Raw genomic sequence first — 72,089 nt, forward strand, 5'->3', positions numbered from 1 at the left:
TGGCGGGACATGCATTTCACACTTAGGCCTTCAGCGATGGCCTTTAGCTAAGTGTCATTCGTGAATGAACTGGCTCTCTCTTCAAGAGCCCTTTCCCTTTGAAACGCTTTTTTTCTCTAATGATTAGTCAATTTTTTTTTTCTGGGATGACGTCTTGTTGAGTTGAGTTGAGTTGTTTTGTATTTTATTTTTTGTACATCTGTAAATTTTCCTATTTAAGTTTCTTGTGTTTTTCAGGGACAATTGGTTTTACATAACAAATGTAAAGATTATTCTAGTATTTCATTGTTTATTTGCTGTCGCAGCACCAATGTGTAAAATTTGACCACTGCATGGCACTGTATTGTCTGGGCCAGTGATACACAGCAGAACGTGGCAGCAGGATACCAGAAGAACATGGCGCCGATCCGAGAGGGGATTCCTCGACCTTTGATTCTTGCAAAATAATTGACCTTGGTATAAAAGTTCATGTATTTTTGCCTAATATTCAAATCAATGTTGTTGTTTTCTTTACTAGATGAAAGTTTTCTTGTACCACTAGGAGACACTAAATATTTAACATGGTCCCTCCTAAAGTCACTATCATTAAATACAATTTTGTCGTGTGTTTTTCAGATATTCTGAGTTGCTTGACATTAAAGTTGCTTAGTATAAAAAAGTTCAAAGTTTAAATAAGTTAAAATTTTACCATAGAGTGGAATATTTTTTATTTATAATTAAATAGATTTTGATGCAATACCGCCTCTGAGTTGACGTTTCCTGAGTCCTTCCAGAAGGCTCTCGCTTTGCCAACTCAATATCTGATGGGCTAAAGTTAAACCAACAGCATTATTGACACCTATTTTATGCTGCATGAGACCTTCACAAACAATTCTGAAGGCCCTGTTGAAAAAAAGGCTGACAAGTGATGGGTTAAATGCTTAAATATGAAAGCCTCTATCTGGAAGCAGCATAATTAGTGGGGAAAACAATGAGCTGACACACAATTCGGCATTATATTCATGGACAGAATATAATTAACATCACATAATTGAAATATTTTTTCAGGCTAGCAGAGAAGGCCTACCAGGCCTGCCCAGCATTTGGTTATTGTAAATATGAAAAAACACAGAAAAGTACCAGAACACAGATGTGAAAACACAATAAAATGTTTCCTTGAAGTATGTTTGTTAAAGCATTTCCTGTCTTGTATTTAGAGTGCACGTGTTGTGGAAAAGAGCAGCTTGCCGTTTTCCTCAGTGCCACGACGTATTTAAAAAATAGCCAAAACATAGCAGCTTGAAGTCCATAATTTACAGTAGTTTTTCCAATACCAATTAATATTTTACGTCAAGAAAATATTATTGTGAATTAAAAAAATAAAGCCAACCTAATATTCTTGATCTGAGTCATTTCAATAATTGGTTTGTTTCAAAGGCATACTGCATAATATTTGACCACGAGATGTCGCTGTAATAGGGTTAGCAAACTAATGCAGACATAAGCTACTGTGGGAAAAAACAAATATATACGAATATTGAAAAACCCCAAAAAATTGAATAGAAAATGAAAATTGTTAGTGCCCAAAATATTTGTGCTGTTTTTTTGTCATTTTAAACAAATTTAAGAAAGAAAGGTACATTGATTTAATGATAAATACATTTCCGGAAAAAAAAGTGTCTGTATCAATCAATACAAACCCGTATTTACTTGAATAGGATCAACTCCGAAAATCCCGGCATCACCCACCCCTATTTTTAGGGTTTATCGTAATTATGAAAACAAACACGTGAACGATAAAAGAACCAAGGAACAGATGTTCATTGAAGTATCTATATGCTATAACATTTCCTGTTTGGACGCTGGCATTGACCAATCACAAGGACGTCTGCTTCTTAAAAAGACAGACATCGCGTTTCCACGATGATAATGTTCTCCTAACAAAAACAACAATTTCGAGTGTCGCGGGTTGCAAACAAATGAAGAGTAACAGATACACGACATGACACACACGTGGCAACGTTTTACTCACAAATGTCGTTGGGGGCGACGATGCGGCTAATTAGCTGCGGCAAAATGTCGTCGCTGGCCGTCGGCCACGCGGATCCTGTTTGTCGCCGGAGACAAGTTATAAATACTCTTCGATGCTGAGAGTGATAAGGCGCTAATTAGCAACTGTTAGCAGCACGTAAAGAAAAACCTGAATTTTTAGCACGTGTAGCGAGCGCGAGCTCGTGATCATACTTCATAGGTTTTGCATACTACAAAAACGATACATTTTGTAAACTTAAGCTTATATACTACATTGTCTGCTGCGAGGCTGGCTTTACTTGTTCACACCCCAGCCTGACAAATGAAAGCCGGTCGTTAGATGAAGATAAGAAGATAAGAACGCTATCTTCTCGACTTTTATCGGCGTCGTTTCTCTTTCCCGGGCAGATTGTTAGCGTAATTGGAACGTTCTGCGACGGCGCAGAGAGGCGAGGCTACTTTTTAACCCCTGTCACGCGCTTTGGCCTCCCAAGGAAATCCTGACATGTTTTTGCTCATTTCTTCAGGTGGCTGACATGACCTCTGTCTCATTCTTTCAATTAAGCAAAACTAGCACTTTGGTTCGAAAGAGGCCCAAGGAGGTCTGGAGACGTTTTACTGTTAATACGCACCCCTGAAACATCGACTGGCCAATCAGAGCTCACCTTTCTTTTGCATTTTGATGTGATTTTTGTTCTCCAAGGACACGTTGCCAACAGCTGGACCATTGCTTTCCAACAGAGACCAGTAAAGTAAGTCAAGGAAGATGATTCACTGCTTTTACAGTTGAACAAAACAGTTGGAAGCCTAAAAAATTCGAAAGACGCAGTGAGATCAAAGCTTGTGTATTACGGATGCCATCTACAGCAACAGACGTCAATCCACTAAAATTGGCTATGAACGAGTTTAAGAATAAAGCAGGTTAAGTGGTGCTCCGACATACCAGGCATTAAAGGGATCCAAGAATCTTGCAAAGTGGAGTTGAAGTTCATCAACCCAAAACTTTGAATAGCAAACAATACAATAGAGAAATATTTTTTGTACCACAGACCGGTTTATTGTCGACAATAAGTTCGTAGCCGGGCCCGAGGGCGGCTATAAACTTGTTTGTACTTAAAAAAAAAAAAAAAATAATAATAATAATAATAATAACTACAACGACAACATTAATCATAACAACAACATTATGAACGATAAGAATGAGTGTAAATCTACAGTCTAATCATGAAGAACGTTTGCTTCTCCTCGCATTTAAATCACATTCGTTCGTTCAATACACGATAGAATGCACAAAAAACGACACGGAAACGACACGGAATAAACAACAACATACACGAAAAAAAATACATGTCAGACTACACAAAAATTACACGACAAAATACACGACAAAGTACCAAACAAAATCCATGACTAAAAATATGACCGAATAAACAACAAATGCATGTTAAAATACTGTATACGTAAAAATATACAACAAAATACATGACAAATTACATGACACGCCACAAAATGCATGACGTTGTCATGATTACTGATGCGAAGCACCTGTGCCCGCTCCTCTGGCGCCAACCGCCGCGGGTTCTGATTAGCTCCCTGTCAGTATTCGAACCCAGTCCTGTCAGTCCCCTGTAGTCAGTCCGTCTGCAAACCTCAGTGTATACTAGGCAAGCTTTTTTTGACTCTGACTCACGCCTGTCCCGATTTTTGCTCCTGTTTGTCTCCGGCTACGACCTGTTTTTTCATCCCAACCACGTCTGCTCTCCTGTCCCGGATTACGACCCGTTTTGTTCCCGACCACGTCTGCTCTCCCGTCACGGCTTACAACTCGTTTCCAACCCCGACCAAGTCTTGCTCTCCCAGTCACGGCTACAGACCAGTTTTTCGCCCCTGACACCGCCCTCGCTCGCTACGGAAGATCCACTTCCGTGTTCGGATCACAATCCGAGTATGAGAGCGACTAGCTTCCCGCGCCCAGCGAACAGCCCTTTCTCTTTCCTCCATTAAAACTTGTAAGAAACGTAATGCAAGTGGGTCCTGTTTCCGTTCTGGTCCTGACAGACGTAAAACCCGAAAAAAATAAACTAAAAATTCACAACAAAATATTTAACTGAATACAGGACAAAATTAATTAATTCATAAATAAATGAATGAATTGCATTTATGTCATAAATGTAGGTATTATGCGATTTATTTGTGTTTATTTGTTTAAATGGCATATATTTACAAGTATTAATGTATTTATACTTTTATTTCCACATATGGCAGGATCGGGTTTCCTTAGTGTTAATTCCTAAATTAGGTTTAAAGAGTCTACACACAAATCATTTAGGCTTATGTAAAAAGAATTCTATGAATGATGTAAAAATACTACAAAAACAGAAAGAATGATTTTTCCGAACTACAATTTTCTACAGCAGGGGTCTCCAATGAGTGTGCCGTCTAAGGATAACTGAGGTGCCCACCGACCTGTTTTAAGAAATAGCTTATTAGTAGAGTAGAGTCTATTTAACCCTACTTCCAATAAAATATCAACCTGGGTGCCCTTTGTGCTAGCTCTCAGCTTGAAAAATGATGGAGACCGATTAGCCACAGGTTACAAGCTACATGTGATTTTACAGGCTAAATTACTTAGAATACATCCATTTATTATTTGCACCGCTTATCCTCAGTAGGGTCGCGGGGATGCTGGAGCACATCCCAGCTATCTTCGGGCAGTGGGCACCCTAAACTGGTTGCCAGCCGGTCGCAGGGCACACAGAGACAGACACAATTTTATTTTCTAATGTTGTTTTTATGCATTTATTTTTTCTTTATTAATTATTTCTTTTTTTTTGTTTCTAGTTTAAGGAATTGTATGAATTATTTAATTTCATACTTATCCAAATACATTAGCCTTTTTTTATTAATGTCATGTTTTTTCAAAATAATCAATTTGATCAATTAATATTTGTTGTTGAAATTTTTAATTAATTGTAATGCATATATTTTATGACGTTTATTTTTTGTTATTTAATTCAATGACTTATTACTTCTCTTAATCCTTTAATTGTCCACTATCGATTAAACAAATAATGTAATTGAAAAATAAATAAAATGTGAATAATTAAAATATTTTCTTATTTTTTTTCTCTTGATGAAACTCCTTCCTGTTGTTGCTTGGGTTGATGTAAATAAGGATGAAAAAAATTACACCTGTGTTTTTAAATTATTTTCAATTCATCTATTTTCATTTTGTTAGCTATTTTTGCTCTCTAATTTAATGACTATTCATTTTCACTTTTTCTTTTAAATATCCATTATCCTTAATCAAATTTAAATAATGTATTAGATTTATTAAAACATTTTCCTTCTATTTTTCATTTGCTTGAACTGCTTCCTGATGCTGGTGGAATTCATGTAAAAAAATATGAAAATAAATTACATCTGTAAATTTTAACTTCGAGCAGAGGGCAGGGGACACCCTGAACTGTTTCCAAGCCAATAGCAGGGCACACAGGCACAGATCACTCACTCGCTCACTCTCACATAGGGACAATTTGGACCGGCCAATTAACCTGACATGCATGTTTTTGGAATGTGCGAGGAAACCGGAGTGCCGGAAGAAAACCCACGCAAAGACGGGGAGAACATGCAAACTCCACACAGGGAGGTTCGATCCCATGACCTCAGAAATGCGCCGCACGCGCGCTAGCCACTGCCCTGCCGTGCTGCCCCATTTAGAATACATGATAGAAATAAAACAAAATATGCGTCAAAATACAAAACCAAATTCATTACAAATTACATGATGAAATACACGACAAAATACACGACAAAATACACGACGAAATACACGACAACATATGTGACGAAATACAAGATTAAATACAATGACAAACCACACAAGAAAAAAAAACCATGACAAAATACACGAAAAAATACATTACAAACTAAATACCGAAATGAATAAATGACAAAATAAAAGACAAAATGCATCAATAAATGAACACATTGCGTTTATGTCATAAATTTAAACATTAACTGAATTGTTTTGTGTGTTTATTCATCTATATCAACAATCTCTAACTCAATTTATTCTGGGGGGCCGCTGGACCTGGTGTCTGCGTGAGGTTGGGCCACAACCGTTTCCAAAGGCACTCACCAAAAGATACATTTAAAATGCATCCGATTTCCTTTAAGCTTCAGTTCAACAACAATGACTATCTCCTTCCAAACTTCATTTCAATTTGAATGAAATATTTTGCAATCAGTTTGCAAAAAAATGAGTATTTGTTTAAACCTTGAGTCTGTATGTGCACTGCACAAGGCTAACCAGGAAGTAGCTAGCCAATCATATTGCAGGACGGACGTACATCGCTCTCAAACATTAGTGCAGTGTTTTAAAAAATGTATTGTCGTTCTCTGTCTTGGAAAATAATCCAATTTGTGTGTCTGTGCGGTCTAGCGTAAGCTATTTTTAATTTGGAGTTTACTTTCACCGGAGATGCAACGCCACCGAGTGGTAGTGTCCCGCGGGGTTTATTTCAATGAGAGAAATGTGCCTTCGCTCAAAAACTGTTGCATTAGTGATTACATTTTGAGTGCTGCCTAGATAGTTAGCACAGATGAAGCACCCATTTCATACTCGAGCGGGCCGCTTTAACATTAAGCTTTCATGTTATGACGGGGACCCCAAACTGATATTGAGGGGATTCAAATGGTTCATTTTGGAGACCCCTGATTTAAATGGCATACATTTGTAGGTATTTCTATACAGACGCTCCCCTACTTACGACTATTCGATTTACGTATAACGGCGGATAGCAACATTTTTTCGGGATGTCAAAAAATATCCGGACATTACTGTAAGTTAGATTTTGTATTGTGTGCACCTTTTCCGAGTACAGGACTTGCTGTAGTGCTTCTTTCCGCCACTACCGGCGTGTGGTGGAGCTGTGAGAGGTCACCCAGCATCCACCCCGGAGAAAAAATCCAGCTTCTACTTTCTAGTTCGTGTGTAATCATATTACTGTACGTGTACTGTAACTCTAGTGCGCTAAGAACTTTGACGTTTTAATTGTTTAATATCTTGTGCAACCATTCGATATGGTTGGTGCAAAGTGTAGAGAAGAGTCGAGATGTTTCATCTGGAATGAAAGTGGAATAAGAAAGATTGATGTGGTTGAGAAAATGGTCAGAACGCTTTTTTTCGGCCACTTTTTACCACGGAGGAGGAGATCTTGAAGTGCATCTTTCAAAAGTAAGTTAAACTCAACATAATTTATCTTTATAGAGCATATTATTTTATGAAATGTTTATTTTTTTTTATCTTGTTCGTAAGTAGGGCAGCGTCTGTATGTATAAATTCGCTTTTACATATGGCAGGATCAATCTTCCGTAGGCTAATTCCGTGTATAAAAAGTCTACACACCCTTGATTCAAGGTGTCTGTGAAAGGAATGCTATTAATAATATCAGAAAACTACATAAAAAAAGAAATAATGATTTTTCCTGACTACAATGCGTATACAGGTTAAAAGCCACATGTGATGCTACATGCTAAATTATTTTGGGTGGGATCTTGCAATTTCCAAAAGAAGCCCGTCTGAACATGGTGCCCCGGGCTGACGGGCGAGTCTCCGTCCATTCGTCCGTCCTTCCGTCCAGCACAGCTAATTAATTTCATTAGAAAGTGAAGTCTTCTTCATATTTGGAGCGTTGTGGCGTTGCTAATTTATTTCCAGATTTAATTAGCTCGCGACTTCGACGACGACAAGAAGGAGGGAAAAAAAAACACAGCTCGGGCAGGAGGACTTTTTAATTATCAGCTGGGATACATGTGAAAATGTTGACGCCTCGGGGTTGAGTTAATTAAAACCTGCATTATTTTAACTTTAATTAGCTGCCGTCTTTGTTTTCCGCCGCCATATGGCTGTGTCCCATAGTCAAAAGTAGTTAATTAAGCTCATTAAGATAATCATTTTAATTACTCTAGACAAAGTGATTGGATTGAGGATGACGACTTTTAAGACGAGTGCTTGTTTTTTTTTGTTTTACGTGTTCGGCGGCAGCTGGCTAGCAAGTTAGTGCGGTTTAACCGCAAAAGCTTGTTGTCGTTTTTCCTAAAATTTTCTGCGACTAGGTGGATAATAAGTTTATGAATAGTTCAAGTTTACGGATCCCTTAATAACCTAGGGCACCACCTCCTGTGGTGCGTCTTGGGAAGGTACAGCCTGGCAATGCCCATTCCTCTCTAGGCCAGTTTTTGAGTCAGGGTTTGCTCCTCTTTTGAAACAGACAGAACTGGTTTCAATGTTTAACAGCAACAAAAGAATCCCCTTATCTGACCTAGACTCAGCACCATCATCATCTGGTCGCCTGTGTTGTATTAAAACAGCCTACAGCTAGTCAGAACTGTACTTTGATTTTACTGGCTTCAATATATTTAGAAGGAAAAGTGACCAAACATTATTACCTTTGAGGATCACATTAAGCGCATTTCAAATACAGGACAGCAACGTTGATTTTTTTTTTACACCTTTTTTTTTCTATTTTTTTCTTTGCGTCTTTGTTTTGGATTGATTGTAAACAAAATCTTCCAACAGTTAGGTCAGAATTTTACAAAAACCCGTAGTTCTACGAATAAAAAAAAGTTGTAATTCAAAAGTTAGCACTTAAATGATTATTTTCAACTTTATTTTTTTGATTGGGGTCATTACAAACGGTTAATTTGCATCTTGGAGTTTAGTAGACACTCGAAATAAGGAAAAAAACATCCATTAATTTTGAACTTGCAAAGGGAAAAGGAAATAACTTTCGAAAAACCCTCTCATTGCAAATGTACAAATCTGTTCTAAAGGTTTTCACCTGAGCCCTTTCTGTTTATTTAATGTCCTAGGTTACAAAAAGCAAATCTGCTCTAAAGGGCGGGCTAACCAAAGAACAGCAATCTTATTGGCCAACAGTGACTGTGGTATAAACAGTGTGATAGGTTCATAGTTTGGTAGACACTAAAAATAAAGAGAGATGCCATTCATGCATTTTTAACTTCCAAGAAAACAGGAGATGACGTACCCAAAAGATAAGAAATTAAATACTGTTCCAAGTTCTCACATTTTAGCCCTTAAAAAATTCTCCTAGGCTACAGGAGCAGATCCACCCTAAAGGCTGTGTAATTAAAGAACAGCAACATTTATTATAATCAAAACAACAAACAATAATGTATGTTATGTCCCCACGATATCATTTAAACACCCAGCAGTGGAAAATGTGGATTGTTCATGATTTGTATTTTATTTTTGACCCTCCTGTCTTGTCGTAGAAACTTAGGGTGTGTCTTCAGACATCAGAAGATGGTATAAAAGCACATGGCAAACAAACAATCCTACCAGGATTGAAGCTTAATTTTAACACTAAACACATAGAGGATCTGAACCTGTAGGTTGTTGATTTACAGTATATGAAACTGGTATATGACTGCATTATTGCATTGTTTGTGATTTTTGACTGCTCTAGTAGTATTATCCTAGTCAAGTCAAGTCATGTTTATTTGTATACCCCTTAATCACAAGGAGCCTCAAAGGGCTGCACAGACCACCGATTATTGCGAACCACAGCCTATTATGACACCATCCCCAAGGAAAAACTCAAAAACCTGTCATGATGACTGATTAGTATAACCTGTGCCCGCTCGTTTGGCGCCAGCCGTTGCGGGCTACCTGATTGGTTCCCTGTCCTTTTTAAGTCCAGTCCTTTCAATAGCCTGTTGTCAGTCCATCAGCGAACCTCTGTTTCTACAAGGCAAGCATTTTGACTCTGACACCCGTCTGTCGCGCTTTTTTCACCCGTTTTCCACTCGTTGTCCTTGTTTCTGATTTCCCCGCTTGTCTCCGGCTACAACCTGATTTTTGACCCCAACCACGTTTTGATCTCCAGTCCCGGCTATCTACCTGTTTTTCCATCTACGACACTCCGATCTCCCCCTCCGGAAGATCCACTTCCGCATTCCGCTCACGCTCTGATCCCGTGACCGTCTTCCTTCCCTCGTCCAGTGAGCACCGGATCGCTGGCATTTGTTTTTCTCTATATTTTAATAGACTTGTGAGAAATGTTACGCAATTGGGTCTACCATTTGTTCTGGTTCTGACAAAACCACAACATGTGGAAAATAAACTTTGAGAAGAGACCGCACATGGGGTAGTCCCCCTTACAGGATGACCAGGCTGCAATGGATCTTGCAATAACAAAAAATAAACAGATATTGTCCACATAAAATATAGGTTATTCATATGCTATAGAATAGAAGCCTGGATTTGGACAGTTCCACTGAGGTTGTAGATCGAATCTCAGGGAGAAGAGCATATTCTACCAGGATACCTTGTGTATCCTCATTGTTGCAAGTAGATACTGTCTGAATTCATATTGTTTATTCGGGTTTGTTTACAGCTTTACGAAATTATGATTTTATTCTTCACTAAAAAGGCAAAGACCACTCTCAATTTTTTAGACTGTTTTTTCAACAAGAATTATATTAAGTTAGATATCTGCTTAGTTAACCAGAAAGAAGAAAGAGCGAAATAGTCAGGTACAATAGTCAATAACAAACTAGCACCCAATTCAATCTTCTTTGCAGGTTTCAAAAAATGAAAAAGAAATAGCTTATCACAGTACAAAATAGTTAAAATAGTGAACAGCAGTAAGAAACAATAGTCAAAATATCCAACTAGCATCCTATGCAATCCCCATTGCAGGTGTCAAATATTAAAAACTGAAACAGGCAGAACAAACTATATATATCAACCATCAACTTGAAATCAAAATGGCTGCCGTGGGGACTCTGCCGGCATCCGAGTCGGATAATGTCGCCCAGTGGCCCACTTAGGTAATTTGTTCGGGTATTTTAATCTTGTTTCCTGCCATCACATTAAAACAAGCAACTGCTATTTTGTGTGTGTGTGTGTGTGTGTGTGTGTGTGTGTGTGTTTGTGCTTGCTATAAATATCAGGGTTGCTGCGCGAGATTTGATTAGAGGGCGGGCATTTAATGAAGGTGACCTTGAGCGTCAGGTGACCGGGCGCGCATACGGAGCGCTAATATTGCTAATGTCCGGCCCTGATGCGCTGCTGCTGATCCGCAGCACTCGGCAAATTGCTCGGGACAAATGTTGATGCTCGTGCGTGTGCGTGCGTGGAACTTTGAACGCAACATGAGAAGCACTTCGCCACCGTTTCCTGTCAGCCACAACACAGCAGAATAACCGTCAAACTCACAACATATTCTTTGTCAACTTCTTATCCCTTTCTCTTTAGAGTAGGGGTGTCAAACTCATTTTCACCGAAAGTCACATACGGGTATTGGCTGTCCTAAAAGGGCCTAATGTCAGTTAGAAAAGTAACTCAACCTATCGTATTTTCAGGACTATAAGGTTCACCAAAAACTCGTGAAGTGCGCCTTATAACCCGGTGCACCTTATTTACCGTAAAATACAGTGGATACAGCCCCGAAAGTATTCATACATATGCATTACTACATGAGGTTTTTGTCCCGTATTTGTGCAATCATTGATCGATCAAAAATATCACTGACCATAAACGCAAAGCATTGTATGTAATGGCACCTGAACAGTGGTCTCAGCTATAAGAGTGCCTAGACTTAATCACTAGACCACCAGTGATACACATGACATGTGAAAAAGCAATTGATTTTATCTCTTTAGCGCACTATTTTTACTCTGCGCCAAAATTGAATGTTAGACAATGGGGAAAAGATAAATTTTGTCCTAAAAATTTGAAATTACCGCAAAGTCCGATTCTTCATCAGATACAGCCAACAGTTGTTTGCCTTGTCGAGCCTTTTATGCTTTCTCAGACAACTATCTATTTTCTTTAACAGTTGTTTTTGGCACAGTAAGAGTTGTGTGATTATGAGTTCAAATTTAATGCCTTTCTCATTTGTCATCTGCATCATTGGCCATCAAATCTGGTGCACATTTATAGTATGGAAAATAGGGTGATTGAGTGGTACGTAATAAAAATCTAACCACTCCTTTATGTGAAGTTACTCAGAATGTATTACTTATTAAGTCACAAACATTACAGTTGCATTGAAAAAATGGCGCTATAGATATATATAATATGTTATAAACCACCAGAATATTCTTGGATATTTTCAGAAAATGTATTTCTCAATTTATCCCTTTGGCATTATAGACACTGCCCTACTTACAAACAAGATAGGTTTCATAAGTTGTTTTAATGCTAAATTTTGTATGAAATGTATGTTTAAAGTTTATATACGTATTTTTAAGGCTTGTATAAGTGACCTGTATTGTTTTGTACTATAAAATAAACATTTCATAAAATAATATCCTCTATAAAGATAAATAAAGTTAAGTTTCACTTACTTTTGGGAGATGAGCTTCAAGACTTCCTCCTCCATGGTAGAAAGTGGCCGAAAAAAAGTGATCCAACCATTTTCTCACCCGCATCAAGCTTTCTTATTCCACTTTCATTTCAAAAGAAACGGCTCGCCTCTTCTTTATACTTTACACCAACCAGATTGACTTTTCTTAAGTCTAATGTTCGTAAGTAGGGGGGGTGTCTGTAATATGAAAACAATGTCGTGCAGTGATGCTGAGCAGTCACTTGTAGTCGACGGGCATTGTGGGAAATGTAATTTTGGGTCATTGCACTCTTGTAACTATTTATTTTTAGAATATCAGACATTTGAAATTCTTACGAGTCACATAAAATGATGTGGCGGGGCACATTTGGCCATTAGTTTGACACATGTGCTTTAGATTGTCAAGGAGGTTAGGTCAGTGACATGCAATCAATGGGATGAACGTATGTTACAGTTTATATATTCTTTTCTTGCGCTGCCAATTAAATGATTAATAAAATGTAGGCTCATTTATTTGTAAAATTATTCTATTTTTCAAATCTGACTGTGAATTATTAGATTAATGTTGTAAAGTATTCAACATTTGGTTAGAATTCATGTAAAGTGAATACTGTGTTTTAAGTCAATCACATAGTTATGTTATCTGACTGATAGTGCTGGAATGTGAGGTTGGGGCTGGGGGCGTTGGCTGCATTTGCACATCAAAGGTTACCGTCTCAACTCCACCACGTGGGTCCGCCCCTCTCAGGAGACCGGAACCCAGAGCTCGTACATGTCTCACTTGCAAGAGCAGTCTGAATTTGGCCAGCCACAAGGTAGGAGGGCATGTCCTGACAGGAGGAGCTGGACCAGGTCTCAGCTCAACAGGCAGCCGGAAAGACTTGTCAGGTCGGCAGCCAAGCTTGATCAAGCTAGCAGCAAAACCAGCGGGACAAAATCAACAACCTCAGAGAATCCTTAAGCAACCAGCAGTCAACACTTTAACACTCTGCATCCTGTGGTCCTTGTCCTAACCGGCTCTCAAGCCTACCAGGATTCCTCATCGCTCTCCAGCCGAGGACATAGAACCCGGGCCGTCATCTTCATCAACACAGAACTTCGCGGACCATCTCGTTGTTGCTAGGTATCGGTATTGGGGTGACGTTAAAATGGGAACTCTATTAAAATACAATAACATAATTACATAATAAACAAGCCAATGAAGTTGTGTATCCAAATGGTGCCAGTTTAAGTTCTCAACTTCTAGTTGTTTTGTTTTATTTTCTTATTATTGTTTTGTGGTCTATTCAAGTTTTTTCGGTAAATGAATCTAAGAGTGTGTGTATCTTGATTAAAGTATATTGAACTATCAAAACGGTAAAAATAATTCACCTATAGTGTGTGTAGCCACCATTCAGAATAACCAAACAATATTTTTCATCTGTTTTCTTGACATAATGATCTAAAAATGTATGTGGTACTCCAGAAAGGCGTTGAAAATAATAAATTCGGCTCTTTAATTCAATTGGTCGATAAATTGTTTGCAAGAATAATGTATTTACCATCCAAATTCACTTCAATGGTCTTTGTCAACATAGTACTTGTGCCCTGTGATCATTTTGTGTTATTTCAGCTTGTTTCATGCTAAGATTCAGCTGTCGCTAAAACTAGAAAGTCAAATCTTTGCTTGATACTTGTCACTTTACTACTCGTTTGAAATGATCCTGTGATCTCAGACTTTTTAGGCCAAAACCACAATTGTTTTTTAATGAGATGCGGTTTAAGTGTCAGTAGTAGCAGGGGTCAAATGAGACCGGGATCCTTGGTTTCCAAGGCTAGGCTTAACTAGCATTGAAAAAGGTGCGGCTCAGAGTTTTTCACTTACTGTCCTTGTTTTTTACTACTGATCATCCATTTGGTTTAGCTTTAAGAAGTTGGCTTTCAGCTAACATTGCAAAATCAGTTATTTTCCAAACGGTGATGTGACCTGAGACAACAACAGATGAAACACAGCAGACATTTTTCTACCAATTATTTTGTGTGTTTTCAAGCTGTTGTGAGCCATTTAGTCAAGTCAAGTAATTTTTATTTGTATAGCCCTTAATCACAATTAGTCTCTAAGGGCTTCACAAGTTATTACATATAAGAAGTTTAGGTTATTCGTATGCTATAGAGTAGAAGTGAGTTTTAAGCCTAGATTTAAACATTTCCACCAAGGTTGCAGGTTCGGGTCTCAGGGGGAAGAGCATTCCACAACACCGGTGCCCGGATGGAGAACGCTCTCGAACTTCTTGGCTCTTGGAAAACATTAGAATTATTTATATATATATATATATATATATATATATATATATATATATATATATATATATATATATATATATATATATATATATATATATATATATATATATATATAACATTAGTTTTAGAAAACATTTTTTTTTCTAAATAAATGAAAAAAATCACAATGTTACCACAATATTGAGGAACATGTTTTTTTTTGTTATATTTTTCAGCTTTTTATTCCAATACTTCTTTCTTTCAGAACAATAAAAATGCTCAACATGCCACCCACAAATGAGAAAATGTATGTGAGTACCTTTTTGTAAAACGGCCACTATAGGGAAGCCATTATACCTACTGACCACTTTCTATACCCCCCCTGCTATTGGTACTCACCTATACCTATCAATTACCAATACAATGGTACCTGTACTTAAGAATGTCTCTACATACGTAAGTTTCAGGTAGCAAAGTACCTGAACGGTAAAATATTGCCTCTAGTTACGAAGGTGTTTCAGGATACAAAGTCAAGAATACAGTAGAGTACGCACTGCTGTTAGCCGCTCCCGGAGTTTCCAGAACGTAAATAAACGGGCTGCGTGTATCCCAGCACGCTCTTTGTGTCACTGTCACAGTTCAGAGATCAGAGGTCGTAGATGAAGAGTACAAATTAAAGACATTTAATCAAAATTCCATGAATTGTCATAATTTGTAAAAAGGAGTATTGACATCGTTATTCATGATGTCTGCCTCGCACATTTCGAACGGATTGTCAAAAGCCGGCATAAGCAGACGTTATTGGATCAGTTTTTCAAGAAACAGAAAGCAAGAAAGGTAAATGAATATTTTTATCATATCCTTTATTCTGTGTTTTTTTTACATATGAGACTCATTTTATGTTAATTGTGCAGTAATCTTATTATAACATGCATTTGTTTCATGTTAGGATGCTTTTTATGGATTTATTTAAGAAAATATCATATTGAGCTTTTGTGGGCCTTAGAACGGATTAAGATATTTTCATTCAAAATGCGTCTTTTAGGTTACGAAGATACTCCCAGAACAATTTAATTTTGTAAGTAGAGCTACCACTGTAAGAAAAAGCCAAATTCTTTTGACAGCTAAAAAACAGCTAAAAACTTCTAAAAGTCCATAACTACAACTGCCACAATTTTTTGACTCTTATGATGAATTGGTTCTGGTTGTTTCAGGAATACTTCTCAATTTTGTATATCTAATAAATATTTTTAAAAAATAATAATAATAATAATTTTGTATTATTTAGTTCCTCCTAGTGGTAAAAAAAACTTTCATTCATTAAAAAGATACAAAGAACTTTCAATTAAACCTATATTTTGTAAATATTTGAACATCGGATTTTACATAACATGGGGCCTAGCTAGGAGGAGCTGACATTGTCGTCCACCATTTTGCTGTATCGGGATCCCCCAAAAACCAAAAACCTTGTGAAATATTGGGTAAAAAAATGAGAAGAAAATTAGTGCAGTCTAGTCACCTTGAGTCTCTGTGGTTTGTATTCTTCCTTGTGCTTTGAATAACTTGTTTTCGGTTGCACTACAAAAAACTGTGACATCTAGTGGTCAAATTTTTCACAGGGTGCCTTTAAGAAAAAGAAAAGTTGAGAAGGTCATCCTATTAACTTTTGGAATGACAATTAAGGCTGGCAATTTAAATAAACATGACAATCATATCAAGGATACCCACAATCCCCAAAAGCTTTTTGGAACCTTCCCATGTTTTGCTTTAATCATCTAAAGATGTCATTTTTAACCCCCCCATCTGTGCTTCGATGGTAACCGGTCTGGAGATGATCGGCGTTCCTCGGGTCCAGCTGGCAGGCCGAGGAACGAAAGGATCAGCACCCGGCGAGGAGCGGCTTAATAGATTTACATGAAAGGATCCGGTGTAGGTTAGCATCTGCTCCCAAAGGCCGGCTCTCAGACCCTCGTCATCCTCATTTTCATCCCTGTCCTCCCATCTCACTCGTCTACCAAAGAAGTCGCCGGCGTGCCGGCTAATTAGGGCCATGCATTTATTTATGAGGCGGCTCGTTACGGCGAGGAACAAGACAAAGAGGACACGAGGCCTCTCTCCACTAGCCGGTTACTCATAATGACCGCCGCCACCCACATTAGAAATAAACACAAACACCAGAAATCACCGACACACAAATGATGAACACACAAAACAAAGCCGTAGGAACCACGCAGGGAAAACAATCATGGAAATTGTTGTCAAACTCTTTTGAATTGTAAAATCGGTAACGATTGGAAGGAAGCATGGAATCCAAAGAATTCAAATCGATGCACTTTAAGATATATAGCGATACACACAAAACAAGGCCTCAATTTATAAACCAGTTCCATTCCTTTACTCAAGAAATTCCGCAGATTTCTTTAGAAGTCAGATTTCAAAAATTCATAGATTTAATAATGGTGTGAGATCTGGGGATCTGGGTGGCCAGATTAATCTGCCCGGACCGTCCAATGCATCTGTCTGGCAGTGTTGTGTTCAGAAACTGTCTAACCCTGAGGCTCCAGTATTTACCCTATTATTTTGGAAAACAAATTCACCTGACTCTTTCTTATTCAATTTATCCATCCATCCATTATCTGCACCGCTTATCCTCAGTAGGGTTGTGGGGGGGGCTGGAGCCTATCCCAACTGTCTTTGGGTAGTGGGCAGGGGACACTCTGAACTGGTTGCCAGACAGTCGCAGGAGACACAGAGACAGGCAACTCACCCGCTTATTGGCACTTATGGACAAATTGAACCGAACATCCATCCATCCATCCATTATCTGCACCGCTTATCCTCAGTAGGGTCGCGGGGGTGCTGGAGCCCATTCCAGCTGTCTTCGGACAGTGAGCAGGGGACACCCTGAACTTGCCAGCCAGTCGCAGGAGACACGGACACAGACAACTCACTCGCTTATTCACACCTAGGGGCAATTTGAACCGGCCAATTAACCTGAAATGAATGTTTTGGAAAGTCGGAGGAAACCAGAGTGCCGAGAGGAAACCCACGCCAGCACAGGGATAACATGCAAACTGCACAGGAAGGCTGGTAGCTGGATTTGATCAAATGACCACAGCACAGTACCGCGGACGCGCTAACCACCCAGCCGCTGTGTCGCCCCTTCAATCTGTCCATTGATCAATTTTCCAGAATGTCAAGGTACTGTACGTCTGTTGCTCTTTCAAAAAAGAAAGGTCTGTAGACCGGTTTCTTCAACAAATTAATACCCTTAAAAAATAGGTAAAATGGGACAACTTTATCTTACTACCATTCATAGTTAAGGAGATATGGGGACTTCAAATGTTCCCAACTATTTTGGAACACACTTTATACTAGTTTTATTATTATTATTGTCGAAGATATTTTCTTTATCAATGTCCAAATGAACCTATGGCTAAATGCACACAAAAAACAAGCTGCTATAGCAAAGCGCCAAGTTGCAAATGCATTAACGGCGTCTCCATCCCAAGTCAAACAATCTGACGGGATAATTCCTCGTGAAAATCCACTCTGGCAGCCTTGCCCAGCCACCACTTAACGCCAAAACTGCCTTTTATCTATTTCATTTATTCATTATTTCGCATTAGTGACTTGGAGGAAGCCACATTCATCCCCATTTAGCCGAGCCGCCGCATTTTACATGTAAGGTGATTTCCGCAACCCAAACAAAAAAGCAAATCAAGCACATAAGTGCCGACTACACGAGGTTAGGGTGGAAAAATCCTTTGGACAATCATCTAATGTTTATTTTGGATCTGATTTGGGTTTTGGCTTGTAATCCAGAACCTAACAGCCTTATATCGTGTGGCAAAACGCTGGATTTTCCCATTAAGAGATTCGCTGGCGTCCATTAAGCTGTTGCTATGCGCAAACTAACACACACGTATTTTCATATCGCTTTTCTCATAATTCTCAATTACGGTTTTGTGTTGGATTTATATGAATATAGGATCCATATTCAAACTTATCGTGTTCATTCGCGCATAACGATCAACCCTAATTTGTTATGAAAAATCGGTATCAAACTGAGCATTGTAAGTAACAAACCTCGTTGAATACGTGCAGCCATGGCAAAAATAATTTATCAACAACATAAACTATAAACACAATACAAAAGTACAATTTATAATAGGTATTTAATATCTAATTCATCATCAGATACACCAAGGAGTTTTTTACCTTGTTGTGCTTTTTTGGTTTTAGCCATATCATCCAGGGTGACTTTCTGTTTTCTCCATTCCTTAACATTTGGCACAGTGAATTATAGATAGCTTCTCGATTTCTGGGAATTTCAGCATGATTGGCAACATTGAGGTTTAAAGGGGTGTCACGTGCAGAATGTCTCCTTTTGCCATCGGTAATGGATTGAAAGGTTATAACTCTATCCATCCATCTATGCACCGCTTATCCTCATTAGAGTCGCGGGGGTGCTGGAGCCCATCTCAGCTAACAGGGAACAACCTGAACTGGTTGCTAGACAGTCGCAGGGCAAACAGAGACAAGACAACTCACTCGCTCATTTACACCTAGGGCCAATTTGGACCGGCCAATAAACCTGACATGCATGTTTTTGGAATGTGGGAGGAAACCCACACAGGCACGGGGAGAATATGCAAACACCAGTCGCTGGACTTGAACCCTGAACCACTACATCGTAAGGCTGCGTGCTAACCACCCATCCGACGTGCCACCCCGTTGTGGTAATTGTGCAAGATGGCAATCTCTAACTCTCCTTTCAGTGTGCGCAAGGTGAAGAAAGAAATGAAAAGGCACCTCCCCTCTGTGCACAAGACATCGAGAAACACCGTATTTCTTATAAAACGTCCATGTTTTTTTTTTTTATATAGTCACTATAATAGAATGTTGGTGTGTTGTGCGTGGAAAGATGTGTTGCAATCAATGTTTTTCGTACGTTTATCAATATTTTCGATTGATCATTGCGCATATACGGGAATATACTGCCACAAGACACTGCCACAAGACTTCATGTGTGACGTGTACCCAAACTTTGAGTTCTTCTTCAGATAAAAAAATGTGCGTCGTACACAAAAACATTTGAAAATGTGTTTGAACGACAATCAAACGCGATCTTAACTTTTTACCTGGCCTTCACTGTTTTTATTTTTGAAAAAAATAGTAAAGTGGGACTTGTTTATACAAGGATCTCTCAACACTAAAAAGTGCTCAAGACTGCCAGCATCACCTTGTCCAGTTTGCATGTGCAAACTCCCACAGGCAATAAAATTGAAATTGTGCCGTAACAACCTTTTGGATAGACGTTAATTAAAAGTTACAGTAACTTTGATTTTGAGTGTACAGATGCTGCCCTACTTACAAAGGTTCTGGACGATTGTAAGTTCAATTTGTTCATAAGTTGCTTAAGTGCTATATTTTGTATGTTTATGGTTTGTATAAGTATGTATGTAAGGACTGTATAAATATATTTAAGGCTTGTATAAGTAACCTGTATTGTTTTGAAACTGAAAAATAAACGTAAAATAAAATAACATGCTCTATAATGTTACAAAGCAGACTGAATGAGCATAGTGCCGAAAAACAAAGCTGTGAAGCCCTTTGAGGCTCCTTGTGATTAAGGGCTATACAAATAAACATGACTTGACTTGACTATAGAGATAAAAAAAAAAAAGTTAAGTTTAATTTACTTTTAGAGGAGTTAGGCAACTTTCTCCTCCGTGGTAAAAAGTGGATGAAAAAAAATGATTCAACAATGGATTTCTCATATCTATAGGCTTTTTTCCCGGTCCTCATTCCAAGTTCCAAATACATTGGTGTCTTCTCTCCTTGTTTTGAGTGCGTACTAAAGCTCAACCCCAACACACACAGCACATATTTAAACACAGAAAGACAAACTGTGTAGAATACTACAACAATATTATCAATCTACGATGACGTTGTTGTCAGCTACCAGTGACCGAGACAATCTGGATTAGAGCCGAAATTTGGCTCTAAAAATCCTGTATAAATTGCAACCGTTATTGCGTTCATAATTTGAAATGATCCAAAAATATACAAAGTTCGGGGAGCAGATATAAGTTGACAGGTATGGGATCTCCGTGATTTGTCTTTGCAACCCACCAACGCGTGTACATTCGTTATGGCGCTCATAACAAACTCGCATTTTGTTTTGTTAATTTAATTGATTGAATGTGTTTTTAGTGATCAGGAAGATGTGTTTTACAGTTATTTTGGTTTCACTTGGATGCTTCTGGAAAGACGCGGACCAATTAGCTTGTAATAATTTCATATCGGGAAAACTCGCCTGAGCAATTCGAGCTACGAGCACGATACTGAAAGGACTTAAGCTCGAGTTGAACCACTGTGTTGCTAATACCAAGTCCTAAAGACACACCAACTCATAAGAAGGGAAATCAGGTGAGTCATGATTCAAGTATGTAAGTAGAGTCAGTTGGCTAGCGAGTGTCGTCTTCCCACAGACGATCCGTCAGGTCATGTGCTTTGAAGCCGACTGGCGGCGTAAGCCGACACCTGGAAAGACGCCCTTAATGGCCGCCTTAATGCGCTTGATGATTGTCTGGCGGTGGTGGCGTTTTAAAAGAAAAAAGTATTGCTGGTTTGGCCCGGAGGAGGACACGGAAACTGGATCCCATCCATTATGTGTGCGTTTGACTAAAAAGGCCGCTGACAAAAAAACGGAGGCTCGTCTTACAACCTCGAAGGTGGAAACGTGCGTGCACAATGACGAGAAAAAAAAACGAAAACAGCTGCTCGGATACGTTTACAGGTCGTGGTACAGGGTTCCCGCGGATCCTTGAAAAGTCTCTAAAAAAAGCCACTTAATTGGCATTAAAATGTCTCAAATCCAATTTCCTAAAGTCCTAAAGTATGTGAACACATTAACACGATTTGTAATTGTTTGAACCAAAAAGATTCAGCAACATTTATCTATATATATCAAAACGGTGATGTTGTTACAGTCGGAACTTTGAGAGAAGACAAACGCTTTAGTTTTAGCCACAATAACATAGCAACTTCGGACATTGACTACCTAGGACCTTGGGAAAGTGTCAATTTATTGAGAAACTGTTGCCTGACAAACCTTCTTCACCGTAGCTAAAAGCTGTATGAGGTAAGATGTATGGTGTGCGAGAAGTATTTGTTTTCTTTGTTTCAATTGTAGGTTTTTGGTCAACTAGGTCTTTAAGGCATTAAAACGCCTTAAAATGTCCTGGATTCACCATAAACTCTAGGAACCCTGTGGTAGCAAGCTTAAGAGTTGCCACCCTTTCAATACATTGGGTGTTATTCGGTTAATGTTTCGATGATTATGTGAAAACACTTCGATTTTTTCGATATGGTGTCTCTCAATTTGAGTGTCTTCATCTCGCAATATGTATGAGTTGGAAATTCTCCGCGATAATCAAGCACTGGAATTACGATGTTTTTGACATTATGGCGCCCGTGTTGGGATTAATGTGTTACATTAGGAGCGCGATCCTGGAACACCATTACTTTTTTTAGAAATGAGTATTGTAAATCGTTACTCATAAAATTTTGTTACTCAACAGTCTTTACTACATGGGCCGTTACTGCGTTACTCAGTAAAGGCAGATCTGCTGATAAATCTGCGTCATTCATAGTGTAACAAACAACCCTCGATACAGTAGAAGCAATGGGTTGGCATTTTCACTGTATATCTACCTACAGAGTACAACTGAATACAGTTTTTGGGACGCTATCTAAAACACAGAGTACGTGAACGCTGAGTTTCTCCTTATGTAGATATTCTCCTTTTCATATATATATATATATATATATATATATATATATATATATATATATATATATATATATATATATATATATATATATATATATATATATATATATATATATATATATGTGCTGATGTTAGAAGACAGAGGAAAAGAAAGCTGTTATTGCTGTTGTTGCGTGTTTGTGTGCCAGAATCAGGGAAAAAAATGTTAGTGATCGTCAATTGAAGTTTTACAGGATCCCAGCAGACACTCCAAATCAAAGAAAAAGAGGAGTTGTGGTTGTATGCATTAAAGCAAAAACATTGGATCGAGGCATTCATCAAAAATGCTCATTGAGATGTTTCTTTTGGCGTATTAGTAAATACTGTATTCGTAATTGCTATTTAACTATACATTATTTTGAATGGTGACATGAGCCGATATACGTGACGTAAATAATTCGGAGGTCAGCAGAAAATCAGGCCGCCGAAAACCGCAGCATGTCTGTGAGGAAACTACTCCGTTGGGCCAAAGTAACAAACAGCTTTTGACCGTCAGTAACGATAACGGCATCGTAACCGCGGAAAATATAATTCGTTACATTACCCGTCACATCACGGCTTTAGCCATAACAGCATTTTTGTACTTCGTAATACGGTCATCGCTGGTTCTCTCCTTTTCAGATTTTTTACATAAATCGTCTTTTTTTAATGTGGAATTTGCATGTTCTCCCCGTGCTTGGGTAGGTTTCCTCCGGGCATTTCGGTTTCTTACCACATTCCAAAAACATGCATGTAAGGTTAATTGGCCGGTCCTAATTGTCTCTAGGTGTGAATGAGTGAGTGATTGTATGTCTCTGTGTGCCCTGCGACTGGCTGGCAACCAGTTTAGGGTGTCCCTTGCCCACTGCCCGAAGGTAGCTGGGATGGGCTCCAGCACCCCCGCGACCCTACGGAGGATAAGCGGTGCAGATGATGGATGGATTAAATCATCATATTGTTTATTGTGGTCAAAGACAGCAGGGAGTAAGTCCTTTTCGGAGCAGATTGTGTGTGCATGTATTGGGTGGGCGTAAGTGTTTACGTGTGCGACTCTGATAGCCTCGTTTATGCTATCAGTCAAACAGCGAGGGTGACCATGTGCAGCATAAGTCTCCGAATCAAAGCAAAGGATAGCGGCCGCTAGCTTCTGGCGGCTTGTTACACTGATAATGAATTAATCAATTAAATCCGACTCTAAGGAAAGTCAGAGGAGCGTATAGAAACAGCTGATCACCACCAGGTGCTCCATATATTATTATAGGTCTCCAAAAGAAACTCAGACTCCATTGGGAGAGAAACAATAGCGAGGCTGCAGGTACGGCCTAATGCTATGGCTAACAACCCTCACAAGCTACCCTTGTGAAGCCTATCTTTTACAACGCGTATCAATAACTATGAACGAGCTACAACTTGTGGGAAAATACTACATTTGAGATGCCTTTATTTTAACTATTGCTGAGACTCAAATTGAAGCCACCTGATGCTAGCACGTAGCTGGCCAGGCGCTTTCCACATTGCTTTCTTACTATGAAAGAATAAGCCCTCCAATTTCGTTTTACCTTTGTATGATGACAATCAAATCATTCATTGAATTTCAATTATGTGTTATTATTTGTAGATCTATAGTTGTTATTGCTAGTCGTACACACTAACTCGGTAATGACGTGATCTCAGGTAAGTTTAACCCTTTGGGCGTGTTCCAATACCCGTGAAAACCGAGAAATCTCTGCATATGAAAAAAAATTTTTTTTGGGGGGTGCACCTTATTATTCGGTTAAACTTAAAGTGCAGAAAATACGGTAGGTTGAATTCCCGGGAACATTTCCAAACATGGAACAGTGCACAAAGAAAGTAAACTTTGGTTTTGTTCGTGTCTAGCCTGTGTCAAGCGGCGGCCCACTTGGCATGAAAGTCTCGTCCCACGAGATAAGCGGCAGGCCCATTAGCGGGGGTGCTCCTCCTTCAGACCCATTAGGTTCAGCGAAGACTTCAAACGGCAATTTGTTGTGCAAATAGGACGTTCAATTTGCGGCTGGCGAGTGAGAGAACGGACGACAGAGCGAGCGAAGGGGGTTAGAAGTAGATGTCGACTCTTGCTCTAATTGAATTTTCAAAGGGACATTTTCCTCCATTTGTGTCGACCGGCCATGGTGATGAATGGCCAGGAGCACTAAGAGTGTTGATCCGTCTTTGCCGTGGTCAGCGGGACGAAACCCAGCTGTAGAAACGGCCGAGGGCAGAGGAGTGAATTATTGGAAGCAAACTCTGTTGCCTTTAGGGCCTGAGTTGTTGCATGAGCTCTGGAAATTTGGACCAAATCTAAGCTAATTTTGGGGGTTCTGATTCAGACTTGATTCAGTCGGAGAGACAATTACTATGTTTCATGCCAAAGTGACAAAACGAAAATGAAAATGTCATAGAGAAATCGATATGTGAATGTGAGGAGAATTTACAGGGTTTGTACACTTTTTTCATGGACAAATTCAAGCACTTTTTAATGACCTTCTAAACCAGTACCATTAAAAATGCTGTTTGAATCATGTATTTTGCATAGCCACAAATATATCGGACTTACATATGCGCGTTCATTTATCAAGACATGATTTTTATATTTTAAGTTAAAACGTTGAGATATTTGTTTTTGAAATCTTTCTCGTGTGTCGAGTAAAAATGACAGTTGGAGGAAGTTATTTCCATTATAATCTACCAGAGGGAAACACCACTATCATTTTTATCATAGCCCGCAGTAAATGTTCATAATTCATACGAAATCGTTGCACAACAGACACTGCCCGACCTACAAACGAGCTCCGGACAATCGTTCATAAGAGGAATTTGTTTGTAAGTTGCTTCAGTGCTATATTTTGTATGTTTAAGGTCTATATAAGTATGTTTAAGGCTTGTATAATAAACCTGTATTGTTTTGTATAAACAAAATAAACATTTCATAAAATAATATGCTCTATAAAGATAAATAAAGTGAGGTTTAACTTACTTTTGGACATGCGCTTTAAGAGGTCCTCTGTGATAAAAAGTGGCAGAAATAAAGCGTTGCGACCATTTTCTCAACCGCATCAAGCTTTCTTATTCAACTTTCGCTTCAAAAGAAAAGGCTCGCCTCTTTCTTACACTTTACACCAACTATATCGGGTTGATGCACAAGATATCAAACAATAAAAATGTCAAAGTTCTTAGCGCGCTAGCGATACAGTATGCGTTGTTATGATTACACATGAACCAGGAAGTAGAAGCCGAATTTGCTCTTCGGGGTGGATCCTGGGTGACCTCTTAAAGCATCACGCTGCGGAAAGAAGCAGTGCGGTATTGTCCTCTACTCGGAAAAAGGTGCAGACAATACAAAATCGAACTTACACTAATGTTCGGATATTTTTCGACATACTGTGTTCGGATCTACTGTTTTGTAAAAGTCAAATGGTCTTAAGTAGGGGAGCGTCAGTACTACACACTTTATAGTGCCGTGTTTAGTGTAACCTGGATTTGTCCTCTTGGGCAGGACCCATAGGGGGCAATGATGATTCATTGGACAATGCCATACAAACTAATGCCAGCTGCTGTTAATCATGAAGAAATGCAACGGCAAAGTGAAGCGACCAGAAAGCAGTCTCAGCCACCCTTTTTAAGCAGACTTATTGAGAAACATGACAATAATCCTTTCTATCCTATGGACATGGGTTTTAGCGCACAAAAATGCAGTTATTCGAGGATTCAACTCCTTGCCCTGAAGAATTCTCGTGCCGGCGTGATGAGGGGCCTATCGTGGAAGAAGAGCCGGAGCTAGCTAAGCTGCTAGCGGCGTTATAAGTCTTCGGTACCGTCCGTAATCATGGTAAATGTGAACTCACTACCAAATAAGACCAACGAGTGCTGGTGGAAAACATTGAAGCGCACAGGGAGCGCAGTTGCTGTTTTTTGCGGAAACGTGGCTCGCGTTTAGCACCCCGGACGCTAACGTGTAGCCACCCGGAGCTATCCGGCTTCAGCGCCGCTATACAGAGACATGAAAGCCTGCGGGAATCGGAGAGGAGGCGGATTCGCTAACACGAGGTGGTGTATCCCTGGACACAAAGAAAAGATTTCCATCTGCCGCAGGGATGTCGAACTTTTGGACTAGCTTGTGACGTCATCCACTCCGCTACAAGCACCCCTAGGGCATCATGTTAATCTGTTAATAAACAACAGGGTAGACTGCTGGAGTGTGAATTTCCCTACGGGGATGAATAAAGTATCTATCTATCTATCTAATTTCAAGCATTAACAAGCACTTCGCCCAAAATTCCATCAATTTTCAAAACTTGAAACATTAAAATTCAAGCACTTTTAAGGATTTCTAGCACCTGTACAACCCTGTAACAGACGAGTTAGACAGAGATACTGTGTAATGAATTTCTATACTATGTAACGCCATACAGCTTACGTCATTTTCAGCTCTACTCCGAATTGTTTAGGTCAGTGTTTCTCAACTGGTCTGACTTGAGGAACCACCATCTCACCCTAGTTATAAGCTGCAACCCAAATCAATACAAAATCCACTTTTCATAAATATTGAATGAAAATGTTTTGCAGTTTAAACCAATGAGAGAAGAATATATTCACATTTTTTATTTTTAAATCAAAATGAATAGCATAACAATTTCAGGTAATAATATTCACAAAAATGTAGTCAAAAAATGTAAATAAAGCGCTTTCGAAAATGCATGTTACGTGGATCTTTGAATATACTCAGAGAAATTTGCATTTATTCGAGATAACAGGAGCCTTACCGTAATTGTCGGCCATCTTGCTGGTACGGGTAACCCCCCCTCCCCCGACTAAAAAGAAAAATTGTGCCGTTTAGTCCCTCAGAGTCTCTGTAGATTGTATTTATTAGTTCTTGAACTTTATAACACTCGTTTTCAGTTCCACTACATAATACAGCGACATCTAGTGGTCAAAATAAATGCACTGTCCCTTTGGTTCTGTGAGCTGCATTTTCAATGAAATTAAAAGGTTTACTTTAGTAGATTTAACTTCAATAATATGAAATCCATTTCTCATATTAACCACTGTATCTGCATTTGGACATGCTCAGCATGTGTAAACAAATGTTATTGGTCTTTTCCCATGGTGTGAAATTCTGGGTGTCAACTCGTATTTACTTTTAAAGAGTATAATTGACCCTCAGTTATTTTCTTAGCATTATTTTGTCAAGGAAAAGGTCCGCATGCTAAGGTTTCCGTGTCCCACATTTTCAATCACACATGTCCTAGACATACTCAAACTAATTAAATCAAACAAGGAAGTTAATAAGTAACCCTTCAATCCATCCGTTATCTGCACCGCTTATCCTCAGTAGGGTTGCGGGAGTGCTGGAACCCATCCCCGCCATCCTCGGGCAGTAGGCAGGGGACACCCTGAACTGGTTGCCAGCCAGACGTAGGGCACACAGGGACTGACAATTCGCTCGCTCATTCACACCTAGAGACAATTCGGACCGGCCAATTAAACTAACATGCCTGTTTTTGGAATGTGGGAGGAAGCCGGAGTGCTCGGAGGAAACCCAGACAAGCACGGGCAGAACATGCAAACTCCACATAGGTTTGATTTCATGACCTCAGGACTGTGCTGCACATACACGAACCACTTTTCCGCCGTGCTGACCATAAGTAACTCTTGCATTTTTTAAATTTTCTTGTTCCTCGATTGCTGCCTTAAATCTATACTCGGCGTTCAATTATACATGTGTATCCTTTAGCTTTTGTTCAGCAGGTTTATAAACGCAATCTTGTGTCTTGCGTTCAGGTTGTAAATCAAAGTCATCTAAAATAACCCCAAAAAAACATCCATATCTTTTTTTATTACTTAAATACACCATAGTGGAGCAAATGTCTCAGAAAATATCACAAATAAATTCTCTTTCATCTGGTATGATGTTGCTCTACACCGCTGAATGTCTGACAAGGATTTTGGGTTGAGTTTTTCTTTTTTTCCAGTGTGGAAGGGAAGAGAGTTTTGGGACGACAACAAAGACATGCATACTGTACATACAAATAGACTCAAGTGTGTGTTTGTGGCAGTTTGTTGACATACCAGCTAAGAAAAGAAATGTCACAATCCCGCCATCGAAATGATATCGTGTTGCTTCGTTAATAAAACGTGACGCTGTCGAAATTTTGAAAAAAAAATAAAATTAAAATAAAAAAATCTCTTGACAAAGAGTCTCTTGGTTTCGATCTCCCGCCTTGTCAAGTGCAAGTATCTCGTCCAGGTTTGGGGAGGACAAAAAGCTCCACAAATTGTCTGTGGTGAGGATGAGTGGGGGTTCAAATGAAGGCACACGTCTCTGCTCTACCGCACGGTGTCCGTTCAACACACCTGAAAAGAACAAGAAAACAAAAAGGGAAATTTAAGTTTTATCTTCTTTCCACACAGCTATATTATATGACTAGCATCAGGCAGCTAGCCTAACAGAAGCATTACTTTTGCAAAGGCTCAAACCTTTTGCACATGGGCGGTAGTAGCTTAGGAGGTAAAGCGCTCGTCTTGGTTCAGGTCCGATTCCCTCCTTTGTGTTATATGTCAAAGTGTCTTTGGGTAAGACACTGAATCCCTAATGCGCCCGATAAGCAGGAGAGTTGCCTTGCATGGCTGACGCTGCTATTGGGGTGTGAGTGTTTATGAATGGGTAAGTGTGAAGCACATTCTAAAGCGCTTTGGGAGGACATATGTTAGCATCAGACTGCTAGCATGAATCACAGCAAAATTTACAATTTTGTAATTTGTTTATTAACCCAATCCTCCATGAAGCAAATTCTTTTAGGCTAATTCAAGGTTTTCTCTTATTGCAAATAACACATCAACAATTGTCATTTTTTTGTTAGCTATATCATTATCATAATACATTTAGCTTAAGCGAGCCAAAGACAATTTAGCACTTTTCTACATGTGGTTTTATCAATTTGAATATTTTATGCAGTTAGCTTAAATAAACGAGGATAATTACCGTTTGATCCGGCTAGCTAGCACTTTGTACCCGTTTTATATCCTCAATTAACATCGTCCAAATAGCACTAATTTAGTTAGTATTAAGAGAGCATGACTGGAACTCACCTATTACCCCTATTATTAAAGGTTAGTGTTAGAGACTATCACAAACAGAACCATGAAATTTATGTGCAGCTTGCATCAATAAATAACTTTGATTATTGTACATGTCAACTAGCCAACACTTTGTCCCTGTTTGATATTGACAATTAACATTATCCAAATAGCACTATAGAATTTGGCAGTAAGAGCATGACCTTAACTTACCTATTTTCCATACAGCTAGCATTAGCAAGCCAGTACAAACACAGATGATGGGAACTCGTGTATTTCCAATACAGTTACCAAAACCAGATAGCCCAAACACAGTACCATTGTATGTATGTGCACCATGGTCTTACAAGGCCACTGTTAGCACTAAACACAGTTAGCTTTAATGAGCAAGTAAACCATTGTTGGTGTGGGCTACTAAGCCCGTTGTACCTGTTTTATATTGTCAATTATCATAACCCAAAGAGCACAAATCAGTTAGAAAAGAGAGAGCATTACTGTAACTCACTTATCTCCCATACAATTAGCATTAGCCTGGTAGCACAAACGAATAATCATTGTATTTATGTGCACCTCGTTCATACACACCCACTATTAGCACTAAAACAGTAAGCTTCCAATTAGGCGGCTAGACATAACACAACTTCACGGGCTCTTTCCCATTATTTCACCAGCTGAAATTCTATTTTCAACCAGTAGGGGTAGAAGTACCTTGGTCAAAGACATTGTGTTCTCTATGTTCATTTAATATTTCTACGCGTATGTGCGCCATAATTAAAGCGGCGCGGCCAATATCTAGCGCCACAGTGCACTTTAGCATCAATAATGCAGCACATTCCACTACAACGGATGCGGAGCCCATCAATAAGCAACGAGGCCCTGCTGTTTAGTGCGACTTAAACAGACGTCCGCAATTAAGATCCGGAGCGCTTTCAATCGCCGCAGCCCTGAAAAGGCCGGCGCTTCTGCAAGGATTTAGAGGCGTGCCGCCGCCGCCGCTGCTCCAAAGCACTCAAGGTGAAACCACAATGCAATTTCTCTTCCTGGCCGACGTGATTACATCTGCTGCGGGCGTAATGAGGAACCAGTGCGTCCTTCGCGTATGATTAGGCGTCTGTTTTGCTTTCAAATGGTTGAGTACAAGATACCCGCATGCCGCCCCCGGGCTAGGGATCTTAGCTTAGGTGAGCATTGCTCATGGGCAATACATTTGAGGGATGTTCATGACTGTGATATGCCCGCTCCAGCCTAAAAAAAGCTGTCTTCCTTTTGATTTTAGAAACAGTACACGTTTTATTGCATAAAATATATATATATATATATATATATATATATATATATATATATATATATATATATATATATTTCATCGGTATGTTATGTTCATTTTCTGAGATAATGCATTTTGATGACAGCCTGTCTCGCGTTTGACTTCCGGTTTTAGTGAACTGTCACTTGATGATCTCAAACAGGTGGTGAATGCGGCCAAACCGACAACTTGCCAGTTCGACCCGCTCCCAGGTTCACTTATTAAAAGTCTTTTTGGAGTCCTTGGACCTTCAGTTCTAAATATTATAAACATATCACTCTCCTCAGGTGTAGTTCCAGCAGCTTTTAAGTCCGCCGTTATTAAACCCACACTGAAACGACCCAACCTTGATCCAGAAATCTTATGTAATCATAAACCTGTGTCAAACCTACCTTTCCTCTCTAAAGTACTTGAAAAAGTAGTGGCAGAGCAGCTAAATGTTTTCATATCCGAGAATAACCTTTTTGAATCCATGCAATCAAGATTCAGGGCTAACCACTCTACTGAGACAGCTCTGATCAAGGTAACAAATGATCTCCTACTGGCAATGGATTCTGGCGCTTCATCACTTTTGCTGCTGCTGGATCTTAGTGCTGCTTTTGACACAGTGCACCACAATTTCCTACTAGAACGGTTGGAAAAATGGATTGGTCTCCCAGGAACCGTCCTCTCGTGGTTCAGATCCTACCTCTCAGATAGGACGCACTGTGTTAAATATGGTGAAATGACATCTGAGCCCTTTAATGTTACCTGCGGTGTTCCGCAGGGTTCAGTGCTTGGCCCCCTTCTTTTCAGCATTTACATGCTTCCATTAGGTGATATTATTCGCAAGTACAATATCAGCTTCCACTGCTACGCAGACGACACTCAACAATATCTTCCGTTGGAGGAATCTCCCACACTAAACTGTGGAAATTTGGAGGCCTGCCTCATTGAGATAAAAGAGTGGATGTCACTCAATTTCTTGCGTCTGAACTCTGAAAAGACTGAAATGTTAGTCATTGGTCCATGATATATTCTCAAAAACTGCTGTGAACATTGACAAATGTCACATCACACAGAGCGACTCAGTTAAAAATTTAGGTGTCATATTTGACCCTGATCTATCCTTTGAAATGCATGTAAAGAAAATTACTAGAACCGCTTTCTTCCATCTTCGTAACATTGCTAAAATCCGTTCAATACTTGACTTGACTTGATGTCATGTGAAGAACATCAGTCACCTCGTGAGCGAGTCACCATATTGGTTTACATATTTGTTGGTCGAAGAGGCTATGAGTGTTTCAAGCGAAGATAACTAACAAATTACCAAAAGCAACTTCCAATGAAAGAGATAAGTTTAAGGGGGATTCCTACTTATCTGTCGGCATTATCGAGTAAATAGTTTACACATTGGATTCTATGGATTGGCCTTGATGCAACAAAGAAACAAACAAAGCCACTTTCGCGGACATTCAAAGAAGTTAAAGACGGCCAGGGGACGTACTGGTGAGTTGCTCAGTCTTTATAGTTTTCGGGTGTCTTGTTTCAGACCGATAGTCATGTTTCTCTGATGAGTGCATTTTGAAATGGTATATCTTGAATCCCAAAAGTTTAAGCTTTCCAATGATATAATAATAATAATAATAATTTCCTTGTATTGTCATTCTGTGTAACAATGTACACAGAACGAAATGTCGATTGCACCTGACCCGTTGTAGCGAGCCGATGCAGCCGCAGCCAACAGAGGGCATATGGTGACATCGTACAGATAAGTATTTGTTTATCAAAACTCCGGCAGTCCGCCGGCAGTCCGCCGTACCGTATATTATTTAAACTCTTTCTGTGTCCCATCTTTCTTTGTAAATGTCTCATGTTTCAATGTGGGCACATGTGGCTTATAGTCAGGTGAGGCTTATGTATGTAGAAAATGTTTTTTCCTTTAAATATACTGGGTGTGGCTCATAATCAGGTGCGCCTTATGTAATTTTACGTAATATGGACTTTTGGTATTTTAATATTTTTTATCTAGGGTAGGGGTGGCTCAGAGCGCATTAGCTACGTATCAGCATATGTTTATAACTATACAGCGATTCCCACCTCAGAACGGATTCATGTCGTATCCCGGAGGTCTAATGTACATAATTCCTTGAAGGTGTTTGTGGTGAACTAAAGCAGGCGGCTACGTGGGTCTCACCTTCTGGTCTGGCAGTAATGGGTTGGTCTGCAATGAGCTCAAATGTCCGTTGATGAGTGCCGTGGGTCGGTCGTGCTCGCAGAACAGGCTGCCGTTGACGTAGTGGAAGCGGTCGCCCGGGACCAAACGGTTCCGGCAGGTGGAGCACGTGAAACACTGGAGAGACCAAATTAAAGAAAGAGTGGGGATCTTGATGCCTCGCAGCAAAAAAATAAAATAAATGGGCACCTCCAACTAATGACCTTCAATTGGGGAGCTGCTAATGAGGCTCATGAGGGGTTTCTGACTAAATGGGTCACCTTCACGCAACGGTTTTGACTTCCATGGATACACATACTCTCAGGCCTATTAATAGATGACATCATCAGCCCAAGCATGTTAAAATCTCTTGTTGATGAAATTGGTGCAGGAAACACATATTCACCGGTAATCCTGGCAAAATCTCTTGTGTTCATTTTGTATATCAAGGTACTGTACACAAAAGGGCAGCCAACTGATGTGATGGTCATTACGGTAATCGCTGTATCGTGTTTTTCTTTGAGATTTTTCATCATGCGTTGTGTTCTACGAATTTATTGACTGAACAGTTGCCCCATCCCTTTTCTACCTGTGCGCTGAGAAGCTTTCAGTCCAAGTTGTGCATATACGTAAAACAGCTTGACCAACCTAATTGTGCATATATTTTTCTATGTCAAGTTTCTCCAAAAGTCCCCATGTAAACAAAATCCTTCAGACCCACAAAATCACCACAATGAAGGGAATATGCATGTATCACCCACAAAATTGGACTTCTCCACATGCTAGGTTAAAAGCATTTTTACGCCACATTTTTGTTTTAACAATAACGTCGATAAGATGGTGACAAATCATTGCCTGATGAAAGGAGGATGGTTTGAACATTCAGAATTAGTCGTTAATTAATTTTAATACAGCCTGCCAAATTAATCAGGCAAAAATATAGTAATATATCGTCAGACTTAACACAAGTCAAGGGTCGGGAACCTTCTTGACCCAAAGAGCCATATAAGCAAAAATATTTTGATTTTTCTTTTTGGGGAGAGAGAGAGACACTCCATATATTGTCAGGCATAATTCAACAAAACCACTCTCCAGACAAAAAATAATTTTTCCGCACATTTTATTTCACTGTGTGGTGTTTGATAAAATCTATAAGATAATAATAATGCCAGAGCCTCTGTCCCATATCAATATATTTATACCACTTAAAATATGTCTCCCTTTCGCAGTTACTTAGGAGTGGTTAAAGGTCATTTTGACTTTCATTTTTGTTCTAAATAATGGTTTCAAAACAGGGTGCGAGCAAAGTTTTTTTGTAATAATGTAAAAAATACCGCAAACTACGACATCAACAAATTTAAGCTAAGTGCAGACAGCACTGAGCAAGGAGAAAAAATGGCCACGTCCTGTCCTGTGTATAACTCCGCTTGGGAGCCATACGTGCTCCTACATGGCTCGGGAGCCATGCGTGCTCCTATATGGCTCGGGAGCCATGTATGGTTCGAGAGCCATGCGTGCTCCTGAAAAGAACCGTGTAAGGCTCGAGAGCCATGCGTGCCCCCGACATAAGGCCATAATTTTGCTCAAATCAGGTTCCCATAGTGCCTTAGTTCATTAACGAATAATATTTTAGATAACAAGCAATACTCCTATATAGAAGCAACATTATTTTTAAATCATAATTTCACAGTACAGAAGTTACTTGTATAAAAACTTTTTAAAGTACTTTTATTTGTTAGACAATGCCTGAGCCTGTAAATCGGGTTTGTTCTTTGGTTTCCTTGTATAAAACAGTGTATATTTAATAAATAAAGGTTTTTACTTTGCTGGTTTTGACTTTTGCGAGACCTTTTTGGAACGCAAACCCTGCGAAACATGAGGGATTACTCTACTTAAATATAAGATGCCTAGCTCACTACTTTTTCATAAAATGTAAACCACAGTAACTACAGTATATAGAAGCCGTTTACCTTGAGATGGTAGACGTTGCCCTGCGCCCTCATGACCAGCTCACTGGCGGGGATGGATTGACCGCATGCGCTGCAGGCACCGCTGTTGCCAAATAATCTGTCAAGAACGAAGAGGTGGCGTTAATCTTACTGTGAGCTATTAGCAGGAGCGGCAGCAGCCTGTCAGACCATAAGGTAGCAAAGTGAGGTTACAGAAATCAGGGGTGTGAAAGGTCAAGTATAACCCCCCCAAAAAAGAAAACATAAGTCTAAAAGGCAACTTTGTATTCATTTTTGTCCGATATATAAAAGCACCACCATTTGCAACATTTAATGAAAACCAAAGTTTAAGAATCAATAGCCTGTTTAGGCAGAAATGTTGGGTTGCTTTAATCATTACTGTTACAAGCAGCATGTACATGACTGCAACACCAAAAATTAGATGTGCCACTCCCATGAATTTATGCATTAGCACCTGAACATATGTCTGCAACCCATTTAGGTAGTAGAACCAGTTTTCCTGTAGTTGGGTTTGATAGGTTCAATCCCCACATTGGTTTAGTTATAAAAGCTACCATTTCCTATCACTACGGCAGTAACACAGAACTGTTGTCCATGCGCTCTTAAAAAAAAAAAAAAAACTCAGAACAAGAGTATCCACAGCCCGTCTAGGCTTACAGCAGCCATTTAGAATGTTGCCGATGCTCAGTCAGTAGGGTACTTTAACCAGAAAGCTGCCATTTCTCACGACTCGAACAAAAAAACGTGCTGATCTAAAGAGCTAATAATGCGTTGCGGGCGGAACGTCCGCATCCCATCCGAGCAATTGCAGCCATTCTGGGAACTTCAAGCGCTCAGTCACTGCCGTGTTTCCATTAGAAAGCTGTAGCTACTGGGCATGATATATCATGTGCGCAAGTTAACCTTTTCAATCATGGTGTCAACACTTTAGATTTGCTTCTACTCATCTCTTTTGCCCTCCTTCCATACACGAACCCTCCTCTACACCCACCACCTCTCGATAATGAAATGCTTGCTGCGGCTTCCTTTCTATCTTCCTTCTGAGTCCACAATTTAGATTACTTCATCTCAGCGAGCAGCAAACTGAATGAAATTTCGATTTGAGCAGAAAGTAATTTACTGGGATCTGGAGCCATTTGTCATCATATCTCAGCGGGTGTTTGCTCTATCACGCCACTTTTCCTAAGCAATCAAATAAGAGCGCGGCATCTGACATGCTTCGACGGGAAGGGCGCGAAAAAAGAAAAGACTGCAAGGTGGGGAAAAAAGGGGGGAACAGAGGGGATCAGATTAAGTTGTTTGGAGTAAACACCATTCAGAACATTTTTTCTTCAATTGGAACATATTGAAGGGCTTTTTGTGAAAAAGTAATGAGCTAAAATAGAGTTTCCGCAAACCATCTAACGGACATGGAAAGAAAAGCTGGTGGTAGGTGGTTGCCTAGGTGGATGGGGGCAGTGTGCTTTCAATAAGACTGCAGCAAATTTAGTCTGAGAGTGATTTGGAAAGGCTCCATCAAAACTCAATTCCACAAACTAATTAACTGGAGGCTGATGGTGACAACCGTGCCAGCTCTGCTCCTTTATTGGGACAAACGTGACACAAACGTGTCGGGCCTGGTGGCCCCAGCCTGCACCCTTATTTGCCATTCGGATTTTGATAAACACACGGGATATTGTAACCTTAAGGAAGGGGATGCTAATCGAGTTTGGCAGTAGGGTAAAATATTTTCTTTACCAATTTTTTTATGAACAAATAGAACAAAGAGGATAAACTATAATAAAATGGTTGTGGAATAATAATTTATCCATGCTAAAATTACAACAATATGGAACCCTTTCAGGGTAAGGCCAATATGGTTTGTTGTCCTGATGAGTTCCATCCAAGTGCCCAAGGGCTGTTTATTAGGTAGGGTTACTTTCTACATTAGTTTTTTTCTAAATGCAGATTTTACTTTGACAGTTTAACGTTCAATGCAGACGTACAACCTTTATTTACTTTAATGCATGTTTTCCACTTGCATACTTTCACTTTGATGTTTAGTTCCAAACTAATGCTTAAATGCAGGTCATCTTCTTCCATAGTTTTGTATACAGTAATTCAATTTTTATTCTTTTTTTAATAATTGCTGTTTATTTATATAAGAGATCTCCAACCTTTTTTAAGCTGGGACAGACTTTTTGTTACTAGTTAGTGTAAAGGGAATCATATTTTACAAGAAATAACTTGTGTAATAAATAGATTGTTACCATGTTATTACCAGGTAAATTTTTGGAAGTAGAGTTTAATAGACTCAGTGAATCACTAAACATTTTTTACTAAAAAATCCCAATGACTCAGCACTGGTAAGCTATATTCAGAAAAGGTCTGCGGGAACCTCAGCAGTCCTTAGAGGGAATCATGTTGGATGACCCCTAATTTAGAAGTTTGTAGTGTTGTGGTCATTAAAACTCTTTCCATTAAAGACCCGATCAAGATCAGACTGTATGAAGATGGACTTTTTGCAGCTAAAGCACCAAGATTAAAGATGCTGTAGACCAGGGGTGGCCAACCCGGTCCCCGAGAGCCCCATGTCCTGCATGTATGTGGAGGTTTCTCTGCTCCAACACAAGTGATGCCAATTTTCAGCTTGTTAGCAAGCTTTGTTATAGCTTGATAATGATCCAGGTGATTGGAATTACCTGTATTGGAGCAGAACTCCAAACACATGCAGGACATGCGGCTCTCGAGGACCGGGTTAGCTACCCCTGCTCTGTAGACAAACAAATATTCCCTTGTATCGTGTCTACAGCTCAACCCATTAGGTGGTGTAATGAATAACTTTCCCATTGCATAAACATCTTCCAAGTAACGCCTTGGGGCTTGTCTCACACTTGACATTTTCTTGCTCTGGATAAAGCTACGCAAGCTAACTTGGCTGTGACATTAAGTCGCCTTTAGCTCCGAGTGTTACCATAATCCATTTTGAATAGAACTTATTTTCATTCATTGTCTTTGGATTGGATGCTTCCCTGATCACTTTTTCAGTGTGCTTTACTTTTTTACGCTTCCTTCCAATGTGTGGATGGACACCGGATGTCGCGCCAGGGGTTCTGAAACCAGCTCTCCATTACAAAGTTGAGTGTAAATCCAGCCTAAGAGTCTTGTGTGCACAATTAAGCGGTCATCCATGTTTGAAGTTGGCCTCTAATGGCCTCGAGTGCGACTGAACTCCAGCGCATGGGTGACACGCCAACGCCGGGACGATGTAATTAATGTCGAGGGACCCTTTAATTGCGGCGGTGGAGGAAGGGGGGGGCTTAGAACACCTCCACACTCCCAAGGGTGCAGATACGGTCCCTATAACTAAAACATGATCTGGATTGATGTGAGGATTAAATTAAAAAAAGAAAACACGACGAGTATTCTGTCGACGGCGCGACTGTCAGGTAAACGCCAAGCTCATTCAGTGCCTTCTTAGAGTGGGGTAAAATTACTGACACACAAACACGCTCATGCACACACACACCCCTCCCCTCACATGCAGTCCATTAAAAGGGCTTCTGTGCATCAGCGGCCAAAGCACCTTAAAAGCATGAGGCCATATTGAAACTGAAGCGCGGCTTTGCATAATGGCAGAAGGTGCATTAGAGTGGGGGGTGAGGGTGTAGGCTTTTGGGCGGGGGGGCTCTGATGTGTGTTGTGCACGTGTTTGGGGAGGATGGTGACGAAGAGCGGCCAAATTACACGCGGTTAATTCAGAGAAACAGATCGGGCCCCCACCGAGCAAGTGCAAGGCCCTCGAAATTAATTCCGTTATGACAAATCAAGATAAACGCTCCCGCTAAATTGCACGGCCATTTAATTAATTCCCCGAGATCCCGCGCTCGCCGGGCTCTAATAGTTCACGTCGTGCCGCCGCTGTCATGGCGCTCGAGCAGGCTTCAGAGTGATATTAAATAACCAACTATTAGATTTACCTCGCACGTTCCATTGGAAAAGTGCCATTTAATTACCTTGGCTAATTCAATTAAGCAGCACGGGATAGGCGGGTGGGGGCAGCATGCTCGCCTCAATCTCGGAGGAAATTAATTCCCTTGGAGACAGGGGACGTCACCATTCCCAAAATTTAATTGTGGTGACTGCTGATGGGCTTCAAGGCTGATTTTAAACACACTTCAAAACCACAAGCACTTGAGAGTGGAACAGGTTGCAATGAGTGTATAGGCTAACACTAACTTTGGCATTGAGCAAAAGTAGTTTCTGCATCTGTAAACAAGACAAGATTGCTCATTCCATCACATTTAAATGTTATTTCCTTGACATTTGTGTACCAAAGGATTTGTAATCCACATTTATTGAAATACTGAGTTTTTAATTCTGGAGGAATAAATCAAAACAATTTGATGAATTATAGTGGGACCTAACATCAACACCAATTGAAAATGAGGCTCTTTTATGAGATTGATCGATATTTGATGATATCTACCGGTTGTTTTCATACTGAAATGTAAGCGATTTCATGAAAACGGTTTTAATCAGAAATTCGGTACAAGGACTTCGTATTGATTATTTGTCAATGAAATAGTACTGCAAGATACAAAATGTATTTGTGCCATTGATTGTTATTTTTGTTTTATTTGTTGGGTGGTGCGTGTTAGTGTATAAAGGTAGGGGCATCGTTGTTGACTGACAGGTATACTACCTTGGAGGGCAATGGTTTCGATCGCTAAGCTAACGCGGAAGCTTGCTTATTGGTCTGTGTTATTGTAAAAGAGCAGTTTTAGAACTTTCAATGAGATATATAAAATCGTTTTTCTGTGATCTTAAGACAGTTGAAAGCATGTTACTTAAGATCACAATGAAATCAACAAAGTAATTACCTCCAGTGACTTCAGATAACTACTATGTCTGCCTAGCTCTAGCTGGCGTAAGGACACCACTGTAGTTCTATATTGTACAGAACTCATTTCACAAGAACTTTGACATCTTATGAATAAAAAAATTGAAACTGAGATATTAACATCCCAGTGTGAAACTTTGATCTTTTTCTTGTACGTGTCAGAGAACTTCAACTCTCATGTTGGTTAAAACAGGAAACCATGATTCTCCCGCTGCGTTCAATGCATGACAATTGACGCATTGAAAACCCAAGCGCCTAGAAGAAACATTGCTGCCCCTTTAAGATGAGGGGAAAAAAAGAGGGTTTGGGAAAGAAAGAAAAGCATCAAATGGCCTTGGCAATAATCCGTCCTCACTATCTGCCTTTCTCTGCTGCTCCCTCTCAAAAGCCAATTTGCTTAATTAAATGTTTTGTTTGCCCGCGCGCCTCTCATTCATTTCGGACACGTCAGTGCGCGAGCGGATACAAGCCAGGGAGCAGATCTCATTAGATAAAACCCATCAGGACTAAAAGGAAATGGAGGGGGTTGCTGCTATAATTAAAGCATTTAATTGTGTAGACTCACTGTCAGATGCCTGCTTTATCTCCAGAGAGATCTCACGCTTCCATCATGTGCGTTGAGCTCTCTTTGAGCTCAGCTCCGAGTGCAAAGGTGTATTGAAGCTCAACTCCTGCTTGCTTAAGTATTGTTAGCGGCCGATTACCAATCGAGTGTCCCATCGACTCTTCCTTGCTGTGTCAAGTTGTCCCTCTCATACCTCTTCTATAACTTACTTTCAAGCAGTTAAGTATTGTTTGGTTGTTGCCTCGCTCCGTTTATCATAACCAATATAAATTTGATGTCCATATTAAGTCTGTATTAACCCCACACTTGAATATCCCCTGTTTTGCCATCCAGCTCATGCCTGGAGATTCTTAGAAAATTGACAACAATTTGAGCTTCAGGGAGCCAATGTGTTTTGCGCTTTTGTTTTGGTTAGCAACAGAACACAATAAAAGATGGAGCAATTACGTGTGAATCTTCTGTATCAACCAAAAGACCAACTTCTGCTAACAAAACACAAGATCGTTATGATAGACCTGCCAAAAACACAGGATTGACACAAGCTTAAGGTCAATTAGAAGGTGAACTGTCACATACAACATTATATGGAAGTTTGTTTTTGCACAGCAACAAAGGGCAGGAACTAGAACGTCACACTTTAAAGTATTAATTAAATTGGTTGACGCTGCCAATTGGGCAAACAATGACTCTGATCATGGGCAGCACGGCGGCGCAGTGGTTAACGCGTGTGCGGCACAGTTCTAAGGTCTTGAGAACCTCCTGTGTGGGTTCAAATCCAGCTACCGGACCTACTGTGCAGAGTTTCTATGTTCTCCCCGTGCTTGCGTGGGTTTCCTCCGGGCACTCCGGTTTCCTCCCACATTCCAAAGACATGCATTTCAGGTGGATTGGCCGGTACAAATTGTCCCTAGGTGTGAATGGGCGAGCGAGTTGTCTGTCCCTGTGTGCCCTGCGATTGGCCGGCAACCAGTTCAGGGTGTTCCCTGCCCACTGCCCGAAGATTGCTGGGATGGGCTCCAGCACCCCCGTGACCCTACTGAGGATAAGCTGTGCAGCCAATGAGATGAGAGGAGATGACTCTGATCTGTGATAGTCCTAAATACCACCTGCAGTCAGGTTCTCACCCATTGTCAGACTGTTGTCAGTGTTGTTGCTTTGTATAGAAACTGTGCTGGGCATTAATTCCGCCTTCACCTCCTTAACATCCTATCTATGCAGGCAGCAAACCAAATGAAATGTTAAGTCATGCGTTAAAGCCCTGATGATAAATTTGGTTTTCTGCCGCTAACCCAAAAGGATTCAAATAACAAAAACATTATCGCTTGTAATATGTCTTGTCTCCCGGCAAGCAGATGGGTATCAAGACCAAAAAACACTTTGTTGTCTCCCTCATTTTCAAATATCATATCGGCATGATTTATACGACTCTTACGTTAGCTTGGAGAGAACACAGAGTACTTGTGGGTGCTTTATGCTACAGCCACTGCAACCTTTATATTTGAAATAAAGACCGTCTTTCACTCGTTTGAACCATTTGTATGTAGTAGTTTGAAGGGTCAAAAACTAAGTGGAAGATATTTTGCTTTTAATTCAACTGAAGAGTTTTTGCAGTCTAGGTTTGTTTTCGACCTAAACCAATTTGGGCTCTGTGAGAAAATAAACAAAATGTTACAATTTACAATACAACACTGTTTAAGACAGTGCTTCCCGATTTCATCCAATTTACTGTGCTCCTGTTCTAGTCAGAATTATAAGCAATCTAAGCCTACACAACACACTGAAGAAACTGCCGAGTCGACTACATCTTGATAAGTAACATTTTAAGTAACCTAAGATGCTGTTGTTTGGGTTAGCATTATCAGCACATGTGTGTACAAGTCACAGAGAGACAATTGTGATTCTGTAGGATTTCTGTGCAGGTTTTCACCTGATGTAGTCATTTCGGCAGAGGATCATGCCGCTCTTAGTGTAGCACGATGTGCCGATTTCGCCCAGTTGCGCCTGGCAGCACGAGCATTTGAGGCAGCGGCTGTGCCAGTAGCCATCCATGGCATACAGGAGGAAACGGTCTGCGATTTTCCCGCCACAGCCAGCGCAACGTTTCCACGACAGCGAGCCGGTGGACATTGATGGTGGAGGGGGCTGCTGCTGGCTGTTTCCTCCAGGGTTCACCATAGTTCTAACAAAAAAGTGAAAACAGGAGTTACAATTAGCAGTGCAAATAGAGAAAAAACATTCGCAAGAAACTAAACAGTGACATAAAACGTTGTGAAGTGGGAGTCTTGTAAAACACCAACTCCCCCACTGTATGCATATTGGCAAAAAACATGAACATATATTAAGTCACATCTAGAACATAACTAAAGGACACATAGACACTATATTGTGGAGCGACCATAAAATAGGACCCTAATATAAGAAGCCAAATATTATCAGATAATATTTCTTATAAATGAAATAAAAATCTGACAAGTCAGCCAAAATTAGCTATTGTTATAGTCAAACTGACAAAAAGTAACAATATTAAGAGAAATACATCTAAGGGGGCAGGACGAACAAGAAATACAACTCCAAGGAAGCATGGAGATATACAAAAGTATGCTCTAATAGCATGCTGGGGTTGATTAAAAAAGGGAGAATATCACATTTATGTCGACCAACACCAAAGTGCAGAGGTTCTAAGACTATCATCACAAACAACAACATTGTAGGGCAACCAAATGTCAAATCTACTACAAATTGGGCACGGTCTGACAGATACAATACTTGTGTCTCCTAGACAATAACAAAAAGGACAAAATGTTACAAGGACAATGAACCATTAACTCCCGGGACAAAACTACAAAAGCACACAACACTGTGGCTTGACCATATGACTGGAATATTATGGAAAAGTGGATAGTTTAAAATATTTGGAAGAAACGGTAAAATATTATTTCAAAAGGATATGATGTACCTCTGGAGCAAAGGTGCAGATATACAAACAAAATTGTCGAGAGACAAGAAGTATGAGTAGAACAAGACAATTACTAAACAGAAAAGATGGAATAGGTAAAGATTTGCATAAATAATATAAACATGCATGACAATACACATTGCTGGGTAAATGATCAATAACTGACTTATTCGGAAAACAAAGTAATGTTTGAGAAAGCAAGGTGAACTGTACAAATAAATAGGAGACTCCCCCAGAGTAAAAACATGTGGCCACAACATTGTGGGGCCACCGCCAGAGTACTAATCGTTACTAAAAGGCACAAGATTTGTCAAACAGTTTGTGGAAACGGGTTATGAACTGCTAAATTAATGACAGAATTAACAGTTCTTTTTTATTAGCTTTTTGGGGGGTGGAAAGGGTTATTTGTGGAAGGTGGATTTTGATGTTCTTTTGTCACTAAATCGTTGGTTGGCAAATAATAAGAGATGTAGCATGAATGGGAATAATCATGGGTTACTGTTGAGTTTTTTGTTTGCTACAAGGAAAATGTGGCACGTTTTAGAAGATGACATTTTGAATTTAAAAAAAAGTAGTAAGATAACATTTCTTAGGAATAGTGTGCTATCCTTCACCAGAAGATACTTCTTTCCTGTAGTTTGTTTGTAAACTTTTGTGCAAAAGTGATGCTTTTATCACCGTGCAGTGTGTGTCATTGTTGACCTTCTTGGGTTTGACATTCTGCATCATTTACTCCTCCAAATACAGCATCTAATAAGTTTCTGCCAAGCTATCTTACGTCAAAGAGCCGTTAAATGCCATTTAAAAGTGTAATCCCCCCTCCGATTTGGCAAGGCAGCCAAATCTTTTGCTGAAGGCAGGTAGACTAATTGGGTCTAGGGTGTTGGGGCAGTCGGGGAGGGGGTCCATTCAGCAAGCCATTAGCGATGGCTCTTAGGGGACAGAGCAGGCAGCCTACCTTTCGAGCTGATTACATCTGACGAAGAGGAGGATAAAACGGGGGGGAACCTGAAAGTGACTCCCGCCTCCCGGGTCCCTACAACCCCCCATAAACAACACATAGTGTAGTGGAGCTTTTAACTTTACTAAGGTAAAGTTATCGTGACGAAATATTTTAGGATCTCTCGTTTCCTCTCTAGGAGCCAGATTTCAAAATAGAACAAATTGGTCCCTGAAGAAACTTTGGAATTCCAAAAAGCTCATTGAGTATTTTGTCCAGCACTGTAGGTGATAAGAGTTCTCTTGACGTTTGTCGTCCTCAGCAGCTATTTGGAAAATACTGTGTTCATTTTACTGAGTTTTGGAAAGTCCATCCAAAAAATCATGACACTGTGTGCAATAACGCAGCAGAGCCATTAACATTTAAAAAAAAAGACTCTTCTCACCCCAGCACCACCTCTTTGAACTACAGGCCCCTTAAAACAAGGACTAACAGGATCAGAGACCATTTCTTCCCCAGGGCCATCACCACCCTGAACAACCGCGCAAAACTGTAAAAATATATATTTTGCGACTTATTTGGGAAGATTTTTGCTGCTGCTACATGTTATTGTACTACCTTTCATTGCACTAGTGATGTAATGTGTATTGTACAACGTGATAGTCATTTGATACACAGTAGTATTTCCCCAGTATCATTATTGTCATACGCCGCTGAGGTCCGACTCATCCCTGAAGATCGGGATGGATGACGCTTTACGCCGAAAAACAACTGCGACCGGATAATGAAGGTGCTGTATCTGAGTCAGATCAGGAGGCTTCTCCTTCTATTGGTATCCATGGAAACCAGTAGTTTAATTTGGAGGCGCAAAACCCTACAACAGACAGCCTGGCAAGCGATGGCCGCCGCCAGGCTGTGCTTGCCCAAGAAACACCACAGGACGCTGTGCCCCAACGTAAGGGAACTGTGAACTGTTACTATGCACTATTCTTTCAATGCACTATTACTATAACTTTGGCCAGTATCTAACCACCACTCTGTAAATAGTTTTGCCTGATTATCCTGAGTCTCTTATCTTATTATTCTTTAAGTATCTATTACACGTTTACCCTAGAGTGCTATGTCTAACCTCGTTGCATGCAATGTTCGACATCGTTGATATCAATGACAATAAAGATAATTCATTTCAATCACTGTACGTTTTTATCAACGTCGCATTTCATGAATATTTTCTCATTTTACAAGTGGCCGACCTTCCTGCTGTCCAATAAATGTCTCAATTTGTTTTGTCTTCTTCCTAAAATGAGACATCTTGACCCTCAGAACTTTTCCTTTGGTTTTTACGGCCTTGTATTTGTACTTGTATTTGTACTGTTTACATGTTATCATCCCGCACAGCCGGTTAATACGAAGAGCGAGAACTTTGAAGGGTTACCATTTGGAAGAAAACACATGCTAACAGACGTCAGCTAGCACACTCCCAAACACAAAAGTTAAGTTCATTGAAAAACAAATACTATTTAAAAATATTCAACGAAATAAACCTCACCTATTTCAAAGTGTCGGTGAACAAACAGGAGAAACGTTCCCAAAAGTGAGTGGCAGTATAAAAAAAATATATATATACGTATCGAAGAAAAAAATAGTTTTGGGTTAGAAGTATTCCCACAGATTTACTGCCTCGGTGTACGGTTGATGCAGGAACACACAGACTCCATGGCGCAAGGAAACTCAGAGATCTACCGCATAGCCGTAAGGTCCGAACACCGGATGGAGCGCGCCTTGTACGGGTTGCGAAGTACGGAACACGCCGTTGACGTTTCGCTCCGGTTCGCAGCTCCTCCCTTCGCCTTGCGTTCTTCGAGTCTCTGACAAGGAAAGGAGCGCTTGTAGAAGTGACTTCTGGACACGTGACGGGAGCAAGGCTGCAGCCAACCAGAGGACGTGTTAGTACAGACGGAGGGAGGGAGCTTGGTGACAGACGGCCAATCTAAGTGAGGGAGAGTCCGAGAGAGCGGTGGTGGGGAGAGAAAGGCGCTCGTCATTAATACTGCACAACCTTGATAATACCGATCTATAATGATCACATTGTCACTAAATACTCCAAATCAAGTCATAAAAAGCTCACTTTTGTTGCATTCTTTATAGAATCACTCTCTTTACATACTCAATTGAAGCATCGACACCTCGCCTGATTTTAATTACCTTACATTCCAGAAGGCTGAAGCAAACCAAGTACTGGCACGCAGCATGTCTCGTACTTATTATTTACGTGAAGTGGCGCCACCGTTTGGCCACAATGGATAATTGCATCCATGAGCTTGACTGTCATTTGTGACCTCATTCAAGACCCCTGAGGGGTTCAACTAATCCTTGCCCTAATAGGCTGGGATCACTGTGGAAGAAATCGTGGTTTTAGTTGTACAGAAGACAATGAAGTCTGCATACCTGTCAACATCAGCCGATTGCTCCTTTTATAAATGACGGCAATTACACTTATCAATTGATAACAAACCTTACAAACACAACGTAGCACCTATTTACTCACAGAAAGACAGACTGCGTGATATAAAAACGAAGATAAAATGTCTAAACAAGTTCATTTTATTTCCCAAATAAACAACACAAAGATTTGATCAGCATAATTCATTGTTCACTTGCAGTAAATTCACTTTTGCTTATTATAAGTAGCAGTACCTTATATTGAAAAACGTCCTGTGCCAAAAAAAGTAAACCATTTAAAATGATCAAAAACATGGGAAAAATATATAAATTGACAGGTTAGATCTTACTCTGGGGGGCAGTTTTAGGCAAGAAGAAGAAATGTACCCCAATGGTGATGAATACGTTTAAAAACATTCTCTGAATTTGGTGCTGAGTTAAGGCATTCCCTTAAAACAACGTTTAACCAAGCCAGAGCTGCTTTTGTTTTCATGGATTCTAGAATTTGCTCAAATAGCAGACCCGATCGCATACCACATAGAGAGCCCACATCCTGAGCATGGCTTAGGTGTTGGTTTGGGGAAAAAACTGCCCCAGGGGTTTCTAGTGAGAAAAACTGGTTGGTTTCTTGATTTGAGGATAATGACTAATTTAGACCATGTTATTAATCAAGAAGACATATACCGTAGTTTGGCTCTAATCTACTTCAGTCACTTATACACGACCCCCCAAAATGTCTCTCAGAGATGAACAACTTCAAAACCAAACACAGATACGGCATTGGTAATTGTAGTTTTTGCGTGGTGTCCAGTGCGTCCACAAATGTAAAAATTCGGCCAAATTGGATGGGTTCACCAGACGCATTTTGATGTTACCACGGGTGTACTCTTTTTTCGTTGGATTTTTCAAATTAAAGTTGTCTTTCATTTCAAAAAGAATAGTGTGGGGGGCGTTTTTTTGTGACTTTACTATTAATTTCTGAGTAGTTTTATGTGGTGAGTGGAGACCAGAGCAAAAACTTTACTTGCAATGGGCTAGTCCGACATTAACGCTAGGTAAAAGCATTGCCGCATTTCCCGTCCAAAATGAGGTCCAAAGAAAGCCTGACCCAAAAGAATGGAGGGAGGAGATAGGCTCATCGAATTAACGCAATACTATACCTGTCAAAATGTACGGTTTTGCCAAAAACAAAGTACGTTTTTTTTATGCATTTTAAGACGAGTACGACGTACAAGGAAATCTATACGGAAAAACGCAAATTTGACAATTGGATGGGTCTGCCGCCTGGGGATTTCCCATCATGCATCATTCCGAGAAAAAAAAATATGGTGTACGCTTATTTTGTATTTTGTACGGGAAAATATGACAGTTTGTACGGGCATGGAGCCGTGGAGGTTGACAGGTATGCAATACAACTCCAAGGGGATGGCATGGGCATGCTAAATGCCTTACCTCGGCTTTAACGAGTCCCAGAAATCAACCTTATTTGAACCCTAAACCTTACACCACACGCTTGGGTCTTGTTTTTACATTAGTGAATATTTGTTTCACAACTTCGCTCGGACCGTTTAGTGACAGCCAAACTAGAGCTTTCATCATAATATTTCGAATGGCAAGGTAAACTTACACCCATCCAGTATGGCCGCCCAGATGTAGATTACATAATAGGAACAATCAACTGAACTCCTTTTCTTTCCAACCTGGACTAAGACCGATGCACCTAATACCTCCAACAGGCAGCCTGTAGAACAGCAGGTGGCTATGACCAAGGACTTTAAGTAATTAGACTCTTTGTCGAACTACAACACACGAGACTGTAACATGTGAGTGAAAACAGATATTTTCTCTGTCGGTGCCTTCTTATTTGTAATGCTTGTATGGAATTGTTGCCTTGTGATTTGTGATGTAATGACCTAATTCAAGCCACAAGCTTCAACTTGAAAAAAGGAAAAAGAAAGATGTAATAACAATGGGATTGTTTATTAGGGAGTACAGTGTTCCACCGCGATGACTCTTGGTGTGATACTATCTTGACTGGACCACGACACACAAGACTGTAATGTATACGTTAACTGAGTTAAAAAGTCAACTAAGCAAAACAAACTCCTTTAACCTTCCATTATATACAGTCATGGACAGAACAGAATGTAACAAGTGAGTGTTTTTATTTACTTCAAACTTTTTTTTCCCTAATAACATTTTTTTCAATGGATTCTAAATGGGGAAAAAGCTTCAGGAAAAGATAATTGATTCAACTCGTGAAATAAGGAGAAGGAGACTGCGGGCAAATGTTTGTGAGACGGGAAGGCATTCCCACCGTCAGAAAATTGATCATCTCCTTTCTCCGCTGAGATCTTAGCGTCCCGTGACACATTCCCCTCCTAGCAGCTGCACTACAGATTCAAAGGCACCAGCAAACAATATGGCAGAGCCGGCCTCAGATCTTTGGGCGCTCCCCACAGGGCTGATCCCACCACGGTGAAAAGAAACCGCGGCGCTCCGTAATGAAGACGCTTGTCCTGCCGGCGGGGTTGGAGGGGGTTGAAGGAAGATAAAGAGAAGTCTCGAGTAGTGTTCTGTTTCGGCTTCAATCAGGGCTGGCCAAAGGAAATTTTTAACCTCCTCCTCCCGTCCTCATTTTAAACACAAATGTCAATAAAGTGAGATTTAAGATTATTTGCTATTACGCTGTTGTACATTTCAAAGTCTGTTTCTGGACAGACTGCATTCCTTAAACTGGTTTGACACCAAAAATGGATCCAATGTGGTATGTTTTAGGGAGGAGAACAAAATATGCATTCATTTTCAGCATATCTGAAAAGTGGCTATGTAGAGGCTCGAGTTTTGTTTTATCATTTATGAAAACATTGCTTCAGGCACTCAAGCTGTTTTGAGAGAAGAAAACGGAGTGATACACAACCATCTAATTGAATTTAAGTCAGGAAATGCGCAACCTTTTATAACATGAATATCCCTGACCCCACTGCATTCACCCTACTCTCCCTCCTACCCTCCCAGTGACGTGCCGTAATCATTTGGTTAAAAACAAGACGAAGACCACTTAAAGTCATTCCTTTCTGCTCTGTGTTATGAAAAGCTCATTAAAGCAAGCTCGGAACAACAACAAAGCTTTTTCCCTGTGTGCCTTTGCTACTCTTTTCAAACTCTTCTCGTAATTTCCCTCTGTTTTAATCATTGAAATCAATTAATCATCGCGCAGTGGAAAAGATATTCTGCACCATCTTTCTGCCGTGTTTTTGTTTCAGCTGATGAGATTGTCAAGAGAGCCGAGGAGCAAAGTGGGCCTGCATCGCCGAGTTGCCAAAGGGGAAATCAGCTTGGCGCAGTAGCGTCTCATCAGAGCTCCAGGAATAATAAAACAATTAAAGTGGAGGAAAAGATTGTCTTTATACATCTGATGTCTTTCCAATGAGGCCGGGGGCATCTCATAATGAACGTGTTTTGTCATGTAAAACCCACCTGGCACATTCAAAGTCCCTGGACAACTTTTCCTACAGGCAGGACTCACTTTTTGACTTTTTGTCTTTTTTGTTCAATCGAGGAAAAACAACAGATGAACTTGTCTAGTTCTCCCTCAAATTCAGGACAATAACTAATAGTTAAACCAGCCACCCTTAAACCAACCAGCAACACCAATCTCCATCCTTGAGACAGGCTTGAATAAGCACAAGATCAGTCAACTTCTTTACCATATGGAAAAGTCTTATTTTTTGGTAAAACCAAATGCTAAACCAGTCTTTCCTAAACAAACAACTTACTAAATCTAAACTTGGACCTACACTTTATCCAGTCAAGTCTACAGGTCAAATTAATGATTCATGAGTATAACAGCCTTGCAGTTTTGGATGTTTCTGTCTTCCAACACATCCGATTTACATAAACAGCTCATCACCAAAATATTCTGAAGCATGATTAAAAATCTGATAGTTACAGTTACAGTTGGAGTACACAAACAATTAAAACCTGCAGGATCCTGCCCATGCAGACCAAGATTTGGGAAACCTCCCCTCAACCAACACCTGAAATCAAGGACATCTTAAAGTGTTGGTTGTAGGTACATAAACTGATAGAATTGTTTTGGTTTAGGGGAAAAACAAGACTCGTTCAAGCTTCGGTTTTAGGACCGAAGACTGATACTTCTGGTTTGGTGTTAAACAAAGGTTCAGTGAAAAAAAGACTTGATTAGTGGTAGACGAAGACGGGTTCAAGTTTTAGTTTTAAGGAAGGACACGACATGTTTAAACCTTGAGTTATCATGAAATGCTGTAAATATCAAGCTGGTTTTATGTACGTAAAATACGGGTTCAGGTGTTGTTTTGGGATTAGTTCTTGCATTGGTTCAATGAAGACCTTAATTTTATCAGATAGAAACCAAATTGAGATCACAATCTCTTTTACATATAAAAGAAAGATTTAGGGCCCTCAGAAATTCCTGTGGTACGTTTTCCCGTAAAAAATTAACCTGTCCTAAAAATGCTTCAGAGTTTTTCACTTAAATGACATATCGTACCAACTTGAAGTAAGATAATGTACAGAACATCACAGTAAGTAACGGAAAGCAGTCACAAATGAGCACCCCCTCCCCCGCCCCCTTTAAGCGCTTTAATCGTTGGATAATTAATTCCACGCACTATTCCTGACTCCCCGTATGCGTGTGCGTACAAACACACAAACAGCCGGTAACGACGCTGCTTTAATGAAACGTTGTGAATCCTTAACGAGTCCCGAAGCCTGGTGATGAATTTCATAATTATTCAGCCCCCGCACGAGCAGTGCGGGAAAGCCATCAGTCAAGGCAAATGAGTTGGCATCCATTACGGCTTTGCGATGTCTTGTCGGGACGTTGGCTTTATTAGCTCCTTACAAGCATTGCCATAATTGAGTGCATATTTCATTTGTCTCCCAGTTCACTTTACTAAATGACTGCTGGTTTTTCTTTTTTTTTTTTTAAATAATACTTATTTACAACAGGCCCCGAGCTACTTCCTCAAGCATTGAACCAAACTCAGCCAACAGTAATGAGAAAGTTTAAAGGTTTTTCCATGGACCAAATTTTTATTTTCAACGAGGCATGGAATGTTTTATGTCCCTCCCAACAATTATGCAAATATGTGGCTAAATATTCCATGAGCCGGGGACTTGAGAAATGTAGTCTCAAAGTTGACGAATCTGCCCTATTTCCTATCAAGCTGTTATATCTTGGTAGGAATGGAACACCTTTAAAATGGCGAATCCTATTCACTCAACATATGAGGCAGCTCCAAAACAAACAGTTAAAAGCGATTGCATACAGCTCATTTCTGCTTGGAGAAATTGGAACTTTGCTTGCCTTGTCACTGGGGGCCCTATGACTGTTTTATTAAAGTTGGGTGCTTTGACCTCCAAAGGTTGCATTGGGTAAGTTTACATGCCTCCTTTACAATGTGTGTTCTTTGCCTTAGTGACTTTTCGGTTGTGTTTTTCACTACGTGTGTCACGTTTGGTAGAATATTGTCCGGCTAGCTTCCCATTGGCATCCCAGATGACGAGGGCTTCTTTTATTGTTTGCTCTGGGCTAGCCCACGTTAGCTGCACACAGTGTGTTGTTTGGTCAGCCAGACGATTAGCCGGCTCTTTACCCTGGTTTATTCCCATCCAGGTTCGCTTTGGTTGCTGTAGCTTTTTTTTGTTATTGGTTCCCGGTTGGCCTGGCTGCTCATTACATGTTTTATGATCGGCCAACCTCACGTTTTGTTGCCTTTCGTTGATCTTCTTTTTGTGGGAAGGGGGCTGATCGTGGCATAAGGCATAAAGTAATATGTTTGCATCTGTGTGCTGCTGCAGGGAACAAGAACTATCCCACTGTATCATGATGTAAGAGTCGTCTAAAAGGGACAGAGCGAGAGGCTCTGAATCCCCTCCTCTGTATCAGAGTCAAGTCCACGCAGAGGGTGGAAGAGGGGTGCCCTCAACCCCCCCTAAGACGGGGTGCTGAATGTGTGTGGTTGTACTACAAGAGTAAGAGAGGTGAGATTGGAAGTTTGTTTCTGAGAAGAAGGTTGGATGTCTTTGCACTAAATGAAACTAAATCGAGAGGGAGAGGTGAGGTGCTCTTTGGTGATGTGGTCTGCAGAGTGTCAGGTGTAAATACAGGGAGGGCTAGGGAAGGTGTGGCTTTGCTGGTGAGTGAGAGTGTGAAATAGAGCACTGGAATTCAAAGAGGTGTCCTCAAGATTGATGTGGGTTAAAGTGAAGTGGCGAAGCCAGATGTGGGTGTTTCTGAGTGTGTATGGTCCAGGTTCTGAGAGTTGAGAGGAAGAGAGGAATGTATTCTGGAGTCATTTGCCGAAGTGTGTTGCACAGTTTGGAGTGAATTGTCATGTGGTTGTGATGGGAGATTTGAATGCCAGATTTGGATATGTAACGATTAAAGGGGTGCTTGGAAGTTGAGGTGCACAGTGTGGAATGCGCACGGTTGGTGAAGGTATAAGAAAGGGTAATGAGAGGTGGAATGAGAATATAAGAAAGTAAAAGAGAAAGGCATTTGAGTGGGTTTGGGGCAAGAGCGTGTGACTTTGGCTATTCAGTTTGTATATCGATGGAGTCATGTGCGAGGTGCGTGTAAGAGCAGGGAGAGCAGGTATTTATGTGTGAGGGTGGGTTTCATGTATTCAGCTGTTGTTTGCGGATGACACTGCTTTGGTGGCTGACTCTGCAGCAAGACTGAGTATTTTGGTGTTGGAGTTTGATCGAGTGTGTAAGCGAAGGAAGCTTAAGGTGAGTACCGACACGAGTGAGGTATTGAGGTGTTCAAAAGGTAGTAAGGCAGGTGGATTAAAGATTTTGTTGGATGGTGGATGGTAAAGTTGCACAAGGTAGATAGTTGTAAGTATTTGGGTTCGTATGTGGCAGCAGTTGGTGGTTTGGAGGAGGATGTGAAGAAGAGGGTTAGTGAAAGATGCAAAGCAATGGGTGTGCTGAGTGTTCAATGTAGAGATCTGCAAATGGATGCAAAGTGAGGATTGTATAAAGGTGTGGTACCAACAATGACATAATTCAGTGGAATACGTTAAATATCTTTGAAATTATATGTTTGCATAGTGTTTGTGGAGTGAAAAGACTGGATAAGTTAAGGAATGAGGAAGTAAAGGGAAGAACTGGTATGGTGGGAGGTTGCGACAAGGGTTGATAAAAATGCTTTGAGATGATTTGAACATATGGAAAGAATGAATGAAGGCCGTTTGACCAAAAGAGTATGTAGCACATAAGTTGTTGGAAATCGAATAAGAGGAAGGCCACAATATGGCTGATTGGATGGGGTGAAACATGCTCTGGATGTGCATTTGGTTAATTTAATGGGTGCAAAAGTGCAAGCAAGGGATGGATGTGAATGGCGAAGGATAACTAAAAATAACTCATATCGACGCATGATGCGGAGGGGGTAAACAAGTGTAAATATATATATATATATATATATATATATATATATATATATATATATATATATATATATATATATATATATATATATATATATATATGTATATATATGTACATATACAGTGCATCCGGAAAGTATTCACAGCTCTTCACTTTTTCCACATTTTGTTATGTTACAGCCTCATTCTAAATTGTATTAATTTAATCTCTTATCTCAAAATTCTACACAAAATACTCCATTATGACAATGTGAAAAAGTTTTTTTTTTTACTTTTTTTGAATTTATTAAAAATAGAAAACTAAGAAATCAAATTTACATAAGTATCCACAGCCTTTTCTTAATACTTTGTTGATCCACCTTTGGGAGCAAATACAGCCTCAAGTCTTTTTGAATATGATCCCACAAGTTTAGCACACCTATCTTTAGGCAGTTTTGCCCATTCGTCTTTGCAATAAGTCTCGAGGTCAATCAGGTTGGATGGGAGACGTTTGTGCACAGCCATTTTCAGATCTCTCCAGAGATGTTCGATCGGATTCAAGTCTGGACTCTGGCTGGGCCACTCCAGGACATTCACGGAATGGTTCTGAAGCCAATCTTTTGAGATCTTGGCTGTGTGCTTTGGGTCGTTGTCCTGCTCAAAAATGAACCTTCGCCCCAGCCTGAGGTCAAGAGCGCTCTGGAGCAGGTTTTCATCCAGGATATCTCTATATATTGCTGCATTCATTTTTCCTTTTATCCTGACTAGTCTGCCAGTTCCTGCTGCTGAAAAACATCCCTACAGCATGATGCTGCCACCACCATGCTTCACTGTAGGGATGGTATTGGCCTGGTGATGAGCGGTGCCTGGTTTCCTTCAAACATGGCGCCTGGCATTCACACCAAAGAGTTCAATCTTTGTCTCATCAGACCAGAGAATTTTGTTTCTCATGGTCTGAGAGTCATTCAGATGCTTTTTGGCAAATTCCAGACGGGCTCCCATGTTCCTTTTACTAAGGAATGGCTTTCGTCTGGCCACTCTACCATACAGGCCTTATTGGTGGATTACTGCAGAGATGGTTGTCCTTCTGGAAGGCTCTCCTCTCTCCACAAAGGAACGCTGGAGCTCTGACAGAGTGACCATCGGGTTCTTGGTCACCTCCCTGACTAAGGCCCTTCTTCCTCGATTGCTCAGTTTAGAAGGCCGGCCAGCTCTAGGAAGAGTCCTGTTTTTTTCAAATGTCTTCCATTTACGAATAATGGAGGCCACTGTGCTCATTGGGACCTTCAAAGCAGCAGATTTTTTTCTGTATCCTTCCCCAGATTTGTGCCTCAAGACAATCCTATCTCGCAGGTCTACAGACAGTTCTTTTGACTTCTTGCTTGGTGTTTGTGCTCTGACATGCACACTCAACTGTGGGACCTTATATAGACAGGTGTGTGCCTTTCCAAATCATGTCCAATCAACTGAATTTACTGCAGGTGGACTCCAATTAAGCTGTAGATAGATCTCAAGGATGATCAGTGGAAAAGAGATGCACCTGAGCTCAATTTTGAGCTTCATGGCAAAGGCTGTGAATATTTATGTAAATGTGATTTCTTAGTTTTATATTTTTAATAAATTCAAAAAAAAGTAAAAAAAAAACTTATTCACATTGTCATAATGGAGTATTTTGTGTAGAATTTTGAGACAAGAGATTAAATTGATACAATTTGGAATGAGGCTGTAACATAACAAAATGTGGAAAAAGTGAAGCGCTGTGAATACTTTCCGGATGCACTGTATATATACACATATATATATATATATATATATATATATATATATATATATATATATATATATATATATATATATATATATATATATATATATATATATATATATATATATATATATATATTGTATTGATTGTATATACAGTAAATACGAGATATGGATAGCTTAAGTTGTTAGAATCGACATGATTTGCTTGAAGAATTTCCATAAAACATGGTTAGCAGTACATTTGTGTGAGGTAGTTGGCATTAACAAAATTTACACTTACAAAATGTGAGTAGCTTGGTTAGCAAACCGAAACTTTGTAAGCCATGGCTATCGTACATAAGCGTAATGATTTGCTTGATAGACCTTCAATCATTTCTGTAACATCGTCACATTTCGTCAGCTCTCCGTAATTCTGCCATTGCACTGATGCGCTAATAAATAAATAATTGAAACTCCAGGCAGGCCAACAAAGAAATAAGACACAAAAGAGCGAGCGAGAGAAAATGTCAGACTTCCTTATCATCATTGAGACCTGATTGCTGTGGGATTAGAATGCAATCAGCATGGCGTCACTATGGCGACCACTACTTTTAACTCTTTATCATTGCAGCACATCTTAATTTAACTCGGAACACTTGGGATCACTTTAGATGGGAAATTGACCAAAAAAAATGAAGCAGGAAAGAGTGAAGGGGATGGCGGGGGCACACATTCTTCTTCTTTGTGTTGTATTTCAATTTAATTTGTCTTTCAGGCTGAGAAAATCAATTTATTAAGACGTGTGTGGGAAAATGGTGGGGAGCGACTAATCTCGTCAAAATGAACACTTGACACATTATTTGGACATCTGTGTTAGTCTTTGCTCTCCCCCAACCACACGTTCTTTTAGTTTTTGCTGAAGGGGGCCACATAAGTCTTGCGTTAATAAACAACCCCAGCTACAGGTATTTGTGCTTTTATGAAGTAGGCTGTGTAAATATATCACATCATGTTTCAAAGCTTATTTTTAAAAATGCTCTGCAGTTCATTGGACTAGTAGTTCTCTTTTTTTTTTAAATTCCTCTCTGATTATTACAACTTTCATGATGTATTAGTTAAAACACATTATTTTTGGGGCAGCACGGCGGCGCAGTGGTTAGCGCTTGTGCGGCACAGTTCATGTCATGGGAACCTGTCGTGGGTTCAAATCCAGCTCCAGACTTTCTGTGCGGAGTTTGTATGTTCTCCCCGTGCTTGCGTGGGTTTCCTCCGGGCACTCCGGTTTCCTCCCACATTCCAAAAACATGCATTTCAGGTGAATTGGCCGGTCCAAATTGTCCCTAGGTGTGAATGAGCGAATGAGTTGTCTGTCCCCGTGTGCCCTGCGATTGGCTGGCAACCAGTTCAGGGTGTCCCCTGCCCACTGCCCGAAGATGGCTGGGATGGGCTCCAGCCCCCCCCGCGACCCTAATGAGGATAAGCGGTACGGCTAATGAGATGAGATGAGACATTATTTTTGTTTTAGTTGTTAGTTTCATAAATTCACAGTTATCAGTTGATGATAAGCTAAATTAAAAAAATAATAATGCCAAAGTAGATTTTTTTCTCTTGGTCCATAAAGCCTATGAACTGGAATTTTTTTTAAATTTCAAGAAAAACTCATAGTGTTATTACTATGATGTTGATGACTATAATTAACAACAAAAAATCGTTTGACTAGAAAATCACATTGATCCAGCACTGGTGAGGTATTTTCAGAACAGGTCCGCAGGCACCGCAAATGTCCTTAGGGGGCACCACGTTGGAGACCCCTGACCTAGAAAAAGACTTTTCATCACTATATTTGATCGTATATCTTTAAAAACAACGTCTTTTGTTGAGGGATGATGTGTATTATTTGACAACTGGATGTAAACTCTACGGTGCAGTCACAGTGCAACTCGAGTGCTAAAATGTATAAGGAATAAAGCAAAATGCATGGACTGAAAGTGACCAAAACCATTTTACTTCTCATTTTTTTGCACAGCCATTTTGAGGTTTTTGGTTTTCAATAGCAACAAAATGGTGGACAATTACGACAGCTCCCTCTATGTAAAATAATTACAGTAAACCTCGGATAAGTCGGATCCAGATGGACCGGTCATTTTCATCCGACTTATCCGAGGATCCGACTTATCCGAGGTCGCAAAATTTCGAACTAAGAAGAAATTTAACTCTTAGAAAAGTGCATACTTGTATATGTAAAATGAAATACCAAGCAATGATATCTTGTAACATGAACGTGATTTATTATCAAAAAAGTTCTTAAAATGAACATGAAAAATCTGTCGCACACATATCTTTTATCTTCTTCTGGCTTTTCAGAATGTCGCTCAAAGTTTGAGGGCTCATTCCAAACTTCGCCGCGATGTCTTTTTGCTTCATGTGCTGATTCTTTTCTTGGAATTCAATGATAGCGAGCTTTTCTTCATACGTTCTAGTCTTGAGACTCCTGCCTTTGGTTTTAGAACTTGAGGCCATCGCCACACCGTAGACCGCACAGACCGCAAGGAAGTCCAAAGAAATTCACACAAATTCAATTTGAATGCTAGCACTACTGTAATAAGAAACAATGGGATTATGATTACGAGGCTTTGTTCTATGACCGCGTGCTGTGATTGAGAGTGCTATCATTCAACACTGAGGAGGAGTTTGATGAATAGCCTCTGCCAATCACGGAACGCCACGTCACATCAAGAAATCTTCCCGGAAAATCTGGGAGGGGTGAAAATCTTCCCGGAAAATCTGTGAGGAGTGAAAATCTTCCCGGAAAATTCCATCGCTTACTGCCACTGGAGGCTGAAATTTAGAGCATTTGGGAGATGTCCTAGGCGACCTGATACCGATCCGACTTATCAGAGGCGAAAACCATTAAAAAGGGTCAATTGTACGGAAAAATCCATCCGACTTAGGCGAGGATCCGACTTATAAAATCCGACTTATGCGAGGTGTAATACTACAGAAAAGCCTAGAGAACAAACGTTCCACGCAATTTGTCCGACTTATCCGAGAATCCGACTTATGCGAGTCCGACTTATCCGAGGTTTACTGTACTAATGTATTGACATTTGAGTATTTAAAAAATAAATTTATGTTTATATGATCGTTCATGTATTTTTATCTATTATCATGTCTATCATGTTTTGGACACATGGAGAGGATGGATGAGGAGCGAATGTTGAAGAGGATCGACAGAGCAGAAGTAAATGGAAGTAGACCGAGAGGAAGGCCGAGATTGACGTAGATAGATGGTGTTATGAGTGCACTGCAGGAAAGAGGTCTAAATGTAGTGGAAGCTAGAGCTCTTGTTGGTGATAGGAATGAGGGCAGAGGTGTTGTGAAAGGATAATGGGATGTTCACACGTGTTCTAAGGGATGAGCAGGGCACCTGTATGATACGGCAGGGGTAAACCAGTAAAAGCCGTCGGGCCCTGCTGTTAAAAGAAGAGTGTGTTGTGTCACCCTGACCCGAGTGACATGGCCGCTTTCTTGTGTCCGGTTTCATCTGAGGGACGAAAGCATGACCAACTTTGGTGCCGAGGTGCTTCACTTGTTTGGGTGTTTGGGCATTTGGGTTGGCCATAGTCCAAAAATGTTTGCGTGTGTTTTTTGCTACTTTTTCCCTTTTTTTCTTTTCTTTGTTTTTGTATATGTTTGTCTTGCTGTCAGTCAGCCCCTATCGAGGGATATGACCAGGGTAGATAGATAGATAGATCATGTCTATTATCTAAATCAATGGTTGTTGTTTTTAATTAAGCTTTTTTTTTAACTACTAGTAGGCGCTAAATAACAAACACTGTCCCTGAAAGAACATACTGATATATTCTAAAATCAACATCTAAAATTGTTTTGCTTTTCTGTAACGTGGTAATAAAAAGGCGGGATCTATTTTTCTGTGGTGGCCATACTTGCAAAAACCTCACCTCATATATTCAGAAGCAAATACTGTCACGGAAGAGAGAAGGATGTGTGTTTTTGTGTAGGTGAAAGTTCCACTATTAGTTTAGTCACTAAACTTTAGTGGCTTAGTCATCCCATCACAGATCTGACCACAGCTCTCGGATGTGCGCTTGACAGTAAGTGGGAGTTGAGAGATAAGATTGTCAAATGGGGCAGCCATGAATGTTGTGGTTGGCTTCACTCCTGATAATTTCATTCAACCAGGACTAAACACAAAAACAAAAAAAACTGTAGAATTGGTAGAAACTCCAATAATAATAATAATAATAATAATGCATTTTATTTAAAAGCGCCTTTCAAGCCACCCAAGGACACTGTACAGTCAATGAGAAAATACAATGAAAAAAAATAAAAAATTGTAAGCGAAATATTAAATAAAAACAAGACATAAAATCATAAAAACATAGGAAATGGAGAAGCTATGTGTTGTAGGCAGTCCTGAACAGGTGTGTTTTTAGACGGGACTTAAAAGTGGAGAGAGCTGTGCAGTTTTGGAGGTCCGGAGGTAGATTGTTCCATAATGCCAAGTCTATCTTTCTTTCTGTCAGTGTTCATATTTAGTGTTGTGGTTTTACTAAATTCATTACTGTTGGAATAATATTAAACTATTTTTCTTGATCACCTTCAAAGTCCATTATTTTTTGTAAAGAGCTGAACTTCTTTGACCTCCTAAGCCTTTTGTTTTATGATTCAGTAAACATTTTCTAACAGTATGTACCACGTACATTCTTTTGGGCTGTAACTTGATGATGAAATGTTAAAAACTACCGCCAGAAATCGCCGGGCATAAAAAACAAAAAGAAAGACATGACTTTTGCATCTAAAAGTTGCTTTTACTGATGAAGGTGGCCCATCTGGTTCCTGCCATCCTATTGACTTCAGTACTGCTGTTAGATATCTTTTGCTCAAACAAGAGATTTTTTGCAGTTTAGAACTGGCTGTTTTCTTTTTCACCCAGCGTCTCCATCATACTGTACCTTACGAATTAAGGTCCCAAGGTCATATGAGTTGGTGTGACAAGGGTATAATAATTTGATTAAAATAACACCAGTCAGCTTACTCTACCAGGAGAATCCTATCATTTATAGATCCAAAGACCTGTGTTTATCACTTTTTATTTTTCTCAGCATATTCCATAGTTTATCTACCTCTCTTTCTGTCACTGAGTATTCATATTTAGTGTTGTGTTTAACCAATTTTCTTTATGTTAGAATAATACTAAACTATTTTCCTTGACTACTTGAATGTGTGTGTGTCATGATTAAAATACCATCGGCCTCCCCCAAAAATATTTTAAATCAATAGTGTCAAAGCCGTGGCCCTCATGATGATAGTTTAAGGTCCCGCCTTAATGTGAAAGCTAAACAGACAGTGTATAATATTTTACCACTGGATGTCGTGCAAACGAAACTAAGAGCTAAAAGTCACAAGGAATAATACAAACAGTTTAAACTCAAAGTGACCCTAAAGCACCATTTTTTTCACTTTTTTTCCCCCGAACTTTTTGGAGATAAGCAACATTGTGAAAGCATATGTCATTTCCCTTTAGGTAAGGCTCATGTTATATGAACCAGAAATGTCTCGGCTGACGAGTATTTAAAAAAAAACACATTTATATGATATTTCATGTATTTTTGCTCATTTAATCAAATGAAGTAAGTCAATCTTTTTTTAATGAATGACATATTTTTTACCACTAGAATGCACTGAATAATACACTGTCCCAAGAGGGTTATGGATAAATGTATCACTAATTGATTGATTGATTTTCAAAATATTCTTCAATGTTTTTATTTTTATCTTTTTAAAACTTACTCCCCGAAGAAATGTGTTACAGCGGTATGTTTTAATCAGATCTTTTTTGTGGAAAACCCAGTTTTGTCATGATTACCGATGTCATTCACCTGTGCCTGCTCATTTGGCGCCAACCGCCGCGGGTTCTGATTGGCTCCCTGTCACTATTTGAACCCAGTCCTGTCAATCCCTTGTTGTCAGTCCGTCTGCGAATCTCCGTGTATACTAGGCAAGCCTTTTTCGACCCTGACTCCCACCTGTCCAGTTTTGCTCCCGTCTGTCTCTGGCTATGACCCATTTTGATCCTGACCACGTCTGCTCTCCCGTCCTGGCTTATGACCTCTTTTTGTACCCGGCCACGCCTTGCTCTCCCAGTCCCGGCTACCAACCCGTTTTTCCATCCCTGACACTGCCATCGCTCGCTACGGAAGATCCACTTCAGTGCTCGGATCTCAAGTCAAGTCAAGTCACATTTATTTGTATAGCCCTTAATCACAAAATTGTCTCAAAGGACTGCACAGATTACAATTACACCATCTCCTGATCACAATCCGAGTACGAGAGCAACTTACTTCCCGCGTCCAGTGAACACCGGATCGTGGGCGCAGCCCTTCCTCTTTCCTTGAATAAAACTTGTGAGAAAATTGGATCCAGTTTCCGTTCCAGTCCTGACAAGTTTGGTCCAACCTCACCCAGATGCGATTTGAAGCCCCTACGTCAATTGAGTTTGAGACCCACTTGAGTTTGTAACCATATTTTTTACCATTTGATTGATTGGCTGGCAACCAGTTCAGGGTGTCCTCTGCCCACTGCCTGTAGATGGCTGGGATGGGCTCCAGCACCCCCGCGACCCTACTGAGGATAAGCGGTGCAGCTGATGAGATGAGATGAGATGATTTGATGGTCTTTCATTTGTTTTACTGCTAAAAAATATATAAGAACTGATGTGTCAAATTCTTCTCTCCAGATTTATTCGTCATTAAATTATTTGATCAAATGATCCATTTATTTATTTAAATAATTCATTGACCAAAAGATTTAAAAAATGACCTGGATAACCATGAGAAACAAGGCAAAATGGGCTTGCTAAATAGCTGGCAAGCTGACTGCATAGGAGCTAGATAATTTTCTGTTGAAAAAGAAAAAGAAAAAAGGGAAACGTGTGATGCCAGTGTTAGGATTGTATAATTATATTTATCCTACAGTTGATATTTAAAATGTTATATGTGTTCTCAGCCATTTTGAAGAGTTCTCAGCCTGTAAATTACTTTCCAAGGCCATGAGTTGTGTTTTGATATACAGACTGTGTTTTGTTCTCACATACCAACGGATGTAGCCTGACCTGGAATGACCTCTTCATGCCATAACTCAAGATTGTTTTTCACCAAAGAGCCGTGAGAAGAAGGAAAGGGAGTCTCTCCCAAAACAAAAGGAAACCTTCCATCATCGGCCGGAAACCAGGCTTTCCAAAGAAGACTGATTAACTCTACGTAGCAAAAGTTAGAATACAGTCTCCTTTGTTAGATAGAATCCCCGCCCCTCAGTAAAGAGACTCGTGTATTACAGGGCAAAAAACATAATAAAAAGAAGGAGATTCGGAGATTTCTTCAGAGCCCAGCTAGCGAGCAAGCGAGGCGGAGATTCGTAAAAGCTCGATCTCCGGGGCTCTCAAAATGATGATTAATAAAGTAACTAATTCTAAATAACCGATTCTCTATGTCTTCTTTTATTACAGAGCGTTTTATTAAAAATGTTGGGGACATGAACCTAACATTTAATTGGTCCTTCGAAACCGGATTCCAAGATACCAGATGATTCCAGGACGCGAGAGGAAAATCCAGGAAAGACTGTGGCCACAGCATAAAGACCCTTTTTCCGGGACTGGACCTTCCCTCGCGGGCTGGGATCTGACGGTTGACGGAAAGCCAAAGACTTAGAGAATCGTGAGTAAAATTTATTCATAACATTGTGTGCATACCAGTAAAAGTAAATTGACTCGCGAGCGCGGGGGGTTAGATTCTTAAGGTTTAAGGATCCTCCGTCGAAAAGATTAAGAATCCTTTGTAGAAAAGGAAAATCTTAACAGAGACAAAGTTTAAGAATCCTCCGTTGAAAAGGAAATTACGGTGGGCAGATTCTTAACAGAAAAACCCTGACAATTCTAGACTCTATCAGGTAAATAGTTTTCAGACAGTTAAAATTCCGCGGGAGGTGTGGACTCCCCTAACCCAGCGCTTTAAAGTTAGTTAAATTTCACAAGGATGTGCGGAGTCCTCTGTCAACTGAAAATAAGTGGAAAAAAAATAAAAAATAAGAACAAGCGATGTAAGAGCGTGATCACGATAAAAAACAAGACGTCTGTGTGATTGAGAAAGAGCGAATGAAATATAAAGTTGCCCCTGGGCAATTGTATTTTATAAAAAAATAATAATAATAATAATAATAATAAATACTCGATGAACCCATAGGTGAAGAGTCATTTATAGGGAAGACCCGACCGCAATCGAGCCTCTGTGTTACTGGATAAAAGTGAGAAATTTGGAAAAAATATAAATGAGCTATTTAGATGCGTTAAATCAAAATAATGCCAGAATAATACCGAAAAAGATAAAATATTCCTGTTTTCAGTTCAAAAAATTGGTAAAAAAGGACTGGGAAGAATAGGAAAAATCTAATTGAGTGAATTGAAATACACTAATTTGAGATAAGGGCATTTTTATACCAAAAAATATTGAAAAATTTGTTTATAAATACTTTTTTTCTCTTTCAATTAAAATGGAAAAAATTGATTGAGTGAAATTCAAATGAGTAAGATAACTCATAAATAAATAGATGCCATTTTCACATTAAATAGGTGAAGCTAAAATAGTAGATTTAATTGGTTTAAAGAAAAAAAAAGAGAGAGAAACATAAAGGGGAAAGTTAATTAAATATTAAGAGAGATAATTTGGTGAAAATTAAGTGAGACTAACCTTAATACAATAGATTGGAAAAAAAAAAACCTTACTTTTTCAACATTGAACTGTTTTAAATCTAGAGTAAGTAAATGGGTAGAGTGGAGCACATTATAGAGTGCTTTTGAAGACAATATTTACACAAAAATATTTGCATGTAAGATGTTACATACAGTTGAGATTTGTGTAAATATGCATTTGGTGAGAAACAGCCACTGTAGTAGTAAAAAAAAAAAAAACAAACGGTTGTCAGCATTGTGCAAAACATGTGACAGTAATTTTATAGATAAGCTATAAAAAATAAAAGAGAACTATATAAAGGATGAAAATCTATTTGAAGGCAAATGAACATAGACATAACATATTGTTTTGCTTTAGAACAAGAAATGAGAGAATTGCAAAGTATTACAATAATAAATTCGACTACAAAAATACTGTAGTGATACAAAAACTACACTATTTTGTTGCCATAATGAGAAATATTATAGACTAAAAAAAAAAAAAAATATATATATATATATATATATATATATATATATATATATATATATATATATATAAAGGAAGGAAAAGTTTGATTTTACAGCAAAAGTGTTGCTCTAACGATGTTTTTGAGTTTCAGAATTTTGGTTCTTGTCTCATTTGGACTCAACAATCCGCTGAGGAGAAAATGGAGGAACGGTGAGGAAAAAAAGTAGCATTACTAACGATGATGAAGATATTTGAATGGGATGAACGATGGTAAGTGAAAAACCAATTTTTATGATATTAAAGGAATATGTCAACAATAAAGGCGTTACAGGTGAGAACCAGAAAAGTTTTGTGTTCATATTCGGCCGGTATGAACCATAACTATGATAAGTAGATCTCATCTTGTTGGAATCCATCACAGCGATCATCGAGCAGCGATTGGAGGACACCCTGAACTGGTTGCAAGCCAATTGCAGGGCACACAAAGATAGACAATTCACTAGCTCATTCACACATAGGGACAATTTGGACCAGTCAGTCCACTTGAAATGCATGTTTTTTGAAAGAGGTAAGTAAACCGTAACAATGAGAGCATGCAGGCTGGCTTGGAACACACACACCTGTTCCCAGGTCCTTAGTAATGCCACACACGTGCTGGCCACTGCGCCACCGTGCTGCACACACATATATAATATATACCTCATCTCATCTCAGCAGCTGCACCGCTTATCCTCAGTAGGGCCGCGGGGGTGCTGGAGCCCATCCCAGCAATCATCAGGCAGTGGGCAGGGGACACCCTGATATATATGATTTTTTTTTAAACTGAACTATCAATAATGATAATATGATAGGAATTTTGAATTCCGTGTACTAGCTTGCTAAAAGATTTATAGATCTTGGCAGAACCCCTGAAATTTAGTGATACAAAGATCGAACTTATAAATCGGTGACAAATATAGTAGATATCTGCGTATTCATTCAGTTTTGATCATCAAATTATTAATTTATTTTCTGCATTTGTTGATGGTAATTGCGAATAACAGGCTTGTCTTTTTCCATTTTTCTACTTACTGTACTTTTCTTTAACATCTTAGTACAACATAATTCGTGATATCAATCATCAAAGCAAATGAGCCGTTTGAAAGCAAGCTCTCTTTGATGAATTGAACAAGGAAAAAAGCCGTTTGTCTAATAAAAAGACTGACCTTCGCTCGACAAGAATTACCAACAACAATGACGTAATCTCGAAGCGACGAGATCTCATTAGCTAAGATCGGCGTGCAGGAAAATAAAAACTCGTACAGCAAATTCAAAATAACGACAAGGTTTGTAATGCGTTAAATCTTTGTCAAAGAGTAAACTAAATGATAATGACAATTTAAAGGAAAAAAAGTTGCGTCCCCAGCATAAATGATGCGTCTAGGACAGGTAAGTGGGAAAATGAAAACACTGAGTGTATAATACAAGATAATTATACAGAATAGTTTAAAAAGAAAGAATATTGAGTAAACAACTAATCATTTTTCGTTGAAAATGCGAATAGCAAAGGGTAATAACTTTAAGACGTGTAGTTTTGCTCTTAATAAAGAAAGGACGATTAAAGCAATGAAGCTGACTAAAAATGGTCCATAATTTTAATGTCAAGCTTCTCGTTCGTAAATGGACAAATTCAAAAGAGGCGTAATACGTAAAAAGATTATTTCCTTAGTTGTTCTCGTATTCAATAATACATTACTCTCAATTAAATAATCAAAATTTTGAAAGAAGTTTGAAAATGACGACAAACTAACACAGAAAAGAAAATTCGAGATTAGAAATCATTAATAACGTAGATGAAGCTATTTCAGTCACTGAATGAATTTTTTCCTTTTAAACAGGAAAGAAACTAGTATTAATAGTCAGACCAGATTTGTTTAGCTTTAATCACAAGGGATCTTGAAAGGATGCTTAGAACAAAGACTAGTGCGTAGAAACAAAGATTGTTGCGCAGAATAAAAGATAATGAATAAACAAAATAGATACACTCAACAAGATAATTCATAAGTGACAAGTATGTATTGTTCTTTATTGAATCAATAACAAAAGATTGATTATGATTACATAGATAAGAAAATACATAAGAAAAGTTATGACATGAGTTCGATTTGGCATTTTTAGAGATTTTTTAGATCTTTTGAGATTTTTGATGTTTAGATAGTGTGTGGGTTTGGAATTTTGACAAATTTAGCCCAAAGGACAATGATTACACACTGAATTTTTTTAGAATGAGTGTTACGATTGACAAGTGATAAACAAATGTGTAACAAATACTGACTTATGGTTTGGTTAAGTTAAAAGGAAACGGTTTCTATGGAAGAGAATTTTTAGAAGACAATGAGAAATAGATTGAACAATCTTGAAGAGGTTCATAAGAAATGAAAATAACGGATTAGTTGATTTCGAGACATGTCATGCTAATTTAAAAATAATTGCATGGGAAATAAATGGATAGAAATTAATTAAACTAAGATAATGTCTACTAGTACTTAAATTGAGAAAAATTTGAATAATCCGGTTAATTTACTAAAAATCCCAGTACGAAAAGCACATAAATTAACGGGACTCTTAAGTGCCAGTGAATTCCACAAAAAGAATCTTTCCTTTCTTTTTGAAAGTCGGTGCACTCTCCAAAGGACATGTAAAAAAGAAGTCATGGACAGAGATTTGCTGAAAGAGACAAAGACATCAGTCATCCATTATCTGCGCCGCTTATCAACAGCGAGGCCAAGGGAGTGTTGGAGCACATCCCAGCTGCGCTCATCAACAACGAAATCAAGGGGGTGATGGGGCACATCCCAGCTGCTTTTCAGACAGCTAACAGGAGATTCCTGCAGTCGTTGCCAGTGGAATTGACAGAAAAGTCAATAAAGTCATTTTGTGTTTGACATGGACACATTTTTGAAAAAGTATTTTTGATGGACCAAAAGCAACATTCAAATGGTGAATGTAATGTGGAATAAGCAAATCAAAGACTGAAAGACAACAACATTCAAGAATACGTCTGCTTGAAGTTATATAGAGTCTTGTTAATACAAAGTGTAAATGTACTGAGGAAGATTGTTTAATTAATCTTGCAAATTTATAAATGCTGTCTTATTTCACTCGTATTCATAGATAGTGAACTTAGGTTTTAACTCAGGGGGGAAGTTTTGAGACATTCAGTAAAATAAAAGTTAAAACCTAGTTTTGTCCGCAATTGATGAAAAATTGTCTTCTGAATAAGCTCTCCATATCACTTTTTTGAGATTCAAATTACGAAATTTGGACGGATAGAAAAAATATTACACAAAAGAAATGTTGTAATATAACAAAATTATAATGTTTGTCAAATTGATTTAGAAAAATCAATTAAAATAACCATTCACCATTAGAAAATCGCCCACATTGAGAACATTTTTGGATAGTACTTTTCATTTTTGGCAAATCATTCACTTTGAGCGTGAATTACCTGCTTTCTTTGCAAAATACTGTTATTTTGAACAAATTTACTTACTGAAAAGATAATATATAGGTTATGATTTTTACAAAAGGTAAAACAAAGAGTGAATCATAACAATAAAAACGATTTTTTAGTAAATTGTTAATTTAACAATCTATCCTGGTCATCTGCCTCGAGGGGAATGACCAGCAGCAAAATAGCACATTGAAAATCAAAAGAAAATGCAAATAAAAAAGTGCATACAACATTTTTTTTTTTTTTTTCGAATATGATCAATCTGCAAAAGAGAAAACACTCAATCACTCAAATCAGGGTAAACGATTCTGACAAGGATAATGGTTAAACTGATTCAGTGACTGAATTTAGTGAAAAAGCAAAATTTGAGATTTAGAACTAACAATTTAAAAAATAAATTGTTTATCTTCGAGTTGGAGTTTTGGGATAGAATGCTCAAAATTGATAGGGCAACTTATAGTGGGGATTTTGATTTTCACGTATAATAAATATAAAGACAACTTAAGAAAATATACAAATCTATAAATGAATTTATTGTTTTGTTTTTTTAATTTGTTTTGAGCCATGAAAGTCTCAACAGGGGGGAAAGAAGGCATAGAATAAACTATTAAAAAAAATATATATATATATATATTTTTAAGTCTGTTCTTTTTTCCCTCTATAGCTTTCCCGGCTGATCAGATGACAAAGTTCTGTCAGCCCAGGGAGCGTCAAACTTAACTTTTCTTTAGCTTTTCTCATCCATACAGGAGATGGTGACCCCTGCTGAACAGATGACGGACTTCTGTCAGCCCAGGGAGCTTCAAATTTAACTTTTCTTCCCAAGGGCAGCGGTCAGGGCTCTGGGGAGGCTGCTATCTCATGGAAGAAGTTAGCTTGCCACATCCGAAAAGAGGTGCAGTCCAATGTGGACAACTGGATGGTGTCACCTCATCTACAAGCAACACATCATCACGCCAGGAGGCGTCGGGGTGCCTAACGGTGGCCATGCTCATGAAAAACGGCATCAAAGCCGCCAATGATGTCCTAATCTATTCTCCCGAAAGAATAGGAAAGCCAGTTAGTTGAACCAGGAGATTGGGTCTTGATAAAAAGCAGAAAGAAGAAAAACTGGCATTCACCTAAGTGGGAAGAGCCCTACCAGGTGTTGTTAACCACAGGCACAGCAGTAAAGATTGCAGAACGAAGCATATGGGTTCATTTGACACATTGTAAGAAAGTAATTAAATACGACTAAAATAACTATTTCTATCTTAGCATACGCCGTAACCGTTCTCATTTGCGTCATTGTAATAGCATTGTGGTACTTGCTGTAGAGCTGTAGTTCCTCAACAAACTTTCAGAGGAAGTCTGGCTACAAAGGGGGCTGTAATTATAGTTTGCAGTCATCTCAAACCAGTGAAGATTGTCCACAACTCTGGAAGTATTAGGAGGAATTGCAGATCTAGGGGTAGAATGCTCATTTTAACGCATACACAGCTGTCTTAACCATAAAAATGACATGGTGAAAATAGTAATGACACAAATGTTGATGATGATTGCCTGTCTCTGCATTTTTCCTGATTTTTACTCAGATCCTGGTGATTATGACGGCAACCTCTGTTGTTTTATTCATGATTTCTCTGTTGAAAATCGTAATGCAAAGTGACAGTTGAATGAAGTATTAATATCACCAGTTGGGTAAACAGGAGGGAAATGTTAGGATTGTATAATTATATTTATCCTACAGTTGATATTTAAAATGTTATATGTGTTCTCAGCCATTTTGAAGAGTTCTCAGCCTGTAAATTACTTTCCAAGGCCATGAGTTGTGTTTTGATATACAGACTGTTTTGTTCTCACATACCAACGGATGTAGCCTGACCTGGAATGACCTCTTCATGCCATAACTCAAGATTGTTTTTCACCAAAGAGCCGTGAGAAGAAGGAAAGGGAGTCTCTCCCAAAACAAAAGGAAACCTTCCATCATCGGCCGGAAACCAGGCTTTCCAAAGAAGACTGATTAACTCTACGTAGCAAAAGTTAGAATACAGTCTCCTTTGTTAGATAAAATCCCCGCCCCTCAGTAAAGAGACTCATGTATTACAGGGCAAAAAACATAATAAAAAGAAGGAGATTCGGAGATTTCTTCAGAGCCCAGCTAGCGAGCAAGCGAGGCGGAGATTCGTAACAGCTCGATCTCCGGGGCTCTCAAAATGATGATTAATAAAGTAACTAATTCTAAATAACCGATTCTCTATGTCTTCTTTTATTACAGAGCGTTTTATTAAAAATGTTGGGGACATGAACCTAACAGCCAGACAGACACATTTCGGGAAAAAAATGATCTCAGTCATGATATTTTTTTCTTAATTCATGATTGTGGTAACAAAATCAAGCCTGTTTCTAAGGCGCCTCAGACAACAGACAGTGTCTGATCGTCGTCAGACTTGTTGCTTGCCCGTTCCAAAACACAGAACAAATTCAATGACAACATGTCTGATTATTAAACACAGTCACCAATTTGACTGAGGTTGTGGCATTGTCTCAAAATTACCTTGGCTGGGATTATTTACAAGCGAATAATTGTCCTGATGGCTTTCCCTTTAACTGTAGATCTTTTTCATTGGTCCTGGTGGTTTATTCACATGTGGCACCTCCTCATTTGTACATATATGATCACCACATTTGTAGCATCGTCTTTGAATGTTTCCCACTATGTTAGCGGCTAGCTCATTTAAACCAGCTCTAGACTGGGAAAGGTGAAGCGGTCCCGAGTCGGCCGTCTGCAGAAATCCATAATCCGCAGCCGCAATTTAATGGCGGTTTTAATGAAAGCGAGCGTTTGGGGAGATAAGAGCGACGGCCCACTGTACGCCAATGTGCCAAATGGAAATAAGTGCAAGTGGCAAGGTCACTAATCAATAGCCAGTTAATTAATGAGGACTGCACCGGAGTATGGATTTGCTTTTTTTTCCTGCTTTCCTTTTTGGGAGTTTTCAATCGTTGAACGACGTCAGCAGGAGAGACAGAAGAGAAGATCACTCCAATACCTGTTCACCTTGAACATATCTTTTGAGTCAAGGTCTGAAATATTTAGTGTCAACGCTCGAAAGACAGCAGGTGTGGGTTTTGGGATGTTTTTATGAAATCTCAAAATAAAGGTAGGGATGGGCGAGTACAGATGGCAGGGGTTGGGGACCTATGGCTGGCAAGCTATATCTGGTACTTTTCATGAGTACATTTGGCTCGGCGATAAAATTATACACATGTATTGTCCATCAACAGCGTTCAGTTTATGAATAAGAGTAGAGTTGAGTCCAAAGTGCGCATGGCTGGCATTGCGCTGTTGGCATCTTGGTTCGGTCCGGTATATAAAGTGCAAACTCCCCAACACAGTTTTACAGACAAAGTG

General features: G+C 39.4%; 1 protein-coding gene across 1 annotated transcript; it reads right to left on the reverse strand.

The window, feature by feature from the left end:
• Positions 1 to 28,304: 28,304 nt before the first annotated feature.
• On the reverse strand, positions 28,305 to 46,262 carry lmo4b (LIM domain only 4b). Its single transcript, XM_088349893.1, has 5 exons — positions 45,928 to 46,262; positions 42,410 to 42,661; positions 35,036 to 35,132; positions 33,048 to 33,203; positions 28,305 to 28,842 (listed from the first exon to the last, which is right to left on the reverse strand). The coding sequence occupies exons 2-5, from the start codon at positions 42,655 to 42,657 to the stop codon at positions 28,834 to 28,836; spliced, it is 510 nt and encodes a 169-aa protein (XP_088206019.1). The 5' UTR covers positions 42,658 to 42,661; positions 45,928 to 46,262; the 3' UTR covers positions 28,305 to 28,833.
• Between the last annotated feature and the right edge of the window lie 25,827 nt (positions 46,263 to 72,089).

The sequence above is a fragment of the Urocampus carinirostris genome, chromosome 12 (assembly GCF_059441175.1).
Source record: "Urocampus carinirostris isolate Australia breed hairy pipefish chromosome 12, RoL_Ucar_1.0, whole genome shotgun sequence".
NCBI classification, from domain to species: domain Eukaryota; kingdom Metazoa; phylum Chordata; class Actinopteri; order Syngnathiformes; family Syngnathidae; genus Urocampus; species Urocampus carinirostris.

Coding starts and splice junctions, on each gene's coding strand:
- lmo4b (XM_088349893.1), bottom strand. CDS start 42,657: ATGGTGAACCCTGGAGGAAACAGCCAGCAGCAGCCCCCTCCACCATCA. Junction 35,133..42,409: donor TGCCGAAATGACTACATCAG/GTGAAAACCTGC, acceptor CGTTCTTGACAG/ATTATTTGGCAACAGCGGTG. Junction 33,204..35,035: donor GCAACGTCTACCATCTCAAG/GTAAACGGCTTC, acceptor TGGTCTCTCCAG/TGTTTCACGTGCTCCACCTG.